General features: G+C 38.2%; 1 protein-coding gene and 1 pseudogene across 1 annotated transcript; both read left to right on the plus strand.

The window, feature by feature from the left end:
- Positions 1–24,269: 24,269 nt before the first annotated feature.
- On the plus strand, positions 24,270–37,460 carry LOC136379750 (zinc finger protein 699-like). The gene is made up of 7 exons (XM_066347287.1): positions 24,270–24,565; positions 24,643–24,731; positions 28,370–28,422; positions 29,616–29,742; positions 33,376–33,486; positions 34,168–34,351; positions 35,226–37,460. The coding sequence occupies exons 3-7, from the start codon at positions 28,375–28,377 to the stop codon at positions 36,769–36,771; spliced, it is 2,016 nt and encodes a 671-aa protein (XP_066203384.1). The 5' UTR covers positions 24,270–24,565; positions 24,643–24,731; positions 28,370–28,374; the 3' UTR covers positions 36,772–37,460.
- A 129-nt stretch (positions 37,461–37,589) lies between these two features.
- Positions 37,590–41,962, plus strand: LOC136379709 (olfactory receptor 7E178-like; annotated as a pseudogene).
- Positions 41,963–72,089: the final 30,127 nt, after the last annotated feature.

The following is a 72,089-nucleotide window of genomic DNA, read 5'->3' on the forward strand; positions in this document are numbered from 1 at the left end:
TAAAAGCTTTGCTGGATATGAAAACTCATCTGCAGATAATTAACTGCTTTTCTCTTCCAGCTTTTAGTATTTTTTCTTTTTTTCTGAATTTTGGCATTTTAATTATAAAGTGTCTTGGTGTAGGCATCCCTGGGTTCCTCTTTACTGGGACTCTATGTGATTCTCGAACTTGTGTGACTGTTTTCTTTATTAATTTAGGGAAATTTTCAGCTATGATTTCTTCAAACAGGTTCTCTATCCTTTGTTTGTTCTCTTGTTTTTCAGGAACCCCTATGATGCGGATGTTGTTTCTCTTCATGTTGTCACAGAGCTCTCTTAAGTGTTTCCTTTGTATTTTTGAGCCTCTTTTCTTTTTGCTGCTCTGCTTTCTTGCTTTCATTTATTTTGTCCTCTAAATTGCTGATTCAATCCTCTGCTTCATCCAGCTTGCTATTGATTCCTTTGAGTGCAGTATTCATTTCTGATACTGTAGTTGTCATTTCTGACTGGTTCTTTTTTATAATTTCAATATCCCTTTTGATGCTTGCTATCTCTTTATTTAAGTATTCATTATGTCCATCCATTGTTGCTCTAAGATCCTTGAGCATCCTAAAAATCATTATTTTAAATTCTGCATCTGGTAGTTTGTTTACTATCATCCTCCATTTTGTTTGTGCATTAGGTAGAACTGTCTATGTTTGAAATTTTTGTGGTGTCTCTGTCAAGAAGATAAGCTCAGTGTTACTGACCTCCAGGCCACCTGTTTTCCTTGTTCTAGAAATGCTTTTGAGGGTACTATTTTCCCTCATATTGTATGTATTAAATGCAGTTGGTCCTTTCATGGGTACAGTTATTTCTTTAGGCTGATTGGCTCTAAGGGTCAACCTTGATCATGGGTATTACACACTGTTCAATGTCTTTCCTGTTGGGCATATTTATTGTCCATAATGTCTGGTGCTTGTTAGATTCCACCTTTGGGCGTGCTGCTTGTGTAGGTAGCTGAATCTAGGGTTGGTGCTGTCTGGCAACCACTACCAGTTGTCTTGCCTTTAGATCTTCTTTGGTTTGTGTCAGCTGTTGTTTGTAACCTGCTGTGGGCTACCTGTGTGTAGCTACTGCACTTTTTGCTGTTTTTGTCTGCATTTTATGTGCCTGAGTAGTGTGGGAGGGGCCAACCTTTGTATAAGGATTCACTTCCTCCTGCTTAGAGATGACAGCAGCTCCATGAAAGCCCCAAGCTCTGTAAGATTTGTCCACACTATTCAGCTGCTTCTCATCCTCCTCTTGCTGCTGCCCACAGAGTTTCTGTAGTAAGACTGTAGTGTGGGCTCAGACTGGCCTCACCAACCATCCCCTTTAAAGGTTGCAAACTTGGTGGGTTAGAGCAGTTGAAGTTGTGAATACAAAATTAGTGAGACCCTCTACTTCAGGAGTTTCTTGGTCAGGAGTTGAGTACAGGAAGTGTGGCCCCTACTCCAGAGCTCAATTCCTCAGCCACTTCTTGATACTCAAATTTTATTTCTCCCTAACAAGGTGAGCAGCAGATTCAGACTGAGTGTGGCTGACAGTCCCCTCTGCAGTTCTTTCAGCTGGTGAGACCCTGGTCTCAGAAAGGAAGACTGAGAGATTCCTCTCCTGGGGCTGACTGTGCCCCCCAAAATGGCTGAACCCCTCAACCAAATCCAAAAATAGACTCCCAGAGACCCACACGTTAAATGTCCATGCTCCAAGTCTCTCTCCTTCCTTCTATGGAATCTAGCCCTGCAGAGCAGGATTTCCAACACCCAGGCTGTCTGACTATAAAGTTAAACCCTATTCAATGCACATGAGCCACTATGCCATTGCTGATCACAGAGAGTGAAAGTCACCTTAGCTGGGCCAGGTGTGAGAAGCCTTTCCTTAAGATACCTCTCTAGCAAGGGTTGTTAGGTCCTGAACTGATGCTTTTTGCTCCTAGTCCCCGGATGTGCCAGCCCTGAGCTGCCCTGGCAGGAACCCGGTGTAGACCAGTGAAAGACACTGCACGTAACTGGCCTTCAGCAACCTTCTTGGAGCTACAAGCAATCCTTAGTTTGTAGCTTCCTCTGCTGCACCCAGGTGTACATGAAAATACCAAGCTGCACAGCTAGGCTGGTTTTTACCTACACTGGGCCTGGGGCAAATTCCACTTAAAAGGCCAAGTTTCCTTGAGTTCTACCACCTGCAGCCTCTGTCTGCTGGCTGCTTGTTAGGCTCAGCCACTGAAAAAACCTCTGCTAGAGTCTAGCACCCATAGCAATTCAGGGATTAGGAAGGGTGGTGGGTGTGGCTTCATCCCTTGGCCCCAGGTGTCAGTCTGTTCAAACTTTTTTTGCAGACCTCAGTAGGTGTGGCCCCAGGAATCCAGTGGGTATGGACTCTGAGACCCAGAGGTGTGGTCTATCCCCTCTATGGACAGTTTATACTGAGCCTCCCATTAGGTGGAAGCACCAGTTCTATAGTTGGGAGCTTGTTGGCAAACACTGTGGTCTCAATACCAGGAAACTGAGCCACTGACGTGCACCCTATTTCCTGGCTTCTTAGAACGACCCATTGCCATGACAAGTAGGAGAGACTCCTGAGGGTGGAGCAGTTGCTTTTCCCAATGCTGATGCCACACAAAAGGGATGTTCCATCCAAGAAATATGGTGACTGCAGTATTGGAGAATGATTTAACACAGGGGTTTTGGTGGCCATCCTCCACAGTGTCTCTCCGTGGACCTCCAACTTTACACTTTTCTCATGCGACTCCTGCCCTCTCAGCCCTACCTTCACCGGAGTCCTGGGTAAGTGGCTGTGAATGGGATTTTCTGCATGGGCTCTTTAAGACAGAGCCTCCATCTCAGAAAGCTCAGTTTCTTTCTCACAGAAACCCTGTTCTTTTCACTGCCAAATGCTGTCTGGGCACCTCTTCTTAGCTCTGGGGGTCTAGGCTTGGGCTCCGGACATGGGACTGAGTAACCACACCTCTCAGGGCAGCCTTCCCTATGGTGAGAGTCACTTTGAACTCTCATTTACTGCTCACTCCTCAGAGCGGGCAGCCCTTTCCATTTCTTTGCCCTTTCTACCAGTCTCAGTGTGGTTTCTTCTGTGATCTTTAGTTATAGAGTCCTCTTCCTTTAGTCTAAATTTGATTTTTCAAGATGATTGTTCTTAAATTAAATAGTAATCCAACTTGGTCCTGGGAGGTGGCAGTTGGAGTGTCTGCCTACTCCATTGCCATTTTGGACCCTCTCATTTTAGTCCTTTGTAAGGCAAATCCCAGGTGGAACAGAGACTAGATAGAAAAAAAGCACTTTTAGTGTGTGCATCATCTAGGTCCTTCCTGAGCCTAAAACAAACATGAAAAAAATGCATATATTTGGAAAGACAAACCACTAGCTAAACACATGAGCTTCCAACAAGAGGCAGTGCACCCACCACTGTGCATCAGATGATGCCTGATCTCTCTGATGAGAAAACACACACTGTATACACTAGCAAGAAAGCACTGTCACTATCTGATTGCCAGGCTTCTCATTTGGTGGTTACCAGCTCTAAGGACAACAGGAGAATGCAAAGGCCCCAACAGATTTTCCTGAGAAAATGATGAAAGTCCCCTTGTCTGAGACAACAATGTGCAGGCCCTCTAAAAGTCCCACAGGTGTACACCTTCACTTGGCAGTGCTTATGGTAGGGGGAAATACATTTCAAAGATGCATTTTCAAGACTACCAATCAAAGCACTGATAAAACAGGTGGAAATTGAGAGAAAATAAACTAACATTCATGGAGAGAAGAGTCCTCCAAGGTTAGAGTCCCCCAATCCCTTTCCCTCTGATAACCACCAATCCGTTCTCTGTGTTATGAGTCTGTTTCAGTTTTGTTTGTTCACTTATTTTCTCCTTTAGATTTCACATACAAGTGAAATCATATGGTGTTTGTTTTTTCCTGCCTGACTTATTTCACTGAGCATAATACTCTCTAGGTTTATACATGTTGTTGCAAATAGCTTTATGTTTAAAAAAACTTACATGTTTTTTTTTTGTTTTTTGTTTTTTTCATTTTTCCGAAGCTAGAAATGGGGAGACAGTCAGACAGACTCCCGCATGCACCCGACCAGGATCCACCCGGCATGCCCACCAGGGGGCGATGCTTTGCCCCTCTGGGGCGTCGCTCTGTTGCATCCAGAGCCATTCTAGCGCCTGAGGCAGAGGCCACACAGCCATCCCCAGCGCCCAGGCCATCTTTGCTCCAATGGAGCCTCGCTGCGGGAGGGGAAGAGAGAGACAGAGAGGAAGGAGAGGGGGAGGGGTGGAGAAGCAAATGGGTGCCTCTCCTGTGTGCCCTGGCCGGGAATTGAACCCGGGACTCCTGCACACCAGGCCGACGCTCTACCACTGAGCCAACCGGCCAGGGACAAAAAACTTACATGTTTAAAGCCAAGTAATATTCCATTGTGTATATGTAACACAGCTTTATTATCCACTCATCTACTGATGAGCAATTGGTTTGCTCTGTATCTTAGTTATCGTAAATAATACTGTGATAAAAATGGGATTCTATATATATTTTCAAAGTAGTGTTTTAGACTGGAAGTATCAATTTACCTAATATGAAAATATACTACAGAGACATAGTAATCAAAACAGCATGGTAGTGGCATAAGAAGATGCATAGACAATTGGAAAAAAATAACCAAGAAATAGTCATGCCCATATGGTCAATTAATATTTGACAAAGCACGAACATACAATGGGATAAAGACAGTCTATTCAATAAATGCTGTTGAGAATATTGGACAAGTGCATACAAAAAAATGAAACTAGACCACCTTTCTACACCATATATAAGGATAAACTCATTAAATCCAAGACTAGAAACCATAATACTCCTAGAAAGAAACAAAAACAGTAATCTGACATTTTTTTAACAATATTTGACATTTCTGTCAAATATCTGTCATTTCTGACATTTCTCTTAACAATATTTTTCTGCTGTATCATTTTAGGGAAGGGAAACAAAAGAAAATAATCAAATGAGACTACATCAAACTAAAAATTTTATATAGCAAAGAAAGCCATCAACACAACAAAAAGATAACCTACTAAATGTGAGAACATATTTACAAATTATACATCTGATAATTTGTTGAGAGCCAAAATTTATAAACAACTCATACTACTCAACACCAAAAAAAACCCCAAACAATTTAATTAAAAATCAAAGGACTTGAATAGGCACATCTCCAAAGAGTACATACAGATAGTCAATGGACACATGAAAATATGCTTAACACCAGTAATCAGCAGAAAAATACAAATTCAAAGCACAGTGAGTTAACACATCACACCTCTCAGAATGGCTGTCATCAATAAATCCACAAACAAGAAGTGTTGGCAAGCATGTTTTAAAAAGGGACCCTCACACACTTTTGGCTGATATGCAGATTGGTGCAGCTACTGTGGAAAACTTTACAGAAAGTCCTCAAAATATTAAAAATGAAAGTGGTTTATGACTCAGCAATTCTACTTCTGGATATATATCTGAAGAAACCCTAAAGAATACAGAAATTGATAGAGAAAAATAAAGGGCAATAAAAAAATAAACACCTAAAAACTCAAATACACCATTTTCTTTTACAATATTAATTGATTACCTTAATGGACTACCTGTTAGTATATATTACACACACACAAGCACAGACACACACACAGTATAATTCTTGCCATGAATATGAAATGGTTGTTAACAACAAAAACACTAATTACAGAATCAAGAATATCCAGAATTCTTTCATGAAAAATATGCATAAATACTAGGTATGAATTAAAGAAAAATAAACAAGCTAAGAACAATTAAAACAAAGAATACATTAAAATACTCAAATATTTTATTTTTATATTTCTAAAATTTGTATTAAATGTATTGGGGTGACATTGGTTATTAAATTTATATAGATTTTAGGGATATATCTCTAATACATTAACTGTACATTGTATTATGTGCTCACCATTCCAAGCCAGGACTCCTTCCATTGGCAGGATAAATGGGGATACATAGTCAAATGTTTTAATTAAAATTTATTAAATATAGCCCAGAATCTAAACCATTACTATAGTACACCTGTGCTGCCACACTGACTTTGTAAAAGGCCTCCCTTGACAACCGTTTAAAAAGCAGCCTGAGAAATCTTTAAGAACATAGATCTGCTAGCTTACTCCACAGCTTAAAATGCTTCAGTCATTCCTCATTACACTTGAAATAATGGCAAAGGAGTTTCAGTCTATGTGAGAATCTAAATGAATTTGTCAGCTCCTAATTTTCTCCAACATCAACTTCTTCTTAATTTGTCATATGTTGATTATCCCTGCCCTGTTGTTTTTCTTACTATTTTTTATTTAGAATATTTTTAAGTAATTTGTCTCCCAGTTAACCCATCTCTTTTTCCTGTGTCTAATGTTCTGTTTGAGATACATTTTATTAAAAAATGTTGTGTTTTATAAACTTAATTTCTTGTGAAATTATTCATCTCTTGTGTATTTTCTCTATTTCTTTGAACATATTAATAACTCTTTTCAAGTCCTTGTTTGATAACTTCAATGTCTAGGTTTCTTCTAGGTCCATTCCTATTATCTTTTTAGTAATATATTTCTATCATCTGACATTCCTAGAAATTATTTTATTGAATGTTATACACTATTTTTTAAGATCTTATGTTTAGATTATCTTTCATCAAGAAAGTTTCACCCTTTCTCATGCTAGGGAATTCCATTATTCTGAGCTAAATAAAACCAAAGTTAAACTTTTTTTTTACAGAGAAAGAGAGTCAGAGAGAAGAATAGATAGGGACAGACAGACAGAAACAGAGAGAGATGAGAAGCATCAATCATCAGTTTTTTGTTGTGGCACTGTAGTTGTTCATTGATTGGTCTCTCATATGTGCCTTGACCATGGGGCTACAGCAGAATGAGTAACCCCTTGCTCAAGCCAGTGACCATGGATCCAAGCTGGTAAACTTTTTGCTCAAACCAGATGAGCCCGCATTCAGGCTGGCAACCTCGGGGTCTTGAACCTGGGTCCTCCTCATCCCAGTCCAAAGCTCTATTTACTGTGCCACCTCCTGGTCAGGCTTAAGTTAAATTTTTAATAAGGTTTCTTTCTATTTTTGTTTCTCCCTTGTTTCTGCAGTGTAGATAATCATATTCCTTTTTTTCTGTTGATCAAGCTATTATTGTACTAGTATCACTCAATTTTTTTTATTTAATAAGCACAGTAGGTTCATGAGGAGGAAGAGACTTCAGTATGCCCAATGTATGCCACTAAAGTTTTTTAATGTGTTCTAGCCTGTGGGTTTTCTCCCAAGATTTATTAAGATATAATTAATATATAAGATTTTGTAACTTTAAGGTATACAACATAATTCAATACATGTCTATATTGTTAAATAAATACCATGATAAAGTAAGTTCACCCATCATTTTACATAATTAACAATTATTTATGTATGAGAAGAATAAAAATCAACTCTCTTAGCAAATTTAAAGTATATAATACAGTAGTGTTAAATTTAGTCATCATATTGTTCATGAGATCCCAAACTTATTTATCCCATAACTAGAAGTTTGTACCCTTTGACCAACAGTATCCAATTTCTCCAACCTTCTGGCAACCATGTTTTACTCTTTTTTTTTCTCCCTTGATTTGAAAGAAAAGGAGAAAAAGAGTGTTTCTGTGAGAGATAGAGATAGAGAGAGAGAGAGAGAGAGAGAGAGGAAAGCAAAGAAAGAGAGAAATAGAGAAACACCAACTTGTTTCACTTTATTGTTTCATTTAGTTTTGTATTCATTGATTTCTTTTCCAATGTACCCTAACTGGGGTCAAACTCACTTCTGGGGTGCTAGTGCTTTATCTACTGAGCCACTTGGCCAGTGCCTGCCTACTCTTTGTTTCTTTAGACATGAAAATAAATTGTGTCCTCAATCTATGAATGGATATCAAAAGTGAGCATATATACGGAATATTATTCAGCCACAAGAAAGCACAATATCCTGCCATTTATGATAGCATGACTGAATATTAAGGATATTATGCTAACAGGGACAAGTCAGAGGAAAACAAATACTGTATTTTCTCACTTATATGTGGAATCTAAAATAAAATATAAACACACTCTTTGAATGATAAAGTTGGTATGTTCAGTGGGAACTCTTCGTCTGGTGATTTCAAAACTATGTAGAATCTCTGGCCTGACCTGTGGTAGGGCAGTGTATAAAGCATCAAACTGAAATGCTGAGGTTGCTGGTTCAAAACCCCAGGCCTCCCCAGTCAAGGCATATATGGGAGTTGATGTTTCCTGCTTCTCCTCCCTCCTTTCTCTTTTTCTCTCTCTTCCTCTCTTTCCCTTTCCCCCTTTCTTCTCGAAAATGAATAAAAAAATAAACTAGAATCTCTGAGTCCTCGGCAGTGGAAGAATATTTTCAAAAAGTAATTCTCTCTTTTTTTCCCCAAACATTCTTTTTAGATTTCTTTGGTTCCTTTCAATACAACTTCATATTTAAAAAATAAATTAAAAATAACATTTTTGGCCCTGGCTGGTTGGCTCAGCAGTAGAGCATCGGCCTGGCATGCGGGGGACATGGGTTCGATTCCCAGCCGGGGCACATAGGAGAAGCGCCCATTTGCTTCTCCACCCCCCCTCCTTCCTCTCTGTCTCTCTCTTCCCCTCCCGCAGCCGAGGCTCCATTGGAGCAAAGATGGCCTGGGCTCTGGGGATGGCTCCTTGGCCTCTGCCCCAGGCGCTAGAGTGGCTCTGGTCATGGCGGAGCGACGCCCCAGAGGGGCAGAGCATCACCCCCTGGTGGGCAGAGCGTCACCCCTGGTGGGCGTGCTGGGTGGATCCCGGTCGGGCGCATGCGGGAGTCTGTCTGACTGTCTCTCCCCGTTTCCAGCTTCAGAAAGATACAAAAAAATAAATAAAATAAAATAACATTTTCAGTACATTTGAGGTCCTGCAATTCTTTAATATACTATTTACTCTAGTTTTGTCAGACCTGTTGGGATCTCTATTTTCCGACAGTGACCTTTATCTGGTCAAAGCTCAAGTTATTTACTTACAATATTGAGAGTATTGGTAACTTTCTGTAGAGAAAGAAGCTACAGTTCATCAACAAATATCTGTGTGCTGCTTTTCTCTCCACAATCTTATCCTGTCTGTAATAGATCCATTTAATGAATGTTAAATGTCTCCAATTGATACATATAAAATTTCCAATAAATGTTGACTTTTATTTTACTATGACTATTGTTATATAATACTATCAATATAATTGTTCCCTCACTTGTCAAACCACACTACTTTCCAGAACAGCCAGAAGAGTTAAAAGAGTATGCCAAGCATTATTTTAAATAGCTCACATTTCATATCAAATATATTATTATAAACAACTAAACACCTGACTTTTGGAGATTCACTCTATACTAACTGACATCTAGACAATAGGGTTGCTTATGCTGTAACTTTTATGCATTGTATCTTATAATAAATTAATAATATAGTTTTTGACAAGATGGCAATGCAGTAGATGGATGTACCAACTTCCACCTCCCAGAACCAAGTGGATTACAAACTAATTTTAAGAACCATTATCTGGAAAAACCAACTTTAGACTAAACTAAGAGAATTCTTCAACCAAGGAACACTGAAGAAGACACATTGAGACTGGTAGAAAATGCAAAAATGCAGAGAGGGCTGCCCAGCTCCCCAGAGCAAATGGCAGTCGGGAGAGACTGGCATGGCAGGAACTGAGTTTAGCAGAGAGGGGAAGGTCCTGAGTTCCAGGAAGAAAGCCCCAGCTTGCAGCCCCAGAGCCTAGAAGAGGCATATGGACAGTATTTAGCTGGAAACAAGACAGGATACTGTTTGTGAGAAAGAGTCTGATTTCTCAGACCCAGGATTCTTCTTAAAAGGACCGTGCAGAAAACCTTTCTCACAACCACTCACCCAGGGCTTCGGGGCACAGGGAGAGAGGAGAGGACTGGAGTAGCAGCAAGAGAATGTAATCTAGGAGGCACAGGGAGAAACATTTTGAGAGACAGCCACCCTAAACACTGGGATGAGTAACTCCCCCAATCTGAAGTGAATATTTCCCCTGGAAACAGCAATACCAGCAAAGGGAAGCAGGACACCAGCCAAACAAGCTCTCCTATGGCACTCAGAGCAGAGTCACTTAGAAGGAGGGAGCTTTTGGGACTACAGTAGTGAGTCTTAGGGTTTGAGCTACAATGCCCCCACCCACACGGCTAAGGTCTTGCCCGAGGGCAGGTGGCAGCAGAACATGGAAGCGTGGTTCTGTCCACAAGGGCAGAAGCCAGCTGGCCACCACTGAGGCCCAGGTGGGCGCTCAGTCTTGCCCAGCTGGGGAAGAGGGGACGTGCAAAAGTGGTCAAGCCCAGCTGTGGGCCACCAGAAATCCAGCCTGCAAGGGAAGAGCAGGGGCCCCGAAAGGGGTGGAGACCCGCCCTTGAGCAAGGGTGCAGGAACACAGCCTTGCCCTGTCAGCAGAACCGAGGTTTTGGCCTGACTTGGCAGCCAGCTCCTTCTGTGAGGGTGGAGCCAAAAGCCCAGAACAGGCAGAGTCCTGCTACTGAGCATGAACATGCAAGCCCACCCAGAAGGTGAAACCAAGGATTGCAGCTGTCCCATGAGCGGGCTCCTCCTGCAGGGGTGGGACAAAAGCCTGGAATCAGGAGGAGACTCTCAGCTGAGCAAAGGTGCTCACCCCTGCCCTCAGGGCTGAGCATAACACCAGCCACAGAAGCAGAGTGAAAGCCAAGGCCGCCAGGTCTTGTACACCGTAGCATGTGATCACAGCCACTCCTGAGAAGGAGAGATGGAAACCACAGCAACAGCCCCAGTGGGCAGGCACCAGCAATGCCCATACCTGAATGCCCTAGCCAGCAACAGCAGAGGGGGTGGCGAGCCTGCACACAGACCATACCTAGGGAACACAGAGGCCACACCCAGTGGAATCCAGTGGCCAAAACCTTCTTTTACACAGACAAAATAAGAAGGCAGAGAAATGCAACACAAATTAATCAAGAGAAATCCCTGAATGGGACCTGAATGAGTCAGATATAACCAAATGACCAGGTGCAGAGTTTAAAATAACAATTGTTAGGATGCTTAAAGATATTAGAACAACAATAGATGGTCATTACAAACACCTAAGTAAAGAGATAGTAAATATAAAAAAAAAGACATTGAAATAATAAAAAAGAATCAGTCAGATGGCAAATACAATATCAGAAATGAAGAACACAATGAAAAGAATTAAAAGTAGGATGGATGAAGCTGAGAATCGAATCAGCAAATTAGAGGACAAGGTAAATGAAGGCATGGAAGCAGAGCAGAAAAAAGAAAAGAGACTCAAAATGTCTGGGGAAACTCTTACAGAGTTCTGTGACAACATGAAGAAAAATAACATCCGCATCATAGGGGTTCCTGAAGAAGAAGAGAAAGAGCAAGAGATAGAGACTTTGTTCAAACATATCCTAGCTGAAAACTTCCCTCAATTAAGGCAGGAAAATGTCTCACAAGTTGTAGAAGCTCAGAAACTCCATTAAAGAGAAACCCAAAGAAATCTACACGAAGTTACATCATAATTAAAATACCAAAGCTAAGTGATAAAGAGAAATATTAAAAGCTGCTAGAGAAAAAAAGACTATCACCTACAAAAGAGCCCCCATAAGGATGACTTCTGACTTCTCCACAGAAACATTTGAGGCCAGAAGGGATTGGCAAGAAATATTCAAAGTAATGAAGAACAAGAGCCTACAACCAAGACTACTTTATTCAGAAAGGCTCTCATTTAAAATTGAAGAAGAAATAAAAAGCTTTCTAGACAAAATAAAGAACTCAAGAAATTCATTACAACCAAACCAATGCTGCAGGAAATGCTAAGGGGCCTGTTGTAAACAGATCAAAGGAGAAAAAATATATAGCAAAAGAGGAATACAGTTTTAAAAATAAAATGGTAATAAACAACTACAAATCAATAATAACCTTAATGTACATGGATTAAATGCTCCAATCAAAAGACACAGAATAGCTGTGTGGATAAGAAAACAGGACCCATACATATGCTGTCTACAAGAGACATACCTTAAAACAAAAGATGAACATAGACTGAAGATAAAAGCTTGGAAAAAATATTTTACTCAAATGGAAATGAAAAAAAAGCTGGGGTAGCAATACTTATATCAGACAAAATGGACTTTAAAACAAAGGCTATAGTATGAGATAAATAAGGTCACTACATAATGAAAAAGGGAGCAATCCAACAGGAAGATATAACTATTATAAATATCTATGCAACAAATATAGAAGAATCTAAATATATATATATAAAGCAGACTTTCATGGATTTAAAGGGTGAGATCAACAGCAATACTATAGTAGTAGGGGATTTCAATAACCCACTGACATCACAAGATAGATCCTCAAGAAAGAAAATTAACAAAGAAACAGCAGACTTAAAGGACATACTAGATCAACTGGATTTAATAAATATCTTCAGAACCTTTTACCCTAAGCAGCAGCACATACATTCTTTTCAAGTGCTCATAGTACATTATATAGGATAGACAACATGTTAGAGCACAAAAGCAGTCTCAAAAAATTTAGGAAGATTGAAATCATATCGAGCACTTTCACTGATCACAATGGCATGAAAGAAAAAATCAACCACAAGAGAAGATCTGAAAAATACTCAAACACTTGGAAACTACATAGCATGTTATTAAATAATAAATGGGTTAACAATGAGATCAAAGAAGAAATAAAAAAAATTCCTAGAAACGAATGATAAGGAGCATACATCAACTCAAAATTTATGGGACACAGCAAAAGCAGTCCTGAGAGAGAAGTTCACAACATTACAGACATACCTTAAGAAGCTAGAAAAAGCTCAAATAAACAACTTCACCCTGCATTTAAAAGAACTAGAAAAAGAACAGCAAGTAAAGCCTAGAGGTAGTAGAAGGAAGAAAATAATAAAGATCAGAGCAGAAATAAATGACATAGAGGCTAAAGAAACAATACAGAGGATCAATGAAACCAGGAGCTGGTTCTTTGAAAAGGTAAACAAGATTGATGAACCCTTAATCAGACTCACCTAGAAATAAAGAGAGAGGAGTCAAATAAATAAAATTAGAAATGAGAGTGGAGAAATAACAACTGATACAACAGATATACAAAATATTTTAAGAAAATACTATGAAGAACTGTATGCCAAAAAACTAGACAACCTAGATGAAATGGACAAATTTCTTGAAACATAAAATCTTCCAAAAATTAGTCTGGAAGAATAAGAAAACCTAAAGAGACCAATTACAAGAAATAAGATTGAAAGTTATCAAAAAACTCCCAACAAAGAAAAGTCCTGGGCCTGATGGCTCCACAAGTGAATTCTACCAAATATTCAAAAAAGAACTAAGTCCTATCCTTATCAAGCTATTTCAAAAAATTCAAGAGGAAGAAAGACTTCCAAGCTCCTTTTATGAGGCGAGTATAACTCTGATTCCAAAACCAGGCAAAGACAACACAAAAAAAGAAAATTATAAGCCAATATCCCTGATGAATTTAGATGCTAAAATCCTCAAAAAAATATTAGCAAACCTAATCCAGCAATATATAAATGAAATCATACACCATGATCAAGTGGGATTTATTCTCGGGAGGCAAGGCTGGTACAATATTCGCAAATCAATGAATTTGATTCATCACATAAACAAAAGGAAGAAGAAAAACCACATGACAATTTCAATAGATGCAGAAAAAGTATTTGATAAAATCCAGCACCGATTCAGCATCAAAACTCTCAACAAAATTGGAATACAGGGAACATACCTCAACATGATAAAGGCCATCTATGACAAATCCACAGCCAACATCATACTCAATAGGCACAATTTAAAAGCAATCCCCTTAAGATCAGGAACAAGGTAGGGGTGCCCCCTTTCACCACTCTTATTCAACATAGTTCTGGAAGTCCTAGCCAGAGCAATCAGACAAGAAGAAGAAATAAAAGGCATTCAAGTTGGAAAAGAAGAAGTAAAACTATCATTATTTGCAGATGATATAATATTGTATATAGAAAACACTAAAGCCTCAGTCAAAAAACTACTGGACCTGATAAATGAATTCAGCAAGGTGGCAGGATATAAAATTAATACTCAGAAATCAGAGGCATGTTTATATACTAACAATGAACTGTCAGAAGGAGAAACTAAGGAAGCAATCCCCTTCACTATTGCAACCAAAAAAAATAAAGTACCTAGGAATAAATTTAACCATGGAGATTAAAGTCTTGTACTCTGAAAATTATTAAACATTGATAAAAGAAATCAGGGAAGATACAAACAAGTGGAGGCATATTCCGTGCTCATGGCTAGGAAGAATAAACATTAAAATGTCTATATTACCCAAAGCAATCTATAAATTCAATGCAATACCAATTAAAATACCAATGACTTACTTCAAAGATATAGAACACATATTTGAAAAATTTATATGGAACCAAAAGAGAACACGAATAGCCTCAGAAATCTTGAAAAGGAAGATTAACGTGGAGGTATCACACTTTCAGATATCAGGTTATACTACAAGGCCATTGTACTCAAAACAGCCTGGTACTGGCATAAGAACAGGCATATAGATCAATGGAACAGAACTGAGAACCCAGAAATAAACCCCCATTTTTATGGACAACTGATATTTGACAAAGGAGGTAAGGAAATACAATGGAGTAAAGATAGCCTCTTCAACAAATGGTGTTGGGAAAATTGGACAACTACCTGCAAAAAAATGAAACTAGATCACCAGCTTACACCACTCACAAAAATAAACTCAAAATGGATAAAAGACTTAAATGTAAGCCTGAAAACTATAGGCATATTAGAAGAAAACATAGGCAGTAAGCTCTCTGACATCACTCGTAGCAATATATTTGCTGACTTACCTACACGAGCAAGTGAAATAAAAGACAGGATAAACAGATGGGATAATATCAAACTAAAAAGCTTTGCACAGCTAAAGACAATAAGAACAGAATAAACAGACAAACTACACAATGGGAGAACATATTCAACAATACGTCTGATAAGGGGTTAATAACCAAAATTTATAAAGAACTTGTAAAACTCAACACCAGGAAGACAAACAATCCAATCAAAAATGGGTAAAAGAAATGACTAGTCACTTTTCTAAAGTGGACATACAGATGGCCAATAGGCATTTGAAAAAATGCTCAACATCACTAATCATTAGAGAAATGCAAATTAAAACCACAATGGGATATCACCTCACACTAGTCAGAATGGCACTCATCAACAAAACAACATAGAATAAGTGCTGGCGAGGATGTGGAGAAAAGGGAACCCTCCTGCACTGCTGGTGGGAATGCATACTGGTGCAGCCACTGTGGAAAACAGTATGGAGATTCCTCAAAAAATTAAAATTCGAACTCTCTTTTAACCCAGCTACACCACTTTTAGGAATATACCCCAAGAATACCATAGCACTGTTTGAAAAGAAGAAATGTACCCCCATGTTTTTGGCAGCATTGTTCACAATAGCAAAGATCTGGAAACAGCCCAAGTGTCCATCAGTGGACAAGTGGATTAAAAAGCTTTGGTACATATATACTATGGAATACTACTCAGCCATAAGAAATGATGACATCGGATCATTTACAACAACATGGATGAACCTTGATAACATTATACTGAGCGAAATAAGTAAATCAGAAAAAATTAAGAACTATATGATTCCATACATAGGTGGGACATAAAAATGAGACTCAGAGATATGGACAAGAGTGTGAGGGTTACAGGGTGTGGGGGAGGAGAGGGAGAGGGTTGGATTAGGGGAGGGACACAAAGAAAACCAGTTATAAGGTGACGGAAGACAATTGGACTTTGGGTGATGGGAGTGCAGCATAATCAAATGTCAAAATAACCTAGAGATGTTTTCTCTGAACATATGTATCCTGATTTATCAATGTCACCCCATTAAAATTAATTTTAAAAAAAGATTTTTAAATAAAAAAATAAAAATTTATCTCTTAAAAAATGATATAGTTTTCATTTTACTTGTTTGAGTGTCATAAAAAGCTCTCTGCCTACTTCAATTTATTATAAAAAAGAACACAATGACCTATTTAAAGAAAATTTTCTGATCTAAAGAGTGCAGCCTTCAGGCCCTGGCCGGTTGGCTCAGTGGTAGAGCATCGGCCTGGCGTGCAGAAGTCCCAGGTTTGATTCCTGGCCAGGGCACACAGGAGAAGCGCCCATCTGCTTCTCCACCCCTCCCCCTCTCCTTCCTCTCTGTCTCTCTCTTCCCCTCCCGCAGCCAAGGCTCCATTGGAGCAAAGATAGCCTGGCCACTGGGGATGGCTACTTGGCCTCTGCCCCAGGCTCTAGAGTGGCTCTGGTCGCAACAGAGCGATGCCCCGGAGGGGCAGAGTGTCGCCCCTGGTGGGTGTGCTGGGTGGATCCCTGTCGGGCACATGAGTCTGACTGTCTCTCCCCATTTCCAGCTTCAGAAAAATAAAAAAAAAAAAAAAAAAAGAGTGTAGCCTTCAATAAAACATTTTAGCAAGTTCTATATGACAGACACATCAAGTCCAATATATCAGCATGCAGATTTTTCATGGTTATTATTAAAGTCCCTTAACCTGATGACTCATGCTGTCCTTGGCATAAAAAGCTTGTTGGTTCTTAACCCTTTGCTACACATGTGCAGTAAACCAGAATTATGCTTGCATCTTAACAGCTCTGTCTTAATACAGAAAAATACTTTTTCTTCAAGTTCAATTCATCTATTTATTATTCATCCCTCTTCCAGAGATCAAAAAATGCCAGTTTGTAGAAATATAAGTTTTGTCCTTTTCTTTTGCTTTTCCATACAAAGTTTTAGTCACAGTATAAAGTGTACAGTGGTACCTTGAGATACGAATTTAGTTCATTCTGTAACCGAGCTCGTAAGTCAGTCAACTCTTATATCAAACTGCCAATACTGAACTCATGCGCCAACATACCAACTAGTGGCAGCTTCCAGAATCATGACTTGTATCTTGAAATTTCGCTCAGATCTCAAACAGAAATATGGACCGAGTCACAGCTTGTATCTTAAAAAAAATTTGTATGTTGGTCTGTTCATATCTCAAGGTACCACTGTATATTATTTTCATAGAAAATTAATTGGAAGGAAACAAAGTTTGGGATAACTGTAAAAACCTTGGGGTAACTAAACCTCACAACAAAGGAAAAATTCTTACCTGTCCCAACTATTAGTTACTGCCCACAAGACACTCTGCTGTGTAATCAAGAAATGAATATAGCATGAGACATTCTTATTTGCTTTGCTATTGCATTGAAAGGAGGCTGTTTTAAAAGGTTTTGATATCAGGAAAGAGAGAATTTATTTTTCAAGTTGTAGTTATTACATCACCTAAACGTCTAAATATATGTTGAAAACAAATGTCTTATATATTTAAAATATTGATTATTCATCAGTATATTCAATTGCATTGTTTTATTTTTAGTGATTATTCATGTATCTTAAAGTTGTTAATATCTCTTACCATGGATCATGGAACATAAAGAAATGACAAAATTGACATCTAAACTCTAGATCTATCTCCAAATCCTAGCTCTGACATTAACTGTACAACATAGACATTTAAATTTAGCACCTTAGATTCTCAGAGATATGCCAATGTTTATGTTGAATGATTTAAAATATCATCAGAAGAAGTATATTGTGGCATAAAGTACATAGACTTGGTAATAATTCCACTATCAACAATAGTTTACTTTCCACTGATTTCCACTGAATTGCAATATACAAAGTGAATCACTGTTTTATTACAACTCTGAAACTCCACTGATCCTTCTCAATTACTTTTTATGGACATTTAACAGGTTGATCAACAATAAGAGTGAATATTTTAGGGAAATGATGTTATACATTTAAAACTAAGAGCAATTTTCAACCATTGGAGATGGTGACCAATAAAAAAAAATGGAAGTGAGATATTTTCAAAGATGTGTTCTACTTATAAAAAATTATAATGTGAAAAATAATTTTGTCACAATACAAAGATGAAAAATAAAATTAAACATTCCCATTTGTACCAGCCACTCTATCAGGCATTTTCACATTTATTACCTCATTTAATGTGGCAAATAATATCTGAGCTATTTTTTATTATTTCTACTTGTAAAATGAGAACATGGTAGTTTAGAAAGTTATAGTAATTTAAAGAACATATGTGTTGTTATTAACATAAAAAGAAATGCAACAATCCTATATTTAAATTTGTAGCCAATACATTCCCAGAAAACAAAAACTTCATTTTCCTAAACATTGAAAAATGATAGATACATATGAAAAGATATATTGTAACAAATTATACTAGATTAGAGCTGCAACCATTTCTCTTTATTTTTATAAGACTACCAAGTAAACAGTAAAATCATCAAAAAGCAGTAGTCTTAAAAAAATAAAATTTATTTTACATTATGTTTTGTATTATTATCCAGATATCAAGATTATAGCTTTTAATACTGTTATAAAATGTTGATTTGTTCCTAGTTTAAAGACAGACATGGACATATACATATATGTATTTATGTATCTATGTATTTAAAACAATGTGTGTGTATGAGTGTGTGTGTATGTGTAGAAAGAGATTCAAAACTATTACTGCAGTGTTAAGTTTTAATGACTTTACAAGAAAAATGTTTCTACTTTACAAACTGTCATTGAAATATTTTATTATGTAAAGTCATTTTAAACTTACTTAGTTGTGTGAATTTTTGTACAGTTAATAGTTTTTTTTTTACTCAAAATTGTCCATTTTTAATCAGAAACTCTATAAAAATTTACCTTTAAAATCTCCCTATGAGATAGAGTCTTTCCAGCATAGTTGGTTCCAAATTAACTTTTCAATTATGAGTAAAAATAAACTTTGATGAAGTAATTAAGGAAATATTTTTGTTTTCAGTTTTTAGGCAAAAGTCTGCTCAAGACTATACTCCACAGAAAAAGGGTAACACTACTGGTGAGGCTTATGTTCATTCTGACTTTCTTCCTGGGCGTACTCTCTGGCCCACAGCTGAGTAGAGTGGAGTGCAAGCAGAATGTAGTGGATGCATTCAGTTGAAGCAGGAGAGAACAGAGTTAGACACTGCCACTGAAGCAACTGAAGTTTGTTATGGAGGCACACAGATAATCCAGAAAAAGTAAAGGCTGCCACAAGGAGCCTGCATGAATGTCCCAATAGGCATTTGACAGAGTTTCTCATTCACAAGAAGAGTCCAGCTTCAGAGATAGCTGCCACTGAGAAGCTGAGAAGTGAATGGAGACAAAGATTACCGAGGCGGGAGAATTTCTTGATAAGCTACCAAGAGAGTTAATTACCTTCCAAATTAATTACTTAGAAATTAAATGTAAATTTCAAAATGGCCACACCTAGTGAGTAAAGACTACCAACTAGAATAAAAACTAAGCTCTGGGACTAAGAAGCTAAGTAAAACAGGCTAGCCCTAACAATAAGAGAAAGCATGACTTGAGAGTAGTAAATGAGGCAGCAGTGACTCTGCCCCTGACAATACCAAACCTCTTCTACACTCTCCTAAGCCTCCTCCCTGCGCAAGTCTTCTGTTTTTCTTGCTTGGACTTGAAATATGACTTTTTCAGTATGAGACTCGTTCCTGAAAGCTGGGAGCTGTTTGCCTTCCAATGGGAGGACCTGGCTACAGTGACAAAGGTGAAGTACACCTGGACTAAGTTCCTGTCGAGGTTCAAGAACTCCCTCACCATTTTTGGGGGAGACAATAGCTTGGGATCTTTAGTGGTTTTTTGCACAGGACATCGGATGTGTCCTCCTTCAGTACGTGGATGATCTGTTGTTGGGTCACAACGCTCTCCAAGGATGTGCTCCAGGAATGGATGAGCTTCTATATCAATGGTTCTCAACCTTTCTAATGCCGTGACCCCGCAATACAGTTCCTCATGTTGTGGTGACCCCAAACCAAAAAATAATTTTGGTGGCTACTTCATAACTGTAATTTTGCTACAGTTATGATTCGGAATATAAATACCTGATATGCATTATGTATTCTCATTGCTACAAATCAAACATAATTTAAACATAGTGATTAATCACAAAAATAATATTTAATTATATATTGAGAAATATTTATTACTAATTCCAATAAATAACATTTCACCATGGTATAGCATGGGTTTAAATATAACAACAGTAATATAGCAGTAAACAACAGTGCAATATTTTGCAACAGTATGCTGCCAAATTCAGTGAGATGGTTGTGGTTGCTTCTTGCTTACCAATTCAGAAATTCTTGGGGCAGTCTTTGCAAGGGCACAGTGAAGATCATTTTCCACAACAAGTCTACTTCAGTATTTAGACTTGATTACCAGCAAGCTGGAAAACTCTGTTTCACAAAGATATGTTGTTGGAAAAGGAAGAAGAAGGTGCAGCACAGTCTCAGACAGAATAGGATATAACTGTAAAAACACTTAATCCAGAATTTTCTCAGTGGCATCATAGAGAAATCTGTTCTCGCTGCATCATTGTTAGTTAGGTCAATGAACTCTTCTTGTGCTGTCTCCGGAACATCTTCAACTTTCACTGTGAATGGACTTCTGGCAAGTGCAAATGGGGTGTCAGGTAGATTAGGAAAGTATGATGAAATTTCATCTGCAAGCATGTGCAAATGTTCTTTCACAGAAGTCGAGTGCCTTAAACAATCGGCTGTTTTGGCAACTGGGCAATGAGCTAGATGCGCCAAACAATGCTTTGTTATTTCACACTGAAGTCAGATGGTTGCCAAGAGGAAAAGTTTTAAAACATGTCTTTGGGCTTCATGATGAACTAAAAACATTTTTTAATCAGAAAGCAAGACCGCAATTCGAAGCACTTTTTAGCGATAAAACTGAGCTGCAGAAAATAGCTTACTTGGTGGACATCTTTGTCATCTTGAATGACTTAAATTTATCACTGCAAGGACCAAATGCAACGTGCCTCAATTTGTCTGAAAAAATTAAATCATTCCAAATGAAACTTCAGCTTTGGAAAAATAAATTGGATAAAAATAAAATTTACGTTTCCTACATTATCTGCCTTCTTTGAGGAACATGACATTGAGCCAGACTTCTATAGGAGGCAGATCTTTTACACTGCAGAATCCGCACAGCAGATTCCTCAGTGTGAGGCCTCTTTCACTCTATTGGGGTGGCGGATTCCACCTTTGGAATTTTTCTGCTCTAGGAAAAGTTCTAGTGTGAAAAAAATTAAGGAACATGCTCTATATTTGAGCGGAATCTGCTGCGGCCTCCCATTGACTTGAATAGGAGAGGAAGAAATGTGTTGGAAACTGTCATTTCTCCACCTCTTATTGAAACCAAAAGGAGGCTGCAGCGGATTGTGTGGTAACCCGAGATTCTCGGGAGCTCTCTTCCACAAAATCCCCCGCACTCCCAATGAAATCAATAGGAGGCGTATTCAATGCCAGAAACCGCTGATTTCAGCAGTCTCCTCATTCAGAATATGGGAAAATAGTGGGAGATATGGGAGATAATTATACATTGGGGAACAGTGTGAACTACATCTTATAGTGGTCTCTTATAGTATAAGACTGATGTAGTTCACACTGTGTAAATGTATGGTGCTTTGTGTAAGTGTAAGCTGCTTTGTGTACTGTGTAATGATTACACACAAAGCACCTTACACTTACACAGTATTGTGTGTATGGTGTCTGTACTGTTGTTGCATTATTAACCTTTTTTACACCAGCAGGCTGTCTTGCAGGCTCCTTGGCTCTCCGCCTTTTGCTTCTCCACCTCCTAGGCTTCTGTCCTCCGGCGCTTGCTGCACCTGCCCACTGATGACATCAGCAAGCACCGGACACACGTAATGCGCTGCTATGGACAAGCAGCCACACTACTATGGACTGTGGGGCATTCCCCCCACATCCTCCGCCCCTTAGGCCCCGGACAGATGATGCAATCATGTCTGCACATGACTGCAGACATTCAGTTTGGAACGCACATCCATAATGGCGTGCGTTCAAGCTGAATAGTGCTGCTGCAGATGGTAGCGCGGCTCCTCGGCGGCTAAAGCCATTGGAAATATGTATTTAGGTGACCCCTGTGTTTTGGTGGTTCGACCCCCGCTGGGGTCGTGACCCACAGGTTGAGAACCGCTGTTCTACATCATCTAAAGAAGAATGAATACAAAGTTTCGAAGAAGAAGGCCCAGATCTGCCAAATGCAAGTAAAACAGTGGTCCCCAACCTTTTTTGGGCCACAGACTGGTTTAATGTCAAAAAATATTTTCATGGACCAGCCTTTAGGGTGGGACAGATAAATGTATCACGTGACCAAGACAAGCATCAAGAGTGAGTCTTAGACTGATGTAACAGGGGGAATCTGGTCATTTTTAAAAAATCAAACATCATTCAGACTTAAATATAAATAAAATGGAAATAATGTAAGTTATTTATTCTTTCTCTGCTGACAGGTATCAAATGGCCCATGGACCGGTACCGGTACGTGGCCGAGGGGTTGGGAACCACTGTTGGAGAGACTGTGGAGAAAAAGGAATCCTCTTTCACTGTTGGTGGGAATGTAAAGTAGTATCATTATGGAAGAAAATATGGTGGTTCCTCAAAAAATTAAGAATACAACTACCATATGACCTGGCAACCCCTCTACTGGGTATGTAACCCCAAAACTAAAAAACATTGGTATGTAAAGACACATGCAGTCCCATGTTCATCACAGCATTATTCACAGTGGCCAAGACATGGAAACCAAAAAGTCCTTCAATAGAAGATTGGATAAAGAAGAGGTAGTACATATATACTATACTACTCAACCATAAGAAATGATGACATAGGATCATTTACAACAACATAGATAGACCTTGATAACATTATACTGAGTGAAATAAGTAAATCAGAAAAAACTAAAAAGTCTACGATTCCATACATAGGTGGGGCACAAAATAGAGACTCATGGACATAGATAAGAGTACAGTGGTTTACCAGGGGGAGTGGAATGGAGGGTGGGGAGGGGATGGAAGAGGGGGTTGAGGGAAGGAGGGTGAAGGAGGGGAGGGGCATAAAGAAAACAAATAAAAGGTAACAGAGGAATATTTGACTTTGGGTGATGGGTTTACAATATAATCGAATGTGCAAATGATGTGGAGATGTTTTCTCTAAATGTAAGTACTCTAGTTGACCAATTCACCCCATTAAAATTAATTGTCTAAATAAAATTTTTTTAAAAAGTATATAGTCATTGGACTAAATAAAATTAAAGATTTTATACAGATATATCATAAAATAAGTTAAGGAGCAAAGTTATGTTATTAATTCAACAGCTGCAAAAACATTTGATAACATTAATCAACAATTGATAAGATGTATATATAAACCAGATTTAAAAGGGACTTTATTAACTTAATAAAGGTCACAACTTACTGCAAATAGATTGATAATCATTACTGACCAAGAAAAAAATTCTTTCTTCTTGACTAAAACATAGTTGAAGAGACACTGAACAGGCAAAAAAATGTTAATATAAGAACAACAAAAAAAAAATGGACAGAAAATTTTATTTGTATTTTAAGTCCAAATTTAGGAATGGACAACTACTGGAGGTCAGCAAGGTTTCCAGGTAAATGAACCTATAGAAATAATTATCGACAATAGCCTTCCTCTACATGACCAATTATCAATAAAGCAATGGAAGGGAACACCAAAGGCCTAATGAAGAAAGTGAGTGAATGAAGGAGATCCCACGGATTGTTACAATTTACGTTTTCTGTCCAGTCTCTGACTCTTGAGAGGCTGGATAAGAGAACAAGGCTAACCCTGCACGCAGCTCGTTTCCCTGATTCCCGCACCTCAACCTGTCCCCACTTTGAGCCCGCCTCTCAGAATATTCAACCAAGACCCGCCTTATAGGACTAGTCAATCAAACCTAGCCCGCTGACCTAGTCCGGTCCTAAGTCCATGCAACCCCAAACTGCGCATCTCTCCAGGGACAAAACTAGCCATTCTCCATTGTACGTTGGAAACGGCGATCTCCCAGTCCTCCGCCCCTCCTTGCCCTTCCGGCCAACGTACTCTTATTTTCCAGCTTCCTAGGCCCCGCCCCTTTCGCTGGGCGTCCCGCAGAAGCCGGAAGTAAGAGTGTTCTTTTGCGCCTGCGTGAGCCACGAGCCCAGTCTCTCCGAATCCTGACTGTTCTCTGACCTCGGTCTTCACTTGGGTCAGCAGTCTTCCCGGCTTGGGTCGGCCCTGCCTCAGGTCCGGTGGCGGAGGCGGAGAGCTCGGCCTTGGGGAAGCCAGAGATCAGAGCGTGGCCGCCGCTGAGACCCCGCACCCGGGCCTCCGATCGCCGCCAGGTTACCTCAGAGCCCCGCCCGCTACGCCCGTGTTTGTTGCTCGTCTCCAACTCCTTGAATTGGGCACTCTAGGCTGGGTCCAGTCGAGTGAGAGCGAAGGGCAGTGGAGAACAACCCTTGTATTTATAATTCGCTTCTAAAAGCGTCCTTTGCTCTCTTTCCAGAAAGGAAAAGCATCCCTGCCTTTCCCGTCCTGCGGACGAGAGCCTCACCTGGTCGTCTCTTCGCCAATCTGCGGATTTCTGCGTGTTCGGTAAGCAAGGGGCTGGCATTCGGCTCCACTACGTCCCCCCATTCCTTCCCGTCTGGTGCAGGAGATACTAGTTAGTCTTTATGTTACCCTGCTTGCGGGGACCCGTTTGCTCATTATATCCAGGTGCATACAAGTGGACTAATTATTAAGTGTATTTGTAACGGTCGTCACCGAATGCAGCTATCCATTGTAGTCATTTGTGTGTAGATCTTTTTTGAATTTAACACATAAAGTATGATCATCTGCCAGTATTAGCTGTTTTTTTACCTTGTACCCTGTATTTCTTTAGTGCGCTTACCAGGACCTTCATCCAGTTCATGTTGAATAGAATTTATATCCTTGCCTTGTTCCCTATCCCAGAGGGAATTATTCTATTTCACCGTTAAATACGATGTTTGTTGTATATGTTTGTAGATTTTTTTTTCTAGTAAAACGTGTTCCCTTCTGTTAGAATTAATTGGAGTGAAAAGACCAGAGTAACAGGCTTTATTGAAAGGAAGGAAGGAACCCTGCCCAGCTGACACGCAAGGGAGAGTCCCCAGCCAGGCACAGCCTGGTTGGGACTGGGTTTTGGGGGAGGGGGATAGGAACGGTCGTGCGGCATTTAGCCCATTGGCTGCTGGACCAAGGAGGGTCTTTTATGGAAGTTTGCCAGGACTTCTTGACTTATGAAGTCAGACATTCCTTTGCGGTTGGTCATCTGCTGCAAGCCCTGAAACAGACTTACTGGCAGGTTAAAGAAATGAAACCTAAGACCTAGTTCTGGTGGTTTAAATTTTTATCACCAGTGAACGTTAATATAGATCAGCCACTACTTTGTATCTAGTGGGATGAGTCATATGATCTTTTTCTGTTAATGAAGTGAATTATATTAATTGATGATTTCATTTTCAACCACTTTTTATTCTTCGGAAAAAATGAACGTGATTTGTGATTAATATCTTTACTATTTATTTGTCGACTGCACAAATATATTATTTGCACTAATGTGTATGAATTTTTTTTAATTGTGCTTCTCTGGTTTTGGAAATAATCGAGAAAACTGTTTCCACCCCTATAATGGAATGTTGAAATTTTTAGTTATTTGGTGAGCCTGCTGAGAAAACAATTTGTAACTTCTCTTTCCTTTATGAGTTTAAGTGCCGAGTTATTTTTTTCTTTAATGACTGGTTATAATCAAGTGTATTTTAGATCATTGCTGGAAATTTTTACTTCTCTCTCTCTCTCTCAATGAATTCATTACTTGCACATTTCCATTTCTATTCCCTTAATTTTTTTAGTTGTTATTTTCTTACATGTGTAATTATAACTAATTCATAACTCCTTTTGTCTGGGCTCTGTTCCTAAAGAAAATTGCTATGGGTTTGTCGACTTTATTAGTTTTCAAAGGACACATTGCTTGCTGGCTTTTCTGATTTTCTTTATTTGTTTTAAAGTATCATAATTGTGTCTTGTTTTCACTTTTCTTTCTAACCATTTATACTGTTCTTTCCCCAACCTTCAGTGGTTAGGCCATTGTTACTGATTTTTTCTTCTCTGGGATTTGATGATATTTTTAAGTCTATAAATATATACACACAACCACAACTGTGGATTTCCAGTGCTATCTGAAATAGTTATTTTAATTTTCTGCTTCTGTCTGCCATTTGAGTAACTGACTCACTAAAGAAAAATATGTGTGCATTTCCTTTCCCTATAACGTGCTTCATTTTTATATATATCTGCCACCACCTGATAGTTTCTTAATTTCCTGCCCACCTTCAAAAAATGATGAAGTCCATGTGTTTCAGGGTTCTTCTGTTTTGTTTAGTGCTGTAACTCCTGTGACTGCATGTGGTAGGATCAGGGAAATGTTCCCTAACTGAATATGAAATGAAGGAGCAGGAGGTAGGGGCCTTAAGGGAAACTACCTTGTTCTAGACATAGGTCTTAGTCAAGAGAAGGTATTCAAAGATAAAACATTTGAATAGAATGCTTTATTTGTCTACATTGGGTAGTAGGCCCAACAGAGTTTTAGGCCAGACCTTGATAATGATAGGAAATAAGGGCCTCACTAACAGCGAACTTATAAATATTTGTTCAGAAATTTACTTCTTGGGCATTTAGGCTTTGAGGATAAATAGATCTGCATACACACCTGACAGAGTGACTCTCTAATTGGGTAACATTGAGTGTGTGTTTAATTGACTGCAAGATTCCTGAAGTAGTAATTAGTTGTAATATGATTTGCAGGATTCCTATGAAAAATAAATAATTTATTTGTAAAGGTATGGGCATCTCTTGCAGTCATTCTCTGTTACGATTTCTTTACGGTTCGGACTTGCAAGGAATAAGACACATCAGATGAAAGTAGTGCAAGCAAAGGGCTGAAATTCTTGAGGCGGAATCAGCCCCGAGAAACTGCGCCACTGCGTATGTATTGAGTTTCAAAGGCCATAGCTCTGCAGATAAAGCTAGAAAGCTACAAAAGCCTTTTTTCCCATCCATACCACCTCCAACCCTGCACATCCACTGTTTCCTTCATGATCAAGAACACGAGAAGAGTCAGAGTCTCAGAGCTTATCAATCATAAAAAACATCTGGTTCTTGGAGGCATTCTTCCAAGAATCTGTGTACTTGGATTCAAGTAACCCCAGGCCAGTCTCCTGTTATGGTTAGCACACTCCAAGATCTCTTGTCTCCAAGTAACCCCTGCTCTGAAGTTAACTGCCGTTTAGATTTGTGCAGGGTCTTTTCCTACAATTCTCACATCATGGTTGCTTAAATGGAACATGTTATTAATATAGTAAAGAAATCACAGTTTTTATTGGGTTTAAGATATATAATTGATCCACTGCAGTGGATGGAACAGTTGTGTTTTCATTATTTGAAATTTGTGCAAGAGCATTGTAGACATTTCTATCAGAGGAGGCATCCTGCCAGCTTCACTGAAGTATTTTTCTGCTGCTGCTTCTGTTCAGGTAAACTTTTGCAGCAGAATTACAGCATGGCTGTCTTCTCTGCCTCCTCTGTGTGGAATTTAGGCCGTTGATCTTTTTAAAATCAGGTTTCAGGGATCCTCCAGCCTGTGTGGGGGAGCCCATTGATTAGAGGCTGAGCAGTAATGCCTGTTAGCCTGCCAACGGATGCAGGAGTAAGAAATATTGGGATTGGAGCACCCAGAAATCTGGTATATAAGACCACTGTGTGTATTCTCAGTATATTCTGAAGGTTGAAGGTATTGCTTGATACTTTTTATGCTTCTCAATATCATGGGCAAACTGCCAACTTAAGTTTTAGACTGCAGTGAACTTACTTGTAAAATAGGACTCTTAAACATCAAAACAATAACTCAACAAGAACCAGAGCATAGTTTTCTAGTTCTACATGAGGTAAGATTACTCCACCTACTTACAGGATCAGTGTGTTTGCTTCAGTGTCTCGGACTTATTATGCATAGGCGTGTGAGGGTATTGTGTGTGTGTGTGTGTGTGTGTGTGTGTGTGTGTGTGTGTGTGTGTAGGGGAGGCTTGAGAGGAGTGGTCCCTTATAGTGTGCTGTAGCATTCAGGCTCATGATTGTGCGAATTGTGAAGAGACCTAGAGGATCATGACTCTCCTGCCTCAGCTGTAACTTCTCAACATTCTTTCTTCATGAAGGGAACATGGGTGAGGAAAGAAGCACCTCGGAGTTCCAGAAAAACATGACACAGGTAAGTAAGAGTTCATAATTTCCCAAAAGAATATTCCCATTTAACCAGTTCCTCGAGATCTGATTGTTTAGAGCAGGGATCAGCAACCTGTTTGTGTATTAGGCCACACAGGAAGTATGTCACTTAGTTTTTCCATTTAGTTGTATACTCACTTATTGCTTCTCATAGGCACCTAGATTTGGGATCAAACCCATGACCTCTGTGCCACCTGGCCAGGGCTGGATTGTATGTATCGATATATATTTTTTGGTGTTGAGTTTAATAAATTCTTTATAAATTTTGGATATTAATTACTTATCAGATATATTGGCAAATATATTCTACCATTTAGTGGGTTGTCTTTTCACTTTGTTAATGGTTTCCTTTGCTGTGAAAAAGTTTTTAATTGATGTGGTCACATTTTTAATTTTTTCCTTGCTCAAGGAGATGTATCCAAAAAAATACTGCTATAATAGGCATCCCAGATTTTAGTGTTTCTGTTTTCTTCTGGGATTTTTTGAGTTTTAAGTCTAATATTTAAGTGTCTATTTTATTGTGAGTTTGTTCTTGTGCATCCCTCGTTGTGTTTTTATACATTAAACTTCATCCAGATTTGACCACTGTTTCATGTGGTGCTGATCAGTATACTGGGAGAGAAGAAAGCTTGTGAAATTGTTTCTGGAAAAAAGAATTGTTTCTTTCATAGTTGAAATTAAAACTAAGTCCTCACTTAACTTTGTTGAGTGCTTCTGTATCTTTAAATAAAACAACTAATAATAAACCAATTTCACTGTAGACTAATTGATATAAACAAGAGTTAAGTTCCCACAGTATCTCAACAACATTGTAACAAAAAGAAGTCATTCCAGGACCTGCTGTTTCATTTTTAGAGCATTTCTCGCACTTTTGCTATATGCTTTGGAGTATTGTGGATCATGTTAAGACGAATTATTTCCCATCAATCTGTGGAGAGAGAAATTGTGTTTTTTAGTGGTGTTATGATGTCTGTGATACAGGACTTGGTCAGTCAGGAGCATGTGTGCGGGAAAGAGAAAGAGAGCTGATGGCTGAGTACGAGGGTTGTTGTTAGAAGACCATACAGTCTTCAAATGTCCAGTGAATGGATTCTCTTTGCCCCGTATTGTCACCATCATTCATACTCCTTAACTCGAGGTATTGGTACCTTCCTGACCAGAATATGTGGGATGTTTCAGAGCCCAGTGGTCTTTGAGGATGTGGCTGTGGACTTCAGCCAGGAGGAGTGGGCTTTGCTGGATCTCGCGCAGAGGAGCCTCTACAGAGATGTGATTCTGGAGACCTTCCGGAACCTGGCCTCACTAGGTAAGAAAGGCAACGTTCCTAGGTAGGTTGTTTAGAAAACAAATCTGACAAATCAAAATCATTCTTTATTCTAGGATTTGGGCTGAGGAATAGGAATACATTGGTATATATGACAGACGTGGTCAGCGTCCCCATGAAACTTACAGTGTAGTGGCTTGACCATGAAAATGAACATCTGTGTGTTGAACTGTCTTTTTATTGTGAATGAAAGCCTCAAGGCTTACTGGGGGTTGAAAGTGTGGGCATAGACTTCAGGGGTCACTGAAAGGCACAAGGGAGTCTTATGGTTTGAGACCTTCTGAAAATTTTGCTGACATCAATGGTCTTTACCCAAAGACCACCAGGAACATACCTAAAAGTTAAACAAGTTGGGTTTGTTACTCAATCCAGTGAGAAAAACACATGACACAGGGAGCCTGGGGTGTCTCAGTCCAGAGGGTGTTGGTACATATTACAGGATTTGAACTTTGGTTGAGTGATTTGAGGATGGCTCTGTGGATCAAGCTGTATTAGTTTCCGAGTCCTTTTGTAACAAAGTACTGCAAACTGGGTGACCAAATAGAAAAGAAACTTTTTTATTCGCATTTCTAGAGATGGAAGTACCAATTCAAGTTGTCTTTAGGGCCATGCTCCTTCTGAAGCTCTATGGAAATCCTGCCTGTCTCTTCCTAGCTCTGGTGGTGGCCTGCAGCCCTGGTATTCTTGACTTGCAGATGCATTTCTCTAAATCTGCCTCCATCTTCACAGACTTCTTCCTTTCTGTGTCTAAGTCTGTCCCTCTTTGTAAGGACACTAGTCTGTGGATTCAGGTCCCATGCTAATCCAGTATAACTTCATTTTAACTTGATTATATCTGCAATGATCCTACTTCCAAATATAGCACCATTCTTAGATTCTAGGTAGATATAAAATATTTAAGAAAAATGTATCTATTTTTAGAGCAGTTCAGCAAAACCGAATGGAAGATAGAGATTTCCTATATAGCCTGTTACCCTGACACATGCACAGCCTTGCCACTGTCAACATACTCCACCAGAGGAGTCCATGAAAATATTTTCTGACATTAAACCGGTCCATGGCCCAAAAAAGGTTGGGGACCACTGGGTTACACCATTGATTACTATTTGACTTTTTATTAACAGTCTTTCTTGTTTTTGAAAAGACTTTCCTTGTTTCCTTTTTGTAAGTTGGTATTTGGTCATGTACATTTTACCCTGTTCCTGTTTGTTTTGTTCTCCGATAATACCCTGTTTGTATTACTATCCATGAAAATCTTCATGGAATATTTCTCATTCAGTTTCTTATCATTTGACCCTGTGCTTGGAACACATTTGTCACAGTTGATAAACCTACATTGACACATGGTCAACAACTAGAGTACTGCTTAAATTAGGCTTCACTCTTGGTATTGTACCTATTGTGCTTTGGATAAATATGCGATGACATATACCCACTGCTGTAATATCATAGAGAGTAGTTCCACTGTCCTAAAAGTCCTCTTTGCCTTCCCAATTCATCCCTTCTTCCCTTCTATCCCCTGGCAACTATTGATCTTTTTATTGTGATTATAGTTATCTCTTTTTTTTTTTTTTTTTTTTTTTTTTGTATTTTTCTGAAGCTGGATACGGGGAGAGACAGTTAGACTCCTGCATGTGCCCGACCGGGATCCACCCGGCACGCCCACCAGGGGGCGACGCTCTGCCCATCTGGGGCGTCGCTATGTTGCAACCAGAGCCACTCTAGCACCTGAGGAAGAGGCCACAGAGCCATCCGCAGCACCCAGGCCATCTTTTGCTCCAATGGAGACTTGGCTGTAGGAGGGGAAGAGAGAGACAGAGAGGAAGGAGAGGGGGAGGGGTGGAGAAGCAGATGGGCGCTTCTCCTGTGTGCCCTGGCTGGGAATCGAACCCGAGACTTCTGCACGCCAGGCTGATGCTCTACCACTGAACCAACTGGCCAGGGCCAGTTATCTTTTTTTGAGAGAGTTATGTAGTTGGAGTTATACAGTATGTAGCCTTTTCACGTTGGCTTCATTCACTTAGCAACATACATTTAAAGTTCTTTTATGCGTTATCATGGCTTGATAGCCTATTTTTTATTGCACTGAATATAATATTCAATTGTCTAGATGTCCATTCATCCACTCACCTATAGAAGAACATATATAGCCTGACCAGGTGGTGGTGCATTGGACAGATTTAGACTGGGACTCAGAGGACCCAGTTTCGAAACCTTGAGGTCACTGGCTTGAGTGGTTGCTCATCTGGTTTGAGTACAGCTCACCAGCTTGAACCCAAGGTCACTGGCTTGAGCAAGGGGTCACTTAGTCTGCTGTTGCCCCCTGGTCAAGGCACGTGAGAAAGCAAGCAATGAACAACTGAAGTGCCGCAATGAAGAATTGATGCTTGTCATCTCCCTCCCATCCTGTCTGTATTTTCCTATCTGTCCCTCTTTCTGTCTCTCTCTCTGTCTCTGTCACAACAACAACAAAAAGAACATATATACTGCTGCCATGTTTTGGCAATTTTGAGTAAAGCTGCTATAATGTGTGTGCAGGTTTTGTGTGGGCATGTTTCAACTTGTTGGATAAATTCCCAAGAGCATGACTGTCCAATCATATGGGTGGCACAGTGACCCTAGTTTTGTTTTTGTTTTTCACTGGACCATGGTCTCAGAGTTACCTTGTCTAAAATTGGTATTCTGTGAGATTACTGTAATTCAGCAGGAGTACAAAATGTCCTGGTTGTAAATATCAGACTAATTTAATATTATTGAGCATTAAATATGAATATCCAATTAGCTTTAAAATTTAGTTATTGATTTTAGTGAGAATAAAATGGAGAGAGAGAGAGAAGAATAGAAACAGACAGGAACATAGATCTGTTTCTAAATGTGGCCTGACTGGGGATCCAACCCACAACCTGTGTGTGCTTTGGGATGATGCTCTAACCAACTGAGCTGTTTGGCCAGAGCTTCAATCAGTCCTAGCCATCAGAGGCTTTGTTACAATTCCTCGCCTCTAAAACATTTTTTTTTTTTGTATTTTTCTGAAGTGTGAACAGGGTACGCACTGCATACTCCCTGGCTGATCTTCCAGTGGAAGCAGGAGGAGGACCTGGAGATGACAAAGAGAGGGCCTGTTCAGGGGAGGCAGAGAGACAAACTCCCTCATGTGCCCTACTGGTATCTACCCAGCATGCCCACCAGGGGGCAATGCTCTGACCATCTGGGGCATTGCTCCATTGCAACTAGAGCCATTCTAGTGCCTGATGTGGATTCATGGAGCCATCCTCAGCGCCCGGGCCAACTTGCTTCAGTGTTGCCTTGGCTGTGGGAGAGGAAGAGAGAGATAAAGAGAAAGGAGAGGGAGAAGGGTGGAGAAGCAGATGAGCGCTTCTGTGTGCCCTACCCAGGAATCAAACTTGGGACTTTCGCATGCCGGGCCGATGTTCTACCACTGAGCCAATCAGCCAGGGCAACATTTTTTTTTTTTACAAACATTTTATTGCAATTAAAGTCACACTTGGCGCTAAGTTTGCAGAATCAGAAGACCAAAGTGTCAGCCTTGTCTCATGGAAATGTCTGTGGTTCCTCATTGTTTTCCTGCGTGTGACATGCCTTTCTGTTTAACAGGGTACGCACTGCATACTCCCTGGCTGATCTTCCAGTGGAAGCAGGAGGAGGACCTGGAGATGACAAAGAGAGGGCCTGTTCAGGGAGAGCGCCAGGAAGGCAAGAGTTCTTGTGAGAAACTGTCTAGGTTGGGGGGTATTCATTTGGAAAAATCAAGTGAAAGCCAAACATTGCTGTTTTGTCTGAGATATATTTTCCCCATACAGCAGTGGTCCCCAAGCCCCAGGCCGCGGACCGGTAGTGGTCTGTGGGCCATTTGGTACTGGTCTGCAGAGAAAGAATAAATAACTTACATTATTTTCATTTTATTTATATTTAAGTCTGAACAGTGTTTTATTTTTAAAAAATGACCAGATTCTCTCTGTTTCATCCATCTAAGACTCACTCTTGACGCCTGTCTCGGTCACGTGATACATTTATCCGTCCCACTCTAAAGGCCGGTCCATGAAAATATTTTCTGACATTAAACTGGTCCATGGCCCAAAAAAGGTTGGGGACCACTGGGTTACACCATTGATTACTATTTGACTTTTTATTAACAGTCTTTCTTGTTTTTGAAAAGACTTTCCTTGTTTCCTTTTTGTAAGTTGGTATTTGGTCATGTACATTTTACCCTGTTCCTGTTTGTTTTGTTCTCCAATAATACCCTGTTTGTACTACTATCCATGAAAATCTTCATGGAATATTTCTCATTCAGTTTCTTATCATTTGACCCTGTGCTTGGAAGCAGAGTCTTGAAATAGTTACACTTGGAAAGCCCTTTTTCAAATGTGCTTTTATCTTTTGTTTCAGATTCTGACACTCAACTTAAGACTAATGAATCAGTCACTTCGCAAGATATTTATGAAGAAATGGTATCCAATGAACAGGAAATAGTAAGATTGAAGAGGAATGATGCACAGTCATCTATTTTATACAAAAAGTGGGAATACCATGGTATTGACAATAAGAACAAAAACCTTGAGAGACATTTGAGGTGAGTTGCATTCATAAAAAAGAAAGTAGTGCCTCATAATAGTATCTTAAATTGTCATAAAATGTAAAGAACACATATATAAAACTTTTCAAAAGTAGTAATTTCATAAAGAATTTTTACAAGATTTTCTTACACGAATGAGACTGTGATTTTCAATGTTTGATATAATTCTGTTGTAAGCATTTATGAGAAAATTTCCATAAGTCACAAACTCAGTGATACATAATGCAATTAATAGTTCAAATGCTATAGAAGTGTTCACTGAAATTTATGTACTTTTACTGATCAATGTCACCTTTATTGAATTAATTAAAAAAAAAACAAAAAACAAAGAAGGTCCTGTCTCATTGGCTCAGTGGTAGAGCATTGGCCAGGCATGGATTTCTGATTTTGATTCCCAGTCAGAGAACACAGGAGAAGTGCCCATCTACTTTTCCACCACTCCCTCTCTCCCCCTTCTGTCTCTTTGACTCTGATAGTAATGGCTCAGTTGGTTCAAGTGCATTGTCGTCAGGTGCTCAGGATGGCTCTGTAGAGCCTCCTAAGCCTCAGGCTCAAAAAATAGTTTCAATTGTGAGCATGGCCCCAGATGGGCAGAGCATCAGCCCCAGATAGGGGTTGTCAAGTTAATCCCGGTCATTGTGGAAGTCTGTCTATCTCCTCTCCTCTCATTTAGAAAAGAAAAAAAAGGTAAAAAAGAACAACAAAAAAATACCAAACTCAGTGTAAGTACCAGCTATTGTAGAACTTCTCTGTGGGAACTTTCAGTTTATAATTACTGAATTTTTTCCACAGAGTGGAAAAAATATATAATTACTGTTAATGGTAAAAATGTATTTATTACTAATATTGTGCTTTTTATTTTTAAATGAAGTCATGTGACAGAAAACACCTATGAATGTAACCAAGAAAATCAGCATAGACAACACTTCTGTCAAATTTCAAATCTTAATGTACTCCAGAGATCTGCTGAGGTACAATTCTGTGAATGCCGTGAATGTAAAATGGTCTTCACAGATCATGTTTCCCTGAAGACCCACATCAGTTTGCACACGGGAAGCAAACCCTACCAGTGCAGGGAGTGTGGGAAGGCTTTCCATTCCCTCGCCTGTTTTAGGAAGCATATGAAGACCCCCGAGGAAGACAAACCCTACGAATGTCAGCAGTGTACCAGAGCCTTCGGCTGTTCTTCATTCTTCAGGGCGCATATGAAGCTTCACTCTGGACAGACAAACTGTGAATGTGAGCAATGTGGCAAAACCTTTAGCTGTTCTTCATCCCTCACAGAGCACAAGAGAATTCACAGTGGAGAGAAGCCTTACAAATGCAAGGAATGTGGGAAGGCCTTTAGTTCTTCCTCTCACCTCATAACACATACAAGAATCCATTCTGGTGAGAAGCCTTTTGAATGTAAGGAGTGTGAGAAGGCCTTTAGTTTTCTCTCATCCCTCACTGCACACTTGAGATTGCACAGTGGAGAGAAGCCTTATCAATGCAAGGAATGTGGGAAAGCCTTTATTAGTTCCTCCCACCTTACAGTGCATGGACGGACTCACACTGGGGAGAAACCTCATGAATGTAAGAAATGCGAGAAAGCCTTTCATTCTTCCTCAGCTCTTAGGATTCACATGAGGGCACACACTGGGGAGAAGCCCTATGAATGTAAGGAGTGTGGGAAAGCCTTTCGTCAGTATTCAGTCCTGATTTTACACATCCGAATGCACACTGGAGAGAAGCCATTTAAATGTCTGGAGTGTGGGAAAGCCTTCAGTTGTCCCTCAACCTTGCGAAGACATGTAAGAAGCCACACTGGAGAGAAACCCTATGAATGTAAGGAATGTGGAAAGGCCTTTAGTTCTTCCACTCACCTCATAATGCATATAAGAATCCATACTGGAGAGAAGCCTTATGAATGTAAGGAATGTGGGAAGGCCTTCACTCGTTCCTCATCTTTCACCGCACATTTGAGAGTGCACAGTGGAGAGAAGCCTTATAAATGCAATGAATGTGGGAAAGCCTTTACTAGCTCCTCCCACCTTATAGTACATGGACGAACACACACTGGGGAGAGACCTCATGAGTGTAATAAATGTGGGAAAGCTTTTATTTATCCCGCATCTCTTAGGACTCATATGAGGAGGCACACTGGGGAGAAACCCTTTGAATGTAAAGAGTGTGGGAAAGCCTTTCGTTACTCTTCAGGCCTGACTGTACACACCCGAATGCACACGGGAGAGAAGCCTTTCAACTGTCTGGAGTGTGGGAAAGCCTTCAGTTGTTCCTCAACCTTGCAAAGGCATGTAAGAAGACACACTGGAAAGAAACCCTATGAATGTAAGGAATGTGGGAAAGTCTTTGTTTATGCTGCCTACTTTCAAAGGCACATGAAAACTCACTCTAGAGAAAACATACAAATGTAAGGACTATGGGAATGTCTGCAAAGATTTTCAGATGTAAGACAATGTGAGAATTTACACTGTGGAGACATCCTATGACTAATAAAGTAGGTAATTGTCCCTCATCTTTTAGATGACTGAGAACTCAAAACTGAGAGAAACTCTTTTATGTAAACCATGTGGTAATGCCTTCAAAAATATTGCTTATTATAAGTCAAAGTTCCTAACAAATAAATGTATAAGAAAATTTGCACTAAAAGCAAAGATCAGTGCCTCACCTTTAAAGTGGAAAGTTGTCTCACTTGTTTCTGGTTTGCATTTTCTTATATGAATAATTAGGGTGATAAATTTCCCTTAATATTTTTCTACTCTTTTATACTGAGCTGCTTTTATTTGGGTTTAGATGTAAATGTTATTTCCATCATTAAGTGTGAGAGTGTATTTCTTCAAATGCAGGCAGGAGTGGTCCTTTTATTTGTTTCTGATTAACTCATTGCTAAGTGTGTAGTGATCATGGTATGAACACTTTAATATTTATTATTTCTTTTGTATTTAGCTTTTGTAATTGGTCATTTTATTTTGATCTAGTATGGCGGACACTGGAAATTGCCTACTCAATATTTTTCACCCATTTTACTCTTTTTCAATCTACTAGTTTTTATTATTCAAAGCTTTTCCTGTTTAATAAGTAATTTAACAGAAATTGGTAAATGCATATTTCTTCAAAAAGTGTCTCATCTGATTCTTTTGTATTTCATTCTTTGTCTTTGCTTCTTGCTGATAATGAGACCCAATGTTTTGAGAATACAAAGAGTCTTTGCATTTTATCAATAAATTCACTCCTCCAGTAAATTAATTTCTGGTTACAAGACAATAAACAAATACTTATTAATAAATATGTATTATGTTCTACCTATCTTAGATACCACATATCTCTGGGGATTGCTGGTGTTCTCCTTAGTCCCAGATAAGGAACGCCAGTATAGAGAAGTGGGGGGATTCCACACACCTCTAGTAATCATGGCCTTAATTTAGGGATTATAGCATTTTTCATAAATAGTAATGCACTTTACATCCCATTTTGGAAATCTGAGATATGGGATTATCCCCTACATAAGATAGGAATTTCATGGAATGACTATACCTAAATATTTCAGAAATATTTCCAAAAGTAGCAAATAATTGATAACTAATTTTTTTATTGGAAAAGCAAAGGTAGTAAGTAAGAGGTAAAATTGAACTTGTAATGATTTTTATAACACAGCCAACCACCATGGACATATCATATAGAAATACTTACTTGTATGATATGAAGAGAGGCAGAAGAATTTTGATAGGATTCCAAAATAAAGAATTGACAAGTAAAAGAAATTCCTCATGTAGTACTATGCATCAGTTAAAGTATTACACCTTAATGTGTGTACTTCAAAGAAAGATTTAAACAAGAGTGTCATAAACAAGCACATTTTAGAGACAGTGTGTGCAGTAAAGTACTATTTACATAAATTTCCAGTAAGCTCCATAGAAACAAACACTAACATTATGGAAACACAGACAGAAAATACACTGACAAAATGAATGACAGTGTTTGCTGCTGTGGAACAGATGTGCAGGTCAATAGGATAATGCCGGAATTTAGAAAATACCAATATATTGACAATATTTTAATGTATAAAATATGTATTTGAAGGTAAATATTACTTAATACTTATGTTTTAATATTTATAGGTATAATAGGTAATGTTATTTGAACATTTTCTAAGTGCCTGGCCATATTCTAAGGCTGTGTTACCACCACTGAGAATCATGCATGTATAGATTATTATTTAATAGCTTCTAGGCTGTGGCCAGGGCATTGTACATTTTACAATATTTACAGGCAACCATAATAACATAGTAAAGATAATCACTAGTCTGACTACTCTAGTTTTAATTTTATTTAATTTTTTGGAACAATTGACTTTACTGATGTGGAAGCTCCTCAGTATTTGTTACATTAGTATCTATACTTTTCTCTTTTGTATTTTTTTCCTCAAATCTAAATCACTGTGTGTACTGTCAAGAGAACTAAAGATCAGAGTTGGCTTTAGGGATGTGATTTAAAAAGTACTGTATTTAAGGAGAATTGACTTAAAATAAAATTGATTTAAGGAGAAGGCATAATAATGCTGGGTTTCACACCTGGCTTGGGGGCTTCTCATGATCCTGAATATTTCAACAGTAAATAAGGGAGTTGGGTTCGATTTGAACAAAAGCCTTAGAATTGCTACATTTAGAAACACATATACAGGCTTACCGAGCCATCAAAATGGAGATCAAAAAGCTAAGAAGCGGATTAAAACCACCCAAATGTTCCCCTGAGTCTCTCTGGAATTGCTATGTAGTCCTCTCTAAGGTGAGATATAGGAGGCAAGTTTTTACTTTTAAAGTTAATTATTGTTTAATGATTGATAAGTGTCTGTTACACTAATGCCATGAGTTGTGGTCAGTGATGTTCTATGATTTTGTGTTTTTAACCAAAACATACCTAATCAAATATGAAATCTACAAGGTCAAGGTTGGGAATATGTTTGATAAGAGTTAAAAACAACCATATGTCTGAGTAAGCATATCGGAAATTGAAAATGGTACTGAGAACCCAAGATAACTGGCTCATAAAAAGCTATCTTGTTAAAATGAATACTTGACCTTTTGGGGGGGGGAGTCAGGGGATTTTATTTATTTCAAGAGAAAGAGTGAGAGAGTTTGAAGCATTAACTCAATAGTAGTTGCTTCCTGTATGTGCCTTGACTTAGCAAGTCCAGGGTTTTAAACTGGTAACCTCAGCAGTCCAGGTCAAAGCTTTATCCACTGCACCAGAGGTCAGGGACCAACACTTGACTTTAATGTAGAGAGCAGATAATGTGTTCTAGCAATGATACAGGTTATCAATATTCTTGCATTTTCTTATACTGTATTTAAATATTTCAGGCTGCTTCTAAGTGCTATTTAATTAGACTGATTATTTTCTTAGAGTGACAAGGATATTTTTAATTCTGTACTTCCTCTTAAAGAGTAGGCTCCAGTTTAGGTGTTCATGGATTTGCTATTTCTAAATGTTCTTGCTCCTTTAACATTCTTCAAGAAAATATCTCAACATACGTGTGCATGGAAAAGGATATTATGTAAACCAGTGAATAAACTCTTCTAAGAAAATTGGACTTGAGACACAGAAATATTGTGGAAGCCCCTGGAGTGGATGAACCTAAGTGTGAAGACTTTACTTGTGAACTGCTTGAATCCAAATATGTACACAGTGCTAGGACACAGTGCTTGATTTATTTTTCCAACTCTTCTTTTACAAAAGTTGCCCAGGCTAAATGGAACCAGAAAATCTAACACATGTATCAGAGTTCTTCCTCATGGGTCTGTCAGATGATCTGGAACTGCAGTCTTTGTTCAGTGGGCTGTTCCTGTCCATGTACCTGGTCACCCTGTTGGGGAACCTGCTCATCATCCTGGCTGTCAGCTCAGACTCCCACCTGCACACCCCCATGTACTTCTTCCTCTCCAACCTGTCTTTGGCTGAGATTGGTTTTACCAGCACTGTGAATATTAATTGTGAACATCCAGACTCACAGCAGAGGCATCTCCTATGGGGCTGCCTCACACAGATGTCATTTTTTATACTTTTTGTATGTATGAATGATCTCCTGATTGTGATGGCCTATGACTGGTTTGTGGCCATCTGTTACCCTCTGCACTACTTAATTTTTATGAATCATCAACTTAGTGGCTTGTTCTGTAACCATTCTCTGCTCTTCAACCTTGCCAGTTTTGACATCCTCACCAATAACATGTTTGTTTATTCTACTGGTGCCATATTTGGTGGTGTTCCACCTTTAGGAATTATTTTCTCTTACTATAAAATTATTTGCTCCACTCTGAGAGTCCCATCAACAGGTGAGAAGTATAAAGCCTTGTCCACCTGTGGTTCTCACCTGTCATTTGTTTAATTTATGGAACCACTGTTGGGGTGTACCTCAGTTCTGCTGTCTCACCTTTACCCAGGCATGGCATGGTGGCCTCAGTGGTGTACACTGGTTACCCCCATGCTGAACCACTTCATGTGTAGTCTAAGGAACGGAGACATCAAAAGGGCTATGCAGAAGTTTCTCAGAAAACCAATCTGATCTCAGTGCTCGTGTCATCCATTTGAGGTGTAAGTGGGAAAATGCAACACAACTAAACATCAAGACCTGCAAATCCCACCTCTCTTGTCCTATCATTTACGTAGATCTCCTGACTTTCACTCCTCTCCTTGTTTACCATCTGAATATCAATTCTTTTTATATGTCTAACAGGACTGGGGAGTTTCCTGAAATCCTTTTTATGTCATAAGCACTGCCTGACTGAATATTATTACATCAATGGAGATTTCTGTAGTTAAACATTGGTGACCCAAGCATCCCAGACTGATAAACACTTTCTATGTATACTAAAACTTACATCCTTTTGACAGCTCTGAATTTTCCATATAAATTTATCATCTATCAACTTTGTTTATGCAGGTATGTGATTATTTCTGTTTCTAAACCTTGGTTTTTATTAAAGTCATGCAAAGCTTAGAAATACTAACACTGGGTCTCATCACCATGTATTTTGATTTCATGGGACTGAAATATGGTCTGAGCTTGAGGATTTTAAAGAGCCTCCTGGTGGTTGTAGTGTGCAGCCAGGTTTGAGTACTACTGATCTAAGTCAGATCTTTCCTTCAAAAATGGCCTAATAATCTTGGGTCCACCTGCTCATTGATAAATGCTGAAGAATCTGAAGAAAATCAGAGGTAAAAGGTGGAAAAGGAGCCTATGGTAGCAATAGAAAATGTGTTTTTCCAGTTATTACTGACAATCTTCAAGTACCTTCTCTATACTGTATAGCTGGGCATATGTGCTTATGTTGAAGCTATTGCATCTTCTCCAAACTCACTTGTATGCTTTCTGATGTTGGGATGGAACTCTTGAAATCACTATTGTATTTTTCATCTTATGTCCATTTTATATACTGTCAAAAGTGGTAATAGTCATGTTCTAAAAACTCAACTTTTCCCTTAACGTTCCTTGAGAAGTAGTGGTATTTTCTTTCTTCACTTGGAATTGCTGTTACTGGTTTGTTCTTTGCCTTTCAGCCTTTTAATAACTGTTTAAGCAATATCTTATATTAAAATTTGTTCATCAAGGTGACTAATTATTTTTTCATGACTGTGCTCTTACTGGTAATATGAAATGAGGTACAAACATTTTGAAGTGTCAGCAACAGGAAGGTGGCAAAATAAGCCCAGGAAGAAAGTGTTTATAAATGATGTGTCTTGGCCATGAGTATGTAACTGGAAAATCAGTGGTGAGATTGTATTTATAGTTGCTGTGTTCTCTAATGATGCCTGAGGATCATGAAGTCACTGGTTATCACATGAAATTGGCCTTTTATACTACTCTAGAAATGCCAAGAACCATGATTTTAGCAAAAGGGTATCTTTCTTCTCACTAGTGATAGTCTGGTTAAGACTTCACTTTGTTACTATGTTTCCCTGTCTTTTGTTATGATAACTGAAGCTTTGTGGACTCCTTTTGAGTTCTACAAAATTGTATGCAAAGGAATCTTCATATCACTTAGTGACAAACCAACCTCCACATTCCTCTTACTCAGAAAACCTGGATGAGTAGTATTTAGAAGGTTACAATATACAACTAACCACATCCCAATTTTTTCATGAGAAAAAAAGGAAACCATTTTTATTACAGTTTTTTCAGATGAGAGAACACAAATATAAGAAAAGTTTTGGAGTGAGTTGATTTCTTTCTCATTGGCATAAGTTAGAACTGCTGGGGACATTTGTTAAATTTCGCTGTGGAATGGTTGAAGATTGGCCTGATGTTGATGGAGGAGCTCTCCTTGTATTACAGGAACCAAGTGGTCTTGAGTCTGTATGACCAGAAGTGGTATAATGAGGTCTACAGAAGTTTTCAATGGAGAGGAAGTTCTACCCACTTGCCAGGTTGTCTCCAGTGAATATATGTTGAGTTTTTGTTCTGTGATTAATCAGGAATATGCTGGAAACAGACAAATGTGATCTGAGTCTTGAAGAGCCTGAACACAAAGTCCTGTGAGTGATAAGGCCATGTGGTTAGCAGTATCTGAGATGCTCCTAATGATACCCGATTTCTGTTTTCCATTCTCCATTCCTATGTGTGTTTGCTCCTATTGAGTTTTAGCTGGACATAGGGCCTCACTTCCAATAAAGAATATATAGAAATGATGGCAGTTCACTTCTGAAAATAGAGTGTAAGAGATCTGGGTTTTTCTTGCTGCCCTTCTTTGCCTCTTAAGGTTGATATACCCCAACCTTCATGTTTTGAGATGCCCAATCAAGAGACTCACATGTCAAGGAACAGGGAATTCTCTGGCCAATAGTCCCCAAATACATGACACCTACCAACAGCCTTGTGAGTGAATGTGGAAGTGGACCTCAGCCACTCAAACCTTGAGATGACTGCAGCCCTAAGAGACACCTGTTACAACCTTATGAGAGGTTTCCAGAAGTGGTTAAGTATCAATTACCAAATAAATATATAAAAATTAAGTTGAAAAATACACCATTGTAATTCAATTAAAGAAAAAAAAATGAATTTCAACAATTGAACAAAAGTAATGAAATGAAGGAATTCCATCTGAGCTTGCTGGTGTTCCTGAAAGATCAATGCACCGAATGGACCAAAGTTTGAATTGGTGGGAAAGACAGACAAGATAAAATGCATTTTCACAGTGGGCTCTTGAAGGGGGAACAAACCTGGATTGACTGTGTTTGTTGTTTGTTTGTTTTTCTCTACTGGACTTAGAAGAGAAGCTCAGACTGGATTTTGTCTGAGTGGTACAGAGAGGGAAACCTGGAGTGGCTTTTTCTGCCATGAGGAAATGTGAGCGAGAGGAGGAGAGAGGGAGAACCAAAGTGGCCACAGCACGGTGTCATGGCCCATGTTTCCATGGTCTGCCTACAGTCCACACTTGGTAGAGACAGAGGAAACTAAGGTATGGCCCCCAGCCTACCAGATCTTGTGTCCTTCACCTCGCGATAAGGACAGTGGTAAAAACAAGCCCTACAGCTAGCTCTCTAGAGTCATTCTCTCCTCTGAAGAACAGAAGTGATCCACGTCTGGTCCCCAAGTCTGTTGATAAATTTAGGAGTCCCCAAAAGCCCAAGATCATCATTGCTAAAGCCATGAAGCTGAAGTTGTAAAACTCTTACAACACTCACCAAGCACCAACATGATTGTGGCCTGGCCTACATTATTGTGAAAGAAACATCTCAGCAGATGACTGCGTAAGAGCTTCACAGAGCTAAAACTTGTAAAACATTTGACACCTACTGTAAGAAACCTCTCAAAACCAAAATTTACTTTTCTTTTTCTTTTTTCTCTTTTGAATTTTATTTTCTTTGCTTTTTATATTTTTTATTCATTTTGGGGGGATGTTTTTATTTTTCTGTTTTTGATCTTTTTTCCCTGTGGTGTTTTTTCTTGTCATAATTTTTAAAATTTTTATAATTTTTATGTATATTTTAATTTTAATTTATCTTTATTTAGGTTTTTATTCTTAGGGTTCTTAACAATACCACTTTTAAATGCCATCAAGGAAGAAGAAATCAAATACATGGCTACATAAGAGAAGATGTAGTGCTGAAAGAAAATAAAAATTCTCCAGAAAAATATCTTAATCTCATGGAAACCTTGGAATTAAATGATATATAAATCCAAATTGAAGTTCTGAAAATACTCAACAAGATGTGAGAATACACCATTAGGAAATTTAAGTGAGCTCAGGGAAAAAAAATGAATAAAATGAATGCCTCAACAAGAATATTAAAACTTTATTAAAAGTGATGAAGAACTCAATACATGAATTGAAAACTGGGGTAGCAAGTTTAGATAATAGAACAAGCCAGACAGAGGAAGGATGTGTGACATTGAAGAAAGACAACTAGAGATGCTAAAGAGAGAAGAGGAGAGAGATTCATAAATTGAAAACACTGAGAGAGTTCTACTAGAATGGTCTGACTCCATTAGAAAGAGTAATATAAGGATGATGGATATATCAGAAATAGAAGAAGAGAAAGAAATGGAAATGGAGAGCCTAATCAAACAAAACTTGATGAGAATTTCCCAAGTCTATGGAAAGAGTTAAAGCCTTGAATCTAAGAAAAATCAGACCAAACAGGCTTACTCCAAGGCACATTGTAATAAAATTGTCAAAAATCAGTGATGAAATATAAATCCTCAAGGCAGATAGGGAAAAGAAGAACGTAACATAAAGAAAACCCCATTAAGTATTAATTAAACTTCATACCAGAAACTCTACAACCAGAAGAGAGTGGACCCAAACATTCAAAATACTGAAATAAAGGACCAGCCAAGAATACTATATCAAATTTATCCTTCAAATATGAAAGAGAAATAAAAACTTTTACAGTCATACCAAAGCTGAGGGAATTTATCACCAGAAAACCCACTGCAGGAAATACTCAAGAGGGTTATTCAACCAGATACAAAGAACAAAACAAGTTAAAATGACAAAAGTCCAACAAGGTCACAATAAAAACAAGGATAGTAAAAAAAACAACAACAAAAAAAACAAGGTTAGTCTGTGACAATAACTGCAGTAGAAAAGGAGGTTGGAGTGCAGCAGCACTCATAAGACAGAAGATTCTTGTACATATGAGCATTTGTCTCTTAATAAGCTAAAGGGAACCATCCAAGAAAAAGCTACTAAAATACACAGCTTAAAAAAAAGGAAACAGAAAAGAACTATGGAATACCATCAAACAAAAACAACTTACAGTAACACAAAAGAGAAGAACCAAATGAGACACAGAGCTACCAGAAAACAAAACATAAAATGGCTATAGAAATCCTCAAGTATCAATAATTACTCTAAATATAAATTAACTGAACTCACCAATAATGAGGCACAGAGTAGCGGATTGGATTAAAAAGCAAAAGCCAACTGTATGCTGCCTTCAAGAGACACATCTAAGATGCAAGGATGAAAGTAAACTCAAAGTGAAAGGTTAAAAACTGACTCCCCAAGCAAATAATATTCCCCCCCCAAAAAAAAACAGGTATAGCCATAGTCATGTCTGACAGTGTTGACTTCAAGACAACAAAGGTAACCAGAGACAAAGGTGGACATTTCCTAATAATAAAGCAGACATTGTATTAAGAAGACATAACACTTCTTAATATATATGTACCAAACCAGGGAGCACCAAAATATATAAGACATCTACTAACTAATCTAAAAATAGAAGCAGACAAAAGCATGATCATACTTGGAGATTTCAACATACCACTGATAGCTTTAGATAGATCATCAAAACAAAATTAATAAAGAAATATCAGCCTTAAAGGATACTCTGGACCAAATTGACATAATAGACATTTATAAGACATGTCTTCCCAAAACATCAGATTATACATTTTTCTTCAGTGTGCATGGAACATTCTAAAGGATAGATTGTGTATTGGGCCAGAAAACTAACATCAACAAATTCAGGATGATTAAAATTATACCAAGCATATTTTCTGATCATAAGCCTTTGCAATTAGAATTCCAGTGCCAAAAGGAAGTAAAGAAACACAAAAAAAATGTGGAAATTAAAAACATACTTCTAAAAAGTGACTCAGTAAAGAAAGAAAAGCAGAGAACAAACGACATATACAAACAAAAATGACAACATGATATATCAAAATTTTGGGGATGTAGCAAAAGCAGTAATAAGAGGGAAGTTTATATCATTATAGGCTTATGTCAAGAAACAAGAGAGCCTAAGTAAACAACCTAACATCACATCTTAAGGAACTAGAAAAAGAAAGGGAGCCAAAAGCCCTGAACACGTGGAGTTCTGCTACTGAGCTGAGTGTGGGCACGCAGTCCTGCCCAGCTGGTAGAGCTAAGGCTATCAGCCATTCCACAAGTGGGTTCCTTGTGCAAGGGCAGGACGAAAGCCCGGAAACAGGCAGAGACCCGCAACTGAGCAAAGATGCTTGCCACTGCCCTCAGGGCCGAGCATAACGCCACCCATGGGGGCAGGGCAAAGGCCAAGGCCACCAAGGCTTGTGCACCTGAGCACGTGATCACAGCCACTCCTGTGAAGGAGAGGTGGAAACCACAGCAACAGCCCCAGTGGGCAGGCATTGGAAACACCCAAATCCAAAAGCCCTAAGCAGCAACAGAAGAGGGGGTGGCAGGCCTGCAGACAGACCATACCTAGGGAACAAAGGCCATACCCAGTGGACTCCAGTGGCCAAAAACTTCCTTTACACAGAGAAAATGTGAAGGCAAAGAAATGCAAAATAAATGAACCAAGAGAAATCCCCAGAAAAGGACCTAAATGAATCAGATATAACCAAATTACCAGATGCAGAGTTTAAAATAACGATGGTTAGGATGCTCAAAGATATTAGAACAACAATAGATGGTCATTACGAACACCTAAATAAAGATATAGTAAATATTAAAAAAGGACATTGAAATAATAAAAAAGAATCAGTCAGAATTGACAAATACAGTATCTGAAGTAAAGAACACAATGGAAGGAATTAAAAGCAGGATGGATGAAGGGGAGAATCAAATCAGTGAGTTAGAGGACATGATAAATGCACAGAAGCAGAGCAGAAAAAAGAAAAGACACAAAAAGTTTGAGGAAACTCTAAGAGAGCTCTGTGACAACATGAAGAGAAATAGCATCGACATCATAGGGGTTCCTAAAGAAGAAGAAAAAGAACAAGGGATAGAGACTTTGTTCAAGCATATTATAGCTGAAAACTTCCCTCAATTAAGGCAAGAAAACATCTCACACATTCAGGAAGCACAAAGAACTCCATTAAATAGAAACCCCCCAAAAAATCAGCACCAAGACACATCATAATTAAAATACCAAAGCTAAGTGAAAAAGAAAATATTAAAAGCTGCTAGGAAAAAAAGAGTATCACCTACAAAGGAGCCCCCATAAGGATGACTTCTGACTTCTCAACAGAAACACTTGAGGCCAGAAGGGAATGGCAAGAAATATTCAAAGTAATGCAGAACAAGAGCCTACAACCAAGACTACTTTATCCAGCAAGGCTTTCATTTAAAATTAAAGGAGAAATAAAAAGCTTTCCAGACCAAAAAAAAACAAAACAAAACAAAACAAAAAACCAAACAAACAAAAGAAAACTCAAGGAATTCACTACAACCAAACCAAGGCTGCAAGAAATGCTAAGGGACCTGTTGTAAACAGATCAAAGGAGAAAAAGAATATAGCAAAAGAGGAATACAGTTTTAAAGAATAAAATGGCAATAAACAGTTACATAATAATAACCTTAAATGTAAATGGATTAAATGATTTGATCAAAAGACATAGGGTAGCTGCGTGGATAAGGAAACAGGACCCATACATGTGCTGTCTACAAGAGACATACCTTAAATCAAAAGATGCACATAGACTGAAAATAAAGGGAAGGAAAAAATATTTCATGCAAATGGAAATGAAGAAAAAGCTGGGGTAGCAATACTTATATCAGACAAAATGGACTTTAAAACAAAGAATATAGTTAGAGATAAAGAACGTCACTACATAATGATAAAGAGAGCAAACCAAAAGGAAGATATAACCATTATAGATATCTACACACCTAATATAGGAGCACCTAAATATATAAAGAAGATTTTGATGGATTTAAAGGGCAAGATCAACAGCAATACTGTAATAGTAGAAGATTTCAATGCCCCATTATCAACATTAGATATATCCTCAAGAAATAAAATTAATAAAGAAACAGCAGACTTAAAGAACATATTAGATCAACTTGATTTAATAGATATCTTCAGAACCTTTCACCCTAAAGCAGCAGAATATGCATTCTTTTAAAGTGCTCATGGGACATTCTCTAGAATAGACCACAAGTTAGGGCACAAAGGCAGTCTCAACAAATTTAAGAAGACTGCAATCATATCGAGCACTGTCTCTGATCACAATGTCATTAAACTAGAAATCAACCACAACAGAAAAACTGAAAAATATTCAAACACTTGAAAACTAAATAGCATGTTATTAAATAATGAATGGGTAAACAATGAGATCAAAGAAGAAATTAAAAAATTTCTAAAAACAAAAAATAATGAGCATACATCAACTCAAAATTTATGGGTCATAGCAAAAGCAGTCCTCAGAGGGAAGTTTATAGCATTACAGGCATACCTCAAGAAGCTAGATAAAGCTCAAATAAACAACTTGACCCTACATCTAAAAGAACTAGAAAAAGAACAGCAAGTAAAGCCTAGAGCTAGTAGAAGGAATGAAATAAAGATCAGAGCAGAAATAAATGACATAGAGGCTAAAGAAACAATACAGAGGATCAATGAAACCAGGAGCTGATTCTTTGAAAAGGTAAACAAGATCAATGAACCTTTAACCAAACTCATCAAGAAAAAAAGAGAGAGGACTCAAAATTAGAAACAAGAGTGGAGAAATAACAACTGACACAACAGAAATACAAAATATTGTAAGAAAATACTATGAAGAACTACGCCAAAAAACTAGACAACCTAGATGAAATGGACAAATTCCTTGAAACATATAATCTTCTAAAAATTAATCTGGAGGAATCAGAAAACCTAAACAGACCAATTACAACAAATGAGATTGAAACATTTATCAAAAAACTTCCAAAAAAGAAAAGTCCTGGGCCCGATGGCTTCACAAGTGATTTCTACCAAATATGCAAAGAAGAACTAACTCCTATCCTTCTCAAGCTATTTCAAAAAATTCAAGAGGAAGGAAGACTTCCAAGCTCCTTTTATGATGCGAGCATAATTCTGATTCCAAAAGCAGGCAAAGACAACACAAAGAAAATTATAGGCCAATATCCCTGATGAATTTAGATGCTAAAATCCTCAACAAAATATTAGCAAACCAGATCCAGCAATATATGAAAAAAATCATACACCATGATCAAGTGGGATTTATTCTTGGGAGGCAAGGCTGGTAAAATATTTGCAATTTAATCAATGTGATTCATCACATAAACAAAAGGAAGGAGAAAAACCACATGATAATTTCAATAGATGCAGAAAAAGCACTTGATAAAATCCAGCACCCATTCATGATCAAAACTCTCAGCAAAGTGGGAATACAGGGAACATGACTCAACATGATAAAGGCCATCTATGACAAACCCACAGCCAATATCATACTCAATTGGAAAAAATTAAAAGCAATCCCCTTAAGATAAGGAACAAGGCAGGGGTACCCCCTTGCACCACTCGTATTCCACATAGTTCTAGAAGTCCTAGCCGCAGCAATCAGACAAGAAAAAGAAATAAAAGGCATCCAAATTGGAAAATAAGTAAAACTATCATTATTTGCAGATATGATATTGTATATAGAAAATCCTAAAGTCACAGTCAAAAAACTACTAGACCTGATAAATGAATTCAGCAAGGTGGCAGGATATAAAATCAATATTCAGAAATCAGAAGCATTTTTATACACTAACAATGAACTATCAGAAAGAGAAATTAAGGAATCAATCTCTTTTACCATTGCAACCCAAAAAATAAAGTACCTAGGAATAAATTTAACCAGGGAGATTAAAGACTTATACTCGGAAAATTATAAAACATTGAGAAAAGAAATCAGGGAAGATACAAACAAGTGGAGGCATATATTGTGTTCATTATTAGGAAGAATACACACCATTAAAATGTCTATATTACCCAAAGCAATTTATAAATTAAATGCAATACTGATTAAAATACCAATGAATAACTTCAAAGTTATAGAACACATAGTCCAAAAATTTATATGGAACCAAAAGAGAACATGAATAGCCTCACAAATCTTGCAAAGGAAGAATAAAGTGGGAGGTATCACACTTCCAGATATCAAGTTATATTATAAGGCCATTGTACACAAAACAGCCTGGTACTGGCATAAGAACAGGCATATAGATCAATGGAACAGAACTGAGAACCCAGAAATAAACCCACACTTTTATGGACAACTAATATTTGACAAAGGAGGTAAGAGCATATATTGGAGTAAAGACAACCTCTTCAACAAATGGTGTTGGGAAAATTGGATAGCTACCTGCAAAAAAATGAAACTAGACCACCAACTTACACCATTCACAAAAATAAACTCAAAATGGATAAAAGACTTGAATGTAATCCGTAAAACCATAAGCATCTTAGAAGAAAACATAGGCAGTAAGCTCTCTGACATCTGTCATCAATATATTTGCCGATTTGTCTCCACACGCAAGTGAAACAAAAGACAGGATAAACAAATGGGACTTTATCAAACTAAAAAGCTTCTGCACAGCTAAATACAATATGAACAGAATAAAAAGACAAACTACACAATGGGGAACATATTCAACAATACGTCTGATAAGGGGTTAATAATCAAAATTTACAAAGAACTTGTAAAACTTAATACCAGGAAGACAAACAATCCAATCGAAAAATGGACAAAGGAAATGAATAGACACTTCTCCAAAGAGGACATACAGATGGCCAATAGGCATATGAAGAAATGCTCAACATCACTAATTATTAGAGAAATGCAAATTAAAACTACAATGAGATATCACCTCACACTGGTCATTATGGCGCTCATCAACAAAACAACACAGAAAAAGTGCTAGTGAGGATGTGGAGAAAAGGGAACCCTCCTGCACTGCTGGTGAGAATGCAGACTGGAGCAGCCACTGTGGAAAACAGTATGGAGATTCCTCAAAAAATTAAAAATCGAACTGCCTTTTGACCCAGCTATCCCATTGTTAGGAATACACCCCAAAAACACCATAGCACTGTATGAAAAGAAGAAATGCACCCTCATGTTTATGGCAGCATTGTTCACAATAGCGAAGATCTGGAAACAGTCCAAGTGTCCGTCAGAGGACAAGTGGATAAAAAAGCTTTGGCACATATATACTATGGAATTCTACTCAGCCATAAGAAATGATGACATCGGATCATTTACAACAACATGGATGAACCTTGATAACATTATACGGAGTGAAATAAGTAAATCAGAAAAAAACGAAGAACTATATGAATCCATACATAGATGGGACATAAAAATGAGACTCAGAGACATGAACAAGAATGTGATGTCAACGGGGGTGGGGGGAGGGGGGATGGTGCGAGGAAGGAGAGAGGGGTTTGGGGAGGGGAGGGGCACAAAGAAAACCAGATAGAAGGTGACAGAAGACAATTTGACTTTGGGGGAGGGGTATACAGCACAATCAAATGTCAAAATAATCTAGAGATGTTTTCTCTCAACATATGTACCCTGATTTATCAATGACACTGCATTAAATTTAATAAATGAATAAAAAAATAGAAGAAAAAAATTGTTTCTTTTTTCAAAGGATCAACAGCTATGGCTCTGGGAAACTTCCACTAAATGGCAAATCGCTCTTGCAAATCAATGGACAACTTTATACTGAAACTCTCAACTTAAAATCAGCTCAATGACTAGAATTATATGCCATTATCATGGCTTTTCAGCATTTGCCATATTCCCCCTCTAATCTATATCCAGAGAGCAAATATTTACTTATGGTGTTTCCATTATAAAGACTGAAGTCTTAGGGACAAATGCTGATGAACTATTTCAGCACTTCCTCCTTCTTCAAAGACTTGTATGTCAACATAGAACTCCATGTTTTATAGGGTATACTTGAGCTCACTCCATGCTCTCTGGAGCTTTAGCACAAGGGAATTCCCTTGTTGATCAAGGTACCCCCCAAAAAATTATTTGGAGCAACCATGACAGATTGAACATTTTAGTCTCATACTATTCATCACCAGAACGCTGCAGCCCTGTGTAAACAGTTTCAACTTTCTCGGGAAGCAGCACGGCAGATTGGGAAATCCTGTCCAAGGGTTTCTATACTACAATCTGTCCCTTAATTTGGAGTTAACCCTCAAGGACCCCTACCAGGACAACTTTGGCAAATGGATGTTACTCATATATCTTCATTTGGCAAATAGTCCTATGTCGACGTTACAGTGGGTACATATTCTAGATTTATAGTAACCTCTGTCAGAACAAGAGAGGCTGCTAAGCATGTGATAGCTCATTGTCTTTATGCATTGTTCTATTATTGGATTTCCTAAACTGGTTAAACTGACAATGCTCCTGCATATGGAGCAAAAGCATTTACTGTATTTTGTCAAACCTTTCAAATTATGGGTATTTCTTACAATCTTTAAAGTCAAGGTATTATTAAAGTGTACCCAGCAAATATTTTAAGGTCAATTTAAAAAAAATTTAAATGGGGGGAGTCATATCCTGGAACTCCTATGGGTCTACCATACCATGCTTTTTACTTAAAAAATTTTAAATTTCTTTTGAATGCTGATGAACAGGAGATGCAAAATCTTTTTCTCCTGCAAACTACTACCTTCTTTATTTGATCCAGCTAATAACACTTTTGTCTTTTATTAAATAGCCCCAGATATATGGAAAAGATTTATATAGGTGGATGGGGATCCTCAAACCCCTCAGCGAGATCTTCTGAGCATGGTTTTTAAGATACCAAGAGGCAGAAAAAGCCCATTAGAGATCAGGAGAACTACCAGCTTTTAGGATATGCCCTTAAAGGCTCCAACACCTCAAAGGGGTCTCATAGGATGCCATCTGAGTTCTGTTTCAATAGTGGAAAGGAAGGTCATTGAGCTAAAACCTGCCAGACTTACATGCCTCTGCTGTGAGGAAACAGAGACACTGGAAGGTAGGCTTCCCCCTTGCTCCTCTAAGGGAGGGTTTAGTCTCTTCCAGCCCTGCTCCAGCCACCTATGACCTAACCTTGCCCAGAATGCTGGGGTTTGCCACTGAAGGCTGAAGGTGCCCAGGGCCATTGGCCCCATCTTTGACACTGTGGATGAGCCTAGGGTATTTATTCCAAGAAGCAAGTAAACTGATCTCATTTGCACAAGGGCCACTTAACTATGTCTTGCCTGAATAGTCAGGTTTTTTATTCTTCCCTCAAAGATCTCTGTTGTGGGTATTGATAGTCCTATTTTCTGCTGCTTTGTTTAATATATAGTGTTTCCTTTATTCCTCCTAGCTCAATGCTCTACTCATATTTCAGGCTGGGACCTACTCATAATTTAGAGCTCTCTTTCCCCCTTTTGCCAACTTATATTATGAATCTACCTTTGCCACCCAGCTTAGTGTATCCCAAGGTTCTCTTTACCAAGCCACATTCGCAGAGCTCCAGGGAAAAGCAACCTGGTCTCATCTCTCCAGGCAGAGGAGAACAGAAGCTCCAACTCCACACATGCTGCAGATGGCTTCTCCAGTCTACCTGAATCATTACCAGCTTGAAGCAGCGGTCATTGGGACTTGGACGTGAGCTGCAAAGTATATAATTGTGACAATAATTCCAGTGCCATGTGGACTTTTCCTGGATGTGGACTTTTCCTAGACTCCTGCTCCTTGTGACAGCTCATAACAGACTGAACTGGGGTTGGGTTGCATTTATCAGGGACTTGGCATGGTGTTGGGCCAACTTGGATTTGGTGAACTTGTTAAGGACACTACTCTTTTATGGATTCTTGCTGTATTGGCCAAGAGTTTGCTTAAAGGCTTTAATCACTGTAAAAAAAAATAGAAGACTGGATAAAGAAGATATGGCACATATACACCATGGTATACTATTCAGCCATAAGAAATGATGACATCGGATCACTTACAACAAAATGGTGGAATTGTGATAACATTATACAGAGTGAAATAAGTAAATCAGAAAAAAAAAACAAAACCTGCAGGATTTCACACATTGGTGGGACATAAAAACGAGACTAAGAGACATGGACAAGAGTGTGGTGGTTACAGGGGGCAGGGGGAGGGAAGAAAGGAGGGGGAAAGAGGGGGAGGGGCACAAAGAAAACTAGATAGAAGGTGACGGAGGACAATCTGTCTTTGGGTGATGGGTTGCAACATAATTGAATGACAAGATAACCTGGACATGTTTTCTTTGAATATATGTACCCGGATTTATTGATGTCACTCCATTAAAATTAATAAAAATTTATTTATTAAAAAAAGAAAAGAAAGACAAATTCAACAGAAGGAAAGAATGTAAAAATTAGAACAGAGCTAAATTAAATGGATAACAACAAAACTATAGAAAAATTAATACAGCAAAGAGCTGGTTCTTTGAAAAGATTAATAAAATTGACAAACTGGCTAGACTCACTAAGGAAAAAAGAAGAAAACTCATAAATAAAATCTGAAGTGAAAGAGGAGAAAGTACCATAGACATCATAGATATACAAAAAATCATAGTAGAATATTATGAAAGATTATATGTTACCAAATTCAACAACCTGGAGGAAATGGATAAATTCCTAGAACTATAAAGTCTTCCTAGACTGAGTTGTGAAGAAGTGAAAAATTAAAATAGACCAATAAGCACATAGGAAATAGCAACAACTATCAGAAACTTCTCCAAAAACAAAAGTCCAGGACCAGATGGCTGCAGTAGTAAATTCTATCAAACATTCAAAGACAAATTGGTACCTATCCTTCTCAAAGTCTTCTAAAAAATAGAAGAAGCAATACTCCCTAACAAATTTTAAGAGGCCAACATAACCATCACACCAAAACCTAGTAAGGACAACACTCAGAGAAGAAAACTACAGACCAATATCTCTAATAAATACAGATGCAAAAACCCTAAACAAAATACTAGCAAATTAAATACAACGACACATTCAAAAAAACAATATATCGCCTGACCAGGCAGTGGCGCAGTGGATAGAGCATCGAACTGGGATGTGGAGGACCCAGGTTCGAGACCCCGAGGTCACCAGCTTGAGCGCAGGCTCATCTGGTTTGAGCAAAAGCTCACCAGCTTGGACCCAAGGTCGCTGGCTCGAGCAAGGGGTTACTCGGTCTGCTGAAGGCCTGCGGTCAAGGCACATATGAGAAAGCAATCAATAAACAACTAAGGTCTCACAACAAAAAACATGATTGAAGCTTCTCATCTCTCTTTGTTCATGTCTTTTCCTCTCTCTGACTCTCTGTCTCTGTAAAAAATAAATAAATAAAAAATAAAATAAAAAATAATATATCATAATCAAGTAGGATTTATTCCAGGAGCACAAGTTTGGTTCAACATAGGAGAACCAATCAACATAATACACCACCACATCAACAAAACAAAAAAAAGGAAAATCATATGATCCTATCAATAGATGCAGAAAATGCATTCAATAAGATATAACATTTCTCTTTATATTTGAAACACTCAATAAAATTGGAATAGAAGAACAATACCTCATTATTTTTCAGTGGGACACTTGAATCAATGTAAATACAATAAATTAAATTAATAAAAATTAAAAAAAATACCTTATTGTCATAAAGGCCATATACATCAGCTAAGATTATACTAAATGATAAAAAATGAAGGCTTTTCTTCTAAAATCAGGAAAAAGAAAATGCTTCCCACTCTCAATTCTTATTCAACATGATTCTGAAAGTTTTAGCCAGAGCAAGAGACAAATAAAAGGTATCTATATCAGAAAAGAAGTAAAGGTATCACTTTTTGCAGATGACATGATCCTGTATGTAGAAAACTCCAAAGACTCAATCCACAAACTATTAGAAACAATAAACCAATACATTAAAATTACAGGAAACAATATCAGTATACAATATAGTTCATTGCTTTTGTATATGCCAAAGATGAAACTTCAAAAAATGGACTAAAAAAAACAATGTCTTTTACAATTGCAGCAACAAAAATAAAATACCTAGGAATAAATTTAACAAAGGATGTGAAGGACTTATATACTGAAAAGTACAAAATATTATTGAAAGAAATTGGACAAACACAATGAAATAAAAAATTATTTCACATTCATGGATGGAAAGAATTAACATAGTTAAAATGGCCATATTCCCCAAAGCAATATAGAAATGTAATGCAATCTCAATGTCATTTTTTAAAGAAACAGAACAAAAAATTAATAGGTTTTTATGGAACCATAAAAATCCCGAATAACCAATGTAACCCTGAGTAAAAAGAATAAAGCCAGAGGTATCACACCTCCTAATTTCAAATTATACTATAGAGCTATGATAATCAAAACAGCATGATATTTTGTTAAGTGAAATAAGCCAGGCAAAGGAAGGAAAATACCATATGACTTCACTCATTTGAGGAATCCAATGAACAATATGAACTGAGGAATGGAATAGATGGAATCAAAGGGACCAGAGGGAAAGTGGACAGAGGGAAAGGGGAAGTTAGGATGGGATGAGAGCAGAAAAGCAAAACTGGAGGGAAGGCATTGAGGGGAAGAGGGCAAGGTGGATGTTGTGTGGAACAGGGTGAGGGGTGGAGGTATTTGGGGGGACACTAGAATCTATGTACACCCAATAAATTAAAAAACAATTTAAAAAATAGAAAATAAATAAAATCTCCCAAAGAAAAAGAAACTACAGACCACTATCTAATAAATACAGATGAAAACTTCTAAACAAAATGCTAGCAAATTGAATGCAACAATACAATAAAAATAATACATCACAATCAAGTGGGTTTTATTGTAGGAGCACAAGATTGGTTCAATATACAGAAAGCCATCAATGTAATACACCCCATTAACAAAAGAAAGTACAAAAATTATGATTCTATCAATAGAGGCAGAAAAGGCATTTGATAAGATTCAAGATCCTTTTATGTTTAAAACACTCAAAATGAGTATAGAAGAAAAGTATCCCAACTTCATAAAGGCCATATAAAAAACAAACCATCAGCCAATATCATACTAAATGGTGAAAAACTGAAAATTTTTATCTAAAATTAGGAACAAGATAAGGATGCCCACTCTCTCCTCTCTCTTTTTTTTAAATTAATTTTAATGCAGTGACATTGATAAATCAGGGTACATATCATATGTTCAGAGAAATCATCTCCAGATTATTTTGACATTTGATTATATTGCATACCCCTCACCCATAGTCAAGTTGTCTTCCATCACCTTCTATCTGGTTTTCTTTGTGACCCTCCCCCACCCCCTCCCCCATTACCATCACATTCTTGTCCATGTCTCTGAGTCTCATTTTTATGTCCCATCTATGTATGGGTTCATATAGTTCTTAGTTTTTTCTGATTCACTTATATCAGTCCATATAATGTTATCAAGGTCCATCCATGTTATTGTAAATGATCCGATGTCATCATGTCTTATGGCTGAGTGGTATTCCATAGTATATATGTACCAAAGCTTTTTAATCCACTCGTCCACTGATGGACACAGGCTGTTTCCAGATCTTCGCTCTTATTCAACACAGCACTGAAAGTCTTAGCCAGAGAAATCAGGCAAGAGAAAGAAATAAAAGGCATCCATATCAGAAAAGAAGTAGAAAAGGTATCATTTTTTTGCAGATGACATAATCTTGTATATAAAAGAACCCTGGAAAGTTCACCAAAAAACTATTCGAAAAAATAAACAAGTACAGTTAAGTTACAAGATACAAAAATTAATATACAGGCCCTGGCCGATTGGCTCAGTGGTAGAGCATCGGCCTGGTGTGCAGAAGTCCTGGGTTCGGTTCCTGACTGGGGCACATAGGAGAAGCACCCATCTGCTTCTCCACCCCTCTCCCTCTCCTTCCTCTTTGTCTCTCTCTTCTCCTCCCGCAGCCAAGGCTCCATTGGAGCAAAGTTTGCCCAGGTGCTGAGGATGGCTCCATGGCCTCTGCCTCAGGCACTAGAATGGCTCTGGTTGCAACAGAGCAACGCCCCAGATGGGCAGAGCATCACCCCCTGGTGAGCATGCTGGGTGAATTCCGGTTGGGCACATGCGGAGTCTGTCTGCCTCCCGTTTCCAACCTCGGAAAAAATACAAAAAAAAATTAATATACAAATGTATACAGCTTTCTTATATGTCAACATAAAACTTAAGAAAATAAATTCCAAAAAACGATTTCTTTTACAATTATAACTAAAATATAAAATATATAGAAATGAACAATAAAAGAGGTGAAGGACCGAAAACTGCAACATATTAGTAAAAGAAATTGAAAAAGACACAAAGAAATAAAAAAATATTTCATACTCATGGATTAGAAGAATCATCATAGTTAAAATGTCATATTACCCAAAGCAAAATACAGTAGTACCTTGAAATATGAATTTAATTTGTTCTGTAACTGAGTTCATAAGTCAGTCAACTTGTATATCAAACTGTTGTTACTGGACCTGTGTGCCAACGTGCCAACTAGCGGCAGCTTCCCGAATCATGACTCATATCTCGGAATTTCGCTGGGATCTCAAACAAAAATATGGACCAAGTCGCAGCTCGTATTTTAAAAAATTTGTATGTTGGTCTGTTCATCTCTCAAGGTACCACTGTACAAACATACTGCAATCCGCATCAAAATTCCAATGTCATTTTCTAAAAAAATAGAACAAAAGAATTACCAGATTTGTAATGGATTATAAAAGACTTCAAATAACCAAAGCAATCCTGAGAAAATAGATAAATACCTGACGTATTATCCTCCCTGACTTAAAATTAAGAGCCACGATAATCAAAACAGCATGGTATTAACAGAGAAAGAAATATACATACCAATGGAACATAATTGAGAGTACAGAAATTAAACCACATATATATGGACAAATAATCTTCAACAAAAGGTGCCAAAAACACACAATGGAGAAAGATAAGTATCTTCAATAAATGGTGCTGGGAAAATAAAAAGCCTCATGCAAAAGAAAGAAACTTGACTATAATTTGTATCCATGCACAAAAGTTAATGCAAACTGGATCAAAGACATAAATATAAAATCTAAAACAATAAATTACATAGAAGAAAACAATTGCTAAACTTATGGACCTTGGCCATAGGGAACATGTCATGAATTTGACCCCAAAGGCAAGATAAGTAAAGGCAACAATAAATAAATAGGACTATATCAAATTAAAAAGCTTCTGAATAGCAAAAGAAACACTCTGATAAGATGTTAATATCCAAAATATATAAAGAACTCACAAAGCTCAAACAAACAAGAAAACATTCCAATTAAAAAAAAATGGGGCTCAGCGGTAGAGTGTCGGCCTGGCATGCAGGGGACCCGGGTTCGATTCCCCACTAGGGCACATAGGAGAGGCGCCCATTTGCTTCTCCACCCCCCCTCCTTCCTCTATGTCTCTCTCTTCCCCTCCCGCAGCCAAGGCTCCATTGGAGCAAAGGGATGACCCGGGCACTGGGGATAGCTCCTTGGCCTCTGCCCCAGGTGCTAGAGTGGCTCTGGTCGCGGCAGAGCGATGCCCCAGAGGGGCAGAGCATCGCCCCCTGGTGGGCAGAGCATCGCCCCTGGTGGGCGTGCTGGGTGGATCCCGGTTGGGCGCATACGGGAGTCTGTCTGACTGTCTCTCTCCATTTCCAGCTTCAGAAAAATACAAAAATAAAAATAAAAAATGGGACGACGACCTCAACAGACACTTCTCCCAAGAAGATATACAAATGGTCAACAGATATATGAAAAGATGCTTATCTTCATTAGCTATTTGAAAAATGCAAATCAAAACTATGAGATACCACCTCTTAAATTGGCTGTTATCAACAAGACAAGTAATAACAAGTGCTTAAGGGGCTGTGGAGAAAAAGAAACCATCATTCTCTGCTGGTGGAAATGTAAACCAGTACAGCCATAATGGAAGAAAGTATGGTGGTTTATCAGGAAATTAAGAATAGAACTATCATATGACCCAGCAATTTCTCTACTAGGTATCTACCCTGAAAACTAAAACACATTGGTATGCAGACCTTGGCCAGTTTTCTCAGTGGTAGAGCATCGGCCCAGCGTGTAGAAGTCCCAGGTTTGATTCATAGCAAGGGCACACAGGTGAAGTGCCCATCTGCTTCTCCACTCTTCCCCCCTTCTTTCTCTCTATCTCTCTTTTTCCCTCCTGAAGCTAAGGCTCAATTGGAGCAAAATTGGCCTGGGTGCTGAGAATGGCTCCATGGCCTCCACCTCAGGCACTAGAATGGCTCCAGTTGCAACAGAGCAACACCCCAGATGGGTAAAGCATCGCCACCTAGTGGGCATGATAGGTGGATCCCGGTCAGGCGCATGTGGGATTCTGTCTCTCTGCCTTTCCACTTCTCACTTCAGAAAAATACAAAACAAACAAGTAAATAAAAAACACTGGTACAGAAAGATACATGTACTCCCATGTTTATCTCAGCATTATTCACGGTGGCCAAGACATGGAAATAACCCAAGTGTTTCTTGATAGAGGATTGGATAAAGAAGATAGAGCACATACATACAACAAAATACCACTCAGCCATAAGAAATGATGATATATTGCCATTTGCAACATGGATGGACCTTGAGAACATTATACTGAGTGAATTAAATCAGAAAAAGGTAAGACTATGTGATTTCACATATAGGTGGGATATAAAACAGACCCATGGACATAGATAAAAGTAGTTACCAGGTGTGGGGACTGAGTGAAGAGAAGTAAAGAGGGACACATTTTGATGACAGAAACTGCTTTGATTTGGGGTGATAAACACAGAACACAATCAACAGTTCAAATGCTACAAAGATGTTCACCTGAAACCTATGTACTCTTAGTGATGAATGTCACTACATTAAATTTCTGAATAAAAAAATATGTTGCTATAATTTAGAGCTATTCTGTTTTATTAAATAGAAGCTAAAATGTTATATATTTGCAAAGATAACTTCCCTAATATTTTAGTAACTAGTTATAATTACATGTGGCACTGACCCCAGTGTATCATTACCTTCTAGATCTAGAAGATTGAGAGATACAGGCAGACTTTTCAGAGCCAGATAAAGTGGAAAGCACAGAAGAACCACCTGGATAACAGCCAGCAGGTAGAAAGGTCAGACTATGCTCAGGAAAGCAGCAAAAAATCACATGATGGCAAGAGCTTTATATATGGGAAAGAGCTAGAGATAAAACTGGAAAGAGAGGTTGGATTCAAATTGTGGAAGTCTTTGAAAAGTCTGAAAGAACTGTTTTTTTTTTTCAGTAAGCAATGAGGAGATTCGAGGGTTAAAGCAGGTTGGTGATATAATAGGAGCAGGTCTCAAAGCCCGGAAATAAAACTTGAGACATCAGGAAGACAGAACAACTAAAAGTAGAAAAATCATGTATGAATTACCTATTATTAAATGTGTTATAAACAGGGTGTTCTAAAAATAAAATGCCTAGTGTCCTAAAGACCCAGATCACTCATACTTTATGATGTGGCAGTTTCAGCTAATCTCCATGTAAAATACTTGGGGAAACTGTATTAATAAGGTATGTTTCCCTCCACTTTCACCACCTCACAAACAGTCTTAATGTAAGTATATTTAAAATTGTTTAACAAAAATACCTGAACTCTGCTAACTGACAAAGATACACTGACTTCATTGATGTATTGTCTATGGCTGCTTTCACACTATCATGATAAAGTTGAATAGTTGCAACAGAGACCATGTGGCCCATGACACCTAGATTTTTTACTATCTAACACTTTAAAGAGTTAGTTGCTGTGCTGGCTGGGTGGTTCAGTAGAGTGTCACCCCCATGCACTGAGGTCATGAGTTTGATCCCTGATTGGGGCATGTATGAGAAGCAAAAAATGAGTACAAAACTAAATGGAACAACTAAGTGGAACAATGAGTTGATGCTTTTCCCTCCTCCCCCTTTCAAATTAATGGGAAATTTAAAAAGAAAAAAAGATAATTTGCTGACCTCTGTGCTAAACTACTCTGTGCTCCAGGTGGGAGCTTTCATTATTACTCTCTGAACAATCACTCCAGAAATCTCATAGTTTCTTGCTAGTTTCTTCCTGTCCCTCTAGGTTACCACTGCCTTTTTCATTTCTGTTTCCAGAGCAGCAGCTGGAATTATACAGTTCCTTGAAGACCTGCCATTTTGTCAGCTAGCATTAGCCAATGGACTCTGCAGCTCCCGTGAACATAAATTAAAATCTGTACGGTATACCTCAGTGGAGTAGTAAAACTTCTAGGGTATTTTAACAGAATTAGAAAATAGGTTGTCCATGCTCATTTCCACATAACTCCTTCCACTGCGCACTTCACACTGCTCCAGAATAACCTTACTGCATAAAAATATAATAGCAAAACCTTTGATAAAATTTCTAAAGATGAATAGGATGAAAAATGGTAATAATTTTGTTCGCACCCTTCTTATCTAATTACAAAAAGGACAAAGAAATATGTGGTCAAAAGGCTTGTGATCTTGTCATTCATAACTAATAAATGTCCCAATGAAATCAGTGTTTTATTATGCAGCTCTGGAAGCTACAGCTGTTTTCTCCCCCTGAAAAGAGAAGAAGCAAGCCAAGTGCTCTCATCAAGCCTGAGCTGACAGTGTACTATCATTCATACACTCTTAATACCTCTCAGAACTCTGTGCTAAAACATTATCTTTTATTAATCTCTTTGCATGTTCAAAAAAGAAAGATATATATGGAATGAGAAAATTTTCAGTAATGCCAGAAAGCAAATGAAGAAAAATATTCCTTTAAAAAATATTCTTTTTTTGAGATGACGTCAGAGTAATGGTGGGGTAGGAAGCGATACCGATAAATCTCCCCCAAAACTCAACAAGATCTTCAACCAGAAACAGAAAAACCTATACTTGGAGCTTCCAGATGCTTCGCAATACACCCAAAGGTATGATTGAGTGAAAAATTGGCTAAATATATAACCAAACCCCGAAGGAAATAGGGAGTAAGAAATGCTCCGCCTTCCTCACTAACCTAAACAGGGCGGCTTTCTCTGGTAACTGTGAATATAGAAACTGAGGCGGGCAAAGGGGGTGAATACATCCAGGCCACGAAACAAACGGCCGAACCAGGCTGTGGCACGGAGATCCAAGCCGAGGAAAATCTGATCCTGTGGCAACCCGGGCAATACAAGCTAACACTCGCGCCAAACCCAAACAAAGAAAGACAAGCGGCGCGGCCATTTTACCCGGTCTCCTGGCTGGTGCGCAGTTAGTGGGCGAGAGACTTCTTCCTAGGCCCCGGGAGTCAGTGCCCGTGTTGCCTCACGGAGAGGCAGGGTCAGAGGCCTTTCTGTGGGCCGAGGGCAGAGTCTCTGGGCAGCCCCAGCGCCCTGGGAAAGCCACGCACGGGAGGGAGTGAGAACTAATTCCAATGGTGGAGATTTTCCTTGCCGGAGGGTTTTTCACTCAGAGGGAAAGCGGCCGGCCTCATATCCTGGTTTGCGCGCGCAGATAAGGAGTGAGCGATTCCTCCGAGTGCCTCGGCAGTGCGCGCCCGTGTTATCGCACAGAGGAGCAGACTCAGGGGCCTTTGTGTGAGCAAAAGCGGAATCTCGGGCCGCCCCAGCGCCTTGCAAAAGCCGCGCACGGGGATGGAGCGAGACTCAATTCCAACGCTGCAACTTTTCCCTGCGGTTGGGGGTTTCACTCAGAGCGTGAGACTGCTGGCCGGATATCCTGGTCTGCGCGCGCAGCCAGTGAATGAGAGTTTCCTCCAAGTGCCCCGGAAGTGGGCACCCGCTTGTGTTACCGGACAGAGTGGCAGAGCCAGAGGTCTTTGAATGGCCGGAAAGCCCGCCTGATTATGCTAGCAGCTCTGACTGACTGAGCCTTACCCAGAGCCCTGTGCTGAGTGGAAATAGAGTGGGGAGTTGCCAGCTCTTTGAGCCTCTTACTATCCAGGCAGAGGCAGCAGCAACCCCATAGCTGGATTATCAGGCTACTAATTGAGGAAGGAAAGACTAGGAGAAAGGCTCTAGGAACACGGACTCTCTCACTGTCGGAGCCTATAAATGCTAATAGCCTAGACTGCCAACGAGACTAAAGCACAATACATGACATTGCCATAGAGACTTATCAACTGCAAACCTCCACCTGAGCGTGGCAAAGGGGCAAAACCCGGGGTACAGAGTCACCGACCAGGAAGAGGGAGAGAAAAGAAAAAGCAAGAAGATAACCTCTCAAAATCAAGAATAATCTGCAGACTTTATAACCTATCCCATTTTATTATATTTGTTCGTTTGTTTCTCTTATCTTCATTCTTGATACTTTTTTTTTCCTCCTCCAATTTGGCCGATTAACTCTCTACCGGTCTTACTCTCTCCTCTCCTTGAACTACACTACCCATAAGTGTTACATCTCCCATTATCTTTTCTCTCCTCTTCCTTTCTCTCTATGAGGGTTGCACTCCAAAACCCTTAACTCTCTCTCTCTCTCTCTTCTTTCTTTTTTCTTCTTTTAGTGGTTCCCTCTTTTTTTCTCTCTCTCTCTCTTTCTTTTCTCCCTCTATATTAGTTTCTTCCTTTCTCCTTTACATCTCCTCTCATTCAAACCTCAATAACAAACAAATTATCTTATCTGGGACTCAAACTTATGTTTGTGGCATTTTGGGGGTTTTTTACTTCACCTTTTTAACTCACTAGCAGTGCTCCCATCCCTGGCTCTCCATATTATCTAGTTCTTGTTCCACTAAATACAATAGTAATTTTTTAATTTGTCCCCCCATTTTTCCGTTTTCCTCTTAATCCTCTCATCATAACTCTTAGACAACCAACACCTAAAAGCAAATCATTTTATTCTTGACCCAAATTTTTTCCTTATTTGCTTTTTGTGGGTCCATACGCTCTTTTTTTTTTTCTTCTTTTTTCTTTTTTTTTTTGTTTTTTTGTTTGCCCCTTTATTACTTTTCCCCAATTCAGGCCCTCCATCACAGGCATTGTTTGTTATAATTCACAGTCCACCACAAGATTTTATCAAGAAAGAGGGGAGAGGAGAGGAGAGGAAAAAAGGAGGGGGGGAATAATTTCCTTTTTTTTTTTTTTTAATTTTTATTTTATTTTATTTTTCTTTATTTCATTATTAATTTTTTTTTAAAAAAACAACTTTTTTCGATTTTTTTTTTATTATTTTTTTAAACTTTTTATTCTTTATTAAATCTCATTAATACTATCAACAAAACCACCCTCAGATGCCATTAAGGAAGAGAAAATCGAATATCATGGATACAAAAGAAAGAGAGGTAACACAGCTAGATGAGGAAAAATCTATGGAGGGAGAAAAAATTTAATATATTGGAAACCTTGGAGCTAAATGACAGAGAATTCAAGATAGAAATCCTAAAAATCCTCCGAGATATACAAGAAAACACAGAAAGGCAATTTAGGGAGCTCAGAAAACAACTCAATGAACACAAAGAATATATGTCCAAGGAAATTGAAACTATAAAAACAAATCAAACAGAGATAAAAAACTCAATTCACGAGCTGAAAAACGAAGTAACAAGCTTAGCTAATAGAACAGGTCAGATAGAAGAGAGGATTAGTGAAATAGAAGACAAGCAACTTGAGGCACAACAGAGAGAAGAAGAAAGAGACTCAAAAATTAAAAAAAATGAGATAGCCCTACAAGAATTATCTGACTCCATCAAAAAGAATAACATAAGAATAATAGGTATATCAGAGGGAGAAGAGAGAGAAAATGGAATGGAGAACATACTCAAACAAATAATAGATGAGAACTTCCCAAGCCTGTGGAAAGAACTAAAGCCTCAAGTTCAAGAAGCAAACAGAACTCCAAGTTTTCTTAACCCCAACAAACCTACTCCAAGGCACATCATAATGAAATTGACACAAACCAACAGCAAAGAAAAAATTCTCAAGGCAGCCAGGGAAAAGAAGAATACAACATATAAAGGAAGGCCCATTAGATTATCATCAGATTTCTCAGCAGAAACTCTACAAGCTAGAAGAGAATGGACCCCAATATTTAAAGTCCTGAAAGAGAGGAACTTTCAGCCACGAATACTATACCCATCAAAGCTATCCTTCAAATATGAAGGAGAAATAAAAACATTCACAGATACAGAAAAGATGAGGGAATTTATCATCAGAAAACCCCCACTCCAGGAATTACTAAAGGGGGTTCTCCAATCAGATACAAAGAACAAAAAAAAAACAGAGCCACAAGGAAAAGCTCCAAGAAGAACACAATAAAACCAAATTTAAACTGTGACAACAACAAAAAGAAAGAGGGGGAGAAGATGGAGATTAACAGTAGCAAAGGACGATGGAGTGCAAAAGTACTCACAAAATAGTTCACTACAATGAACAGGGTAGGGACCCTTTTCATTACTCAAAGGTAACCACCATTGAAAAAACCACCACAGAAGCACATGAGATAAAAAAGATAGCAACAGTGGAAAGATGTATGGAATACAACCAAATAAAAACAAAAGATAGAAAAACAAAAGAGAAGGATCAAACAAGACACAAAACTAACAGAAAGCAAGATATAAAATGGCAATAGGGAACCCACAAGTATCAATAATTACACTAAATGTAAACGGATTAAACTCACCAATAAAAAGGCACAGAGTAGCAGAATGGATTAAAAAAGAAAATCCAACTGTATGCTGCCTACAGGAAACTCATCTAAGTAACAAGGATAAAAACAAATTCAAAGTGAAAGGCTGGAAAACAATACTCCAAGCAAATAACATCCAAAAAAAAGCAGGTGTAGCAATACTCATATCGGATAATGCTGACTACAAGACAGGAAAAGTACTCAGAGACAAAAATGGCCATTTCATAATGGCTAAGGGGACACTGAATCAAGAAGACATAACAATTCTTAATATATATGCACCAAACCAAGGAGCACCAAAATATATAAGACAGCTACTTATTGATCTTAAAACAAAAACTGACAAAAACACAATCATACTTGGAGACCTCAATACACCGCTGACGGCTCTAGATCGGTCATCCAAACAGAGAATCAACAAAGACATAGTGGCCTTAAACAAAACACTAGAGCACCTGGATATGATAGACATCTACAGGACATTTCATCCCAAAGTGACTGAGTATACATTTTTCTCCAGTGTACATGGATCATTCTCAAGAATTGACCATATGTTGGGCCACAAAAACAACATCAGCAAATTCAGAAAAATTGAAGTTGTACCAAGCATATTTTCTGATCATAAAGCCTTGAAACTAGAATTCAACTGCAAAAAAGAGGAAAAAAATCCCACAAAAATGTGGAAACTAAACAACATACTTTTAAAAAATGAATGGGTCAAAGAAGAAATAAGTGCAGAGATCAAAAGATATATACAGACTAATGAAAATGACAATACGACATATCAGAATCTATGGGATGCAGCAAAAGCAGTGATAAGAGGGAAGTTCATATCACTTCAGGCATATATGAACAAACAAGAGAGAGCCCAAGTGAACCACTTAACTTCCCACCTTAAGGAACTAGAAAAAGAAGAACAAAGACAACCCAAAACCAGCCGAAGAAAGGAGATAATAAAAATCAGAGCAGAAATAAATGAATTAGAGAACAGAAAAACTATAGAAAAAATTAATAGAACAAGGAGCTGGGTCTTTGAAAAGATCAACAAAATTGACAAACCCTTGGCAAGACTTACCAAGGAAAAAAGAGAAAGAACTCATATAAACAAAATCCAAAATGAAAGAGGAGAAATCACCACGGACACCGTAGATATACAAAGAATTATTGTAGAATACTATGAAAAACTTTATGCCACTAAATTCAACAACCTAGAAGAAATGGATAAATTCCTAGAAAAATACAACCTTCCTAGACTGAGTCAAGAAGAAGCAGAAAGCCTAAACAGACCTATCAGTAGAGAAGAAATAGAAAAAAACATTAAAAACCTCCCCAAAAATAAAAGTCCAGGCCCTGACGGCTATACCAGCGAATTTTATCAAACATTCAAAGAAGACTTGGTTCCTATTCTACTCAAAGTCTTCCAAAAAATTGAAGAAGAAGCAATACTTCCAAACACATTTTACGAAGCCAACATAACCCTCATACCAAAACCAGGCAAGGATGGCACAAAAAAAGAAAACTACAGACCAATATCTCTAATGAATACAGATGCTAAAATACTAAACAAAATACTAGCAAATCGAATACAACAACATATTAAAAAAATAATACATCATGATCAAGTGGGATTCATCCCAGAATCTCAAGGATGGTTCAACATATGTAAAACGGTTAATGTAATACACCATATCAACAAAACAAAGAACAAAAACCACATGATCTTATCAATAGACGCAGAAAAGGCTTTCGATAAAATACAACACAATTTTATGTTTAAGACTCTCAACAAAATGGGTATAGAAGGAAAATATCTCAACATGATAAAGGCCATATATGATAAACCATCAGCTAACATCATATTAAATGGCACTAAACTGAAGGCTTTCCCCCTTAAATCAGGAACAAGACAGGGTTGTCCACTCTCTCCACTCTTATTTAATGTGGTACTAGAGGTTCTAGCCAGAGCAATCAGACAAGACAAAGAAATAAAAGGCATCCATATTGGAAAAGAAGAAGTAAAGGTATCACTTTTTGCAGATGATATGATACTATACATCGAAAACCCCAAAGAATCCACAAAAAGACTACTAGAAACAATAAGCCAATACAGTAAGGTCGCAGGATACAAAATTAACATACAGAAGTCAATAGCCTTTCTATATGCCAACAATGAAACAACTGAGAAGGAACTCAAAAGAACAATCCCCTTCACGATTGCAACAAAAAAAATAAAATACTTAGGAATAAACATAACAAAGAATGTAAAGGACTTATATAATGAAAACTATAAACCATTGTTAAGGGAAATTGAAAAAGATATAATGAGATGGAAGAATATACCTTGTTCTTGGCTAGGAAGAATAAATATAATCAAGATTGCTATATTACCCAAAGCAATATACAAATTTAATGCAATTCCCATCAAACTTCCAATGACATTTTTTAAAGAAATAGAGCAAAAAATCATCAGATTTATATGGAACTATAAAAAACCCCGAATAGCCAAAGCAATCCTAAAGAAAAAGAATGAAGCTGGGGGCATTTCAATACCTGACTTTAAACTCTATTATAGGGCCATGACAATCAAAACAGCATGGTATTGGCAGAAAAATAGACACTCAGACCAATGGAACAGATTAGAAAGTCCAGAAATAAAACCACATATATATAGTCAAATAATTTTTGATAAAGGGGCCAACAACACACAATGGAGAAAAGAAAGCCTCTTCAATAAATGGTGCTGGGAAAACTGGAAAGCCACATGCAAAAGAATGAAACTGGACTACAGTCTCTCCCCCTGTACAAAAATTAACTCAAAATGGATCAAAGATCTAAACATAAGACCTGAAACAATTAAGTACATAGAAGAAGACATAGGTACTCAACTCAGGGACCTGGGTTTTAAAGAGCATTTTATGAATTTGACTCCACAGGCAAGAGAAGTGAAGGCAAAAATTAATGAATGGGACTACATCAGACTAAGAAGTTTTTGCTCAGCAAGAGAAACTGATAACAAAATAAACAGAAAGCCAACTAAATGGGAAATGATTTTTTCAAACGACAGCTCAGATAAGGGCCTAATATCCAAAATATACAAAGAACTCATAAAACTCAACAACAAACAAACAAACAATCCAATAAAAAAATGGGAAGAGGATATGAATAGACACTTCTCCCAGGAAGAAATACAAATGGCCAACAGATATATGAAAAGATGCTCATCTTCTTTAGCTATTAGAGAAATGCAAATCAAAACGGCAATGAGATACCACCTCACACCTGTTCGATTAGCTGTTATTAGCAAGTCAGGTAACAGCAAATGTTGGAGAGGCTGTGGAGAAAAAGGAACCCTCATACACTGTTGGTGGGAATGTAAAGTAGTACAACCATTATGGAAGAAAGTATGGTGGTTCCTCAAAAAACTGAAAATAGAACTACCTTATGACCCAGCAATCCCTCTACTGGGTATATATCCCAAAAACTCAGAAACATTGATACGTAAAGACATATGCAGCCCCATGTTTATTGCAGCATTGTTCACAGTGGCCAGGACATGGAAACAACCAAAAAGCCCATCAATAGATGACTGGATAAAGAAGATGTGGCACATATACACTATGGAATACTACTCAGCCATAAGAAATGATGACATCGGAACATTTACAGCAAAATGGTGGGATCTTGATAACATGATACGAAGCGAAATAAGTAAATCAGAAAAAAACAGGAACTGTATTATTCCATACGTAGGTGGGACATAATAGTGAAACTAAGAGACATTTACAAGAGTGTGGTGGTTACGGGGGGGAGGGGGGAATGGGAGAGGGATAGGGGGTGGGGAGGGGCACAAAGAAAACAAGATAGAAGGTGACAGAGGACAATCTGACTTTGGGTGGTGGGTATGCAACATAATTGAACGACAAGATAACCTGGACTTGTTATCTTTGAATATATGTATTCTGATTTATTGATGTCACCCCATTAAAAAAATAAAATTATATAAAAAAAAATATTCTTTTTAATGTCCACACATTATCAGTGTTGTGCACTTCAGTTTGAAACTGTAATATGAATGAACAGCAATAAACAATGTGAAGCAAGCAGACTGTCAAAATGTGGTAAAAGGCAACATAACATTTTCAGAACACTCAGAATGCAGTAAAATATGAGAAAAAGATTTGTGACTGTTTTAGTGTATCTCTGAAAGTTCTTCATGTATTTTTTTGGGATACAATAAGAGGAAAATTTGAGTCAATGTATTTCACTGAACTCTTAAAGCAAACAGCCAACAGCCAGATTATCTGCTGGGTGGAGAACTGTCACATCATATTGTTTACTGCATACTTTGCTCTTTGCTCACAGCACTGTGGGTCTTTGTGCAAGCTCGTGAGATCAAATGGACTCTTGCATCCACCAGAATCTACAGTTAGAGACCCAAGAACAAAGGCTATATAGCCAAAGACAGTGAAGTGAACATAGATTAAAAACTAAACTATTTTTACTCAGAAAAGGAATAATTCAAAAAGTTAAGTATGCTAGTTTTTTAGAGAGAACAATTAATCTGTTGGTTATTTTCTCTGGCAGGTGACAGCGGTAATTCAAAGGATGATGATATATCTACTGCAACACTCCAGGATTTGTATAGCCCATACATTTTTTCCCTACAACATTTTATTTAATAATCTTTTCACATTCCAAGAAAGGCACACAGGTAAAGTAGAAAAAACATGGGCATTGAAGGTGAATAAACAAGTTTGGATTCCCAGATATTCCATATCCACTTATTTCATATATGACCTTGGAGAAATAACTCGGCCTTTATCCATGTGAGATTTCTCACCTGGAATTACAGAATTGTTGTAAG

This window comes from Saccopteryx leptura, chromosome 1 (assembly GCF_036850995.1).
Source record: "Saccopteryx leptura isolate mSacLep1 chromosome 1, mSacLep1_pri_phased_curated, whole genome shotgun sequence".
NCBI lineage: Eukaryota > Metazoa > Chordata > Mammalia > Chiroptera > Emballonuridae > Saccopteryx > Saccopteryx leptura.

What these genes read in the sequence shown, in the direction of transcription:
- LOC136379750 (XM_066347287.1), top strand. Translation starts at nt 28,375, where the DNA reads ATGGGTGAGGAAAGAAGCACCTCGGAGTTCCAGAAAAACATGACACAG. An exon ending in CCGGAACCTGGCCTCACTAG is followed by an intron (nt 29,743 to 33,375) that starts GTAAGAAAGGCA and finishes TCTGTTTAACAG; the next exon opens with GGTACGCACTGCATACTCCC. An exon ending in CCAGGAAGGCAAGAGTTCTT is followed by an intron (nt 33,487 to 34,167) that starts GTGAGAAACTGT and finishes CTTTTGTTTCAG; the next exon opens with ATTCTGACACTCAACTTAAG.